This window comes from Pimephales promelas, chromosome 1 (genome assembly GCF_988280905.1).
Source record: "Pimephales promelas chromosome 1, fPimPro1.hap1.1, whole genome shotgun sequence".
Lineage (NCBI taxonomy): Eukaryota > Metazoa > Chordata > Actinopteri > Cypriniformes > Leuciscidae > Pimephales > Pimephales promelas.
In genome coordinates, this window is record NC_142769.1 from 12,691,792 (window position 1) to 12,763,880 (window position 72,089).

Below are 72,089 nucleotides of genomic sequence, written 5' to 3' on the forward strand. Positions count from 1 at the left end.
TTTAGTTAGATGATGTTGGAAGGACTGCAGCGACCAGCAATAAAGAACTGCTTTGAAAACTTCCACCATCTCCTGGTCTCCTGAGCTTCTAACTTTTCTTCAAGGAAAAAGTTCCCTACAATTGATTCTTTCTGATAATCTTCTCAGTTTTGATAGTTGCAAACCTAAATCTTGCTCTTATCATCTGATTGTGGTTGTATTTCCCTATTAGTGTTACTGGATCTTATTGCTGCATTTGATACCTAGCCTCAACATTTTTTGAATAGACTCAAAAATGATGTTGGCATTACTCGAATTGCATTAACATGGTTTAAATCGTCTCGGTTACGTATGTAACCCTCGTTCCCTGAGTAGGGAACGGAGACGTTACGTCAGAAGTGACGGAGATTGGGGGTTTCGCATAGAAAGCCAATCCTCTTCGAGTATTTAAAAACGAGCCAATGGCATGCAATGCCTTGGGGCTGCGGATATTTGCATAGCGTACTCCGCCCTACTCCGTGAGTATAAAAGGAGGAAGTGAACACAACCGCAGTATGTCTTCGCTGAGGAGCCAAGACTGAACTCGGCGTCTACCCAGCGATACAGCAGAAGTGGCAGGGAGACGTAACGTCTCCGTTCCCTACTCAGGGAACGAGGGTTACATACGTAACCGAGACGTTCCCTTTCGTAGTCACTTCGAGTTACGTCAGAAGTGACGGAGATTGGGGGTCTGTGCCATCACGCCATCTTCAAGCTGTCTTCCAGTGCCCTGCGAAAGTCTGGACCCCTCCTCTCTTTTTTTTTTTTTTTTTTTTTTTGAGGGATCCTACTTTGACACAGGATTACCAAGGTACACTGGTAAACATATCCCGGGAGGGACCTGCTACCAGATGCCTACCGAAGGGAGGACTTAAGAATACTCATATGGCCACGTAGGAACGCATATGGAGACACTGGAGCACCAACCGCAGGTGGCTGCTAAATTTTCAGCTCCAGGGGTGGCAGATGGCTTGCCAAGGGAAGACACATGCTCAGAGAGGCTTAAAGTGGATAATACACATGAGACGGTTACCATGGGGAACCGTACGCATGGAGGCACCTAGCCAGCATCCAGAGCAACAGCAGTGGTGCCCGCATCGTCGGTGCTGGAGGACTCAAGACTTCAATGGAAGAACTGAGGAAATATTGCACTTATCCAGTCCGGGGAGTGGAGTGGCGAGCAAGCGAAGACACCTGAGCGGGTCCAGAACTGGCCGAAACGAGTACGTGAGAGGATACCGGCTCAATTCGCAGATTATAGAATCTAGGCGAAGGTGTTGGGTGTCGCCCAGCCTGCAGCTCTGCAGATGTCTGTTAGCGAGGCGCCGTGCGCTAGAGCCCAAGAGGAGGCCACACTCCGAGTGGAATGGGCCGTCACACCAAGGGGGCACGGACGGCCTTGCTGCTGGTAAGACAAAGCAATGGCGTCCACTATCCAGTGAGACGGCCGTTGCTTTGAGAGAGCCCTCCCTTCTGGCTCCCCCCATGACAGACAAGAGCTGGTCTGAGGTCCTGAAACACCGCGTTCTGTCGACGTAGGTGCGGAGTGCACGTACTGGACAGAGCAGTGCCAAGGCTGGGTCTGCCTCCTCCAGGGGCAGCGCTTGCAGGTTCACCACCTGGTCCCGGAAGGGAGTGGTGGAAACCTTGGGCACATATCCAGGCCGGGGTCCCAAGATACGTGAGAGTAAGCCGGTCCGAAACTCCAGGCACGCTTCATCAACGGAGAATGCGTGCAGGTCCCCCACCCTCTTGAAGGAGGCCAATGCAACCAGGAGTGCCGTCCTCATAGGACAGAACTTAACTCTACCGATTGCAAAGGCTCAAGGGGATGCCTCTGCAGAGCACTTATATCTACTGAGAGGTCCCAAGAGGGCACGAGGGGAGGATGAGGCGGATCTCGCCTCCACGATCCCCTCAGGAACCTGATGACCAGGTCATGCTTCCCCTAGACTTACCTTTCACTGCATCATGAGACACGGCAATGGCCGTGACATGAACCCTGAGGGTGGAGGGCGACAGCCTACGCTCCAACCCTTCTTGCAGGAAGGAAAGCACGACACCGATCGAACATCTCCAGGAGTCTTCTCCGCGAGAAGAGCACCAGTTGACGAAGAGGTTCCACTTCAACGCGTAAAGGTGTCCCATGGACGACGCTCTAGCGGAAGTGATGGTTGCCACCACCGCAGGTGGCAGCGAACTCAAACCTGCCCCGTCCCGTCCAGGAGCCACACGTGTAGCCTCCACAGTTCGGGACGAGAGTCCCCGAAGAGTGCCCCGTCTCTGAGTAGATCCTGTCTCAGAGGAATAGGCCAAAGAGATGCTGTCGCGAGGAGCATGAGTTCGGAGAACCACGTCTTGGTGGGCCAATAGGGGGCTACCAGCAAGACCTGCTCCTCGTCCTCCTTGATCTTGCACAACACCCGTGCAAGAAGGCTCACTGGGGAAAACGCATACTTGCGTGGGCCCCGCGGCCAGCTGTGCGCCAGTGCACCTGTGCCGAGCGTGCCCTCGGACAGGGAAAAAAACTGGGCGCAGTGGGATGAGTCCCGGGAGGCGAACAGAAGTATCTGTGCCTCCCCGAACTGGTCCCAATCAGCTGGGCCGTCTGGGGATGGAGTCGCCATTCGCCGGAGATAGGGCGGACCCGACCGCTCGATGGCCGCCAGGTTCCGGTCTCCTGGAATGTGCACTGCACGAAGGGACCTCAGGTGCTTCTGACTCCATATCAGGAGGTGGCGGGCGAGCCGCGACAACCGGCGTAAGCGTAGACCACCCTGGTGGTTGAAGTACGCTACTGCAGCGGTGTTGTCTGAACGGACAAGTACGTGTTGACCCGTGAGCAGTGCTCGAAAGCGGTGCAGAGCCAGGCGTACTGTCAGCAGCTCGAGGCAATTGATGTGCATGAGGCGCTGGGGTCCTGTCCAGGAACCCGCGGCTGCATACCCATTGCACATGGCACCCCAACCCGTGGTAGATGCATCTCTGGAGACAACGAGATGCCTGGAAGCTCGCTGGAGCGGGTACACCGGCCCGCAAAAAGCTGAGGTTCAACCACGGGGAGAAAGTACGGCGGCCCGCTGGAGTCACTGGAACTCGAAGCGAGCCGCGATGACATTCCCACCTCGGGACTCGATCGCGAAGCCACAGCTGAAGCGGTCTCATATGAAGCAATCCGAGCGGCATTGCCACGGCTGCGGATGCCATATGCCCCAGGAGCCTCTGAAAGAGTTTCAGTGGGACCGCATTCTTGCCCTCGAACTGTCGAAGACAAGTCAGCAGTGAGTGCGCGCGCTCGTTCGTGAGGTGCGCGGACATGGCGACCGAGTCTATCTCTATGCCTCTGCACGGGGCAAAGTTTGCTCTTCTCCCGGTTGACCCGAAGGCCCAGACGGGCTAGGTGCCGGAGCACCAGGTCTCTGTGTTCGCAAAGCTGTTCTCGAGAGTGTGCCAGTATCAGCCAATCGTCAAGATAATTCAGGATGCGAACCCCGTGTTCGCGAAGGGGAACAAGGGCTGCCTCGACGATCTTCGTGAAGACGCGAGGCGACAGAGCTAACCCGAAAGGGAGAACCGTGTACTGATGCCTGGTCTCGAGGCAAACCGAGAACGGTCTGTGTCGAAGCAAAATGGAGACATGAAAGTACGCGTCCTTCAGGTCAATCGCTGCACACCAATCCTGCGGCCGGACGCATTCGAAAATGCGTTTGGCTGTGAGCATTTTGAACGGTGGCTCAAAATGCGCAGATCCAGGATCGGTCGTAACCCACCGGTCTTCTTGGGGACAGTGAAGTATGGTCTGTAAACCCGGACCTCAGGGTCGCAATCTCCGCTCTCATGACCGGGGCATAGCCACCGACCACCGTGGAGCGAACTGATGACGCAGCGGGACAGGTCGAGGAGCTCTAGCCAGGCTCCCAGAAACTGAACCAGCGGAGTCATGCGAACCACAGACGTCCCCCCGGAGAGGCAGCGGTACAGGGAGACCGACATGCACACAGGAGTTACCCTGTGTGGATGCACAGTCGAGCCCCGTTCCCCGACAGAAGAGACCAGGGAAGGACCAGCGTTCCACGGGGGTCTGTTCTGCTGGGGGTCTGGCGATAGAGGGGGAGGGGAGTGGTGTAGTCGAGGGACGGCACATGCTCCCATCCGCACCCTCGGAGACAGAGAGGAATGAGCGGGGCGACGCACTGGACGTCGTGCGCGCTCATTCCAGTCTGTGTGCTCAATGATAGTGTCAGTTTTTCTTCAACCAGCTCAAGGCGCTGCTCACTCTTGGGTGAGCAGCGAGGAGCTAGTTAGAACAAAAGATTCTCCACTGGCCCTCCACCGGGGGAAGGAGGGGCCCTGCTACCGCCTCCTGAGAAAAACCATGACACTATCACTGAGCAGCCTGTCTCAGGAACATTGCTTCGCCTGGCGTTAGCGGGGCACGCGGCCTGAGGGGGCTGAGACGCTTACCTGTGGCCTCCTCCACGACGCGAACCGGCTGAAGGCTGCTGCTGGGGCCGCGTGGGAGGTAAGGGAGCCGCAGGGGGGGCGTCCTCGGCGGCGAGCGGGCGGAGGCGTCTGAGCCGACGGCTGGGTGGAGGCAGCAGCTGGCCGTCAGGGCAGAAGTGTAAACCCGCCTCCGTCTGCTCCTAGGCGGTCGCGAAGTGCTGGGCAAAGTCCTGGACCGCACCGCCGAAACATTTAGATGATGCTCCTGGACCACAGCGGTGGGCATCACCTGACCAAGGGAGCGAGCGGCCGCTTCCGTCGCCCGTTTGAGAGCAAGGTAGGCGGCAGGCTCGCAGCCCGCTTGGTCCGTCCCCTCCTCGTGCACATTCCGGAGCAGCTAGCAGGTGCTCATCATATGCAGGGCCAAGGCTGCCTGTCCCGCCGCTCTACAGGATCGCGCCGCCATAGACGACGAGAACCCATAGGCTTTGGATGGGCATCTGGGAGCACCGCGGGAGGACGCGCCCTGCGGACGCAGCTGCATCGCAACAGAGCGCTCCACCGGGGGAGTCCCAGCATACCCACAGGCAACCGCATCGCCGAGGGGAGAAAAGGCGGGGAAACTGAAGCACGCTCTCGGGGCTTTTTTTTTTTTTTTTTTTTTTTTACCCAAGTGCCTGTCAGTTCCGCATGCAACTCAGGGAAAAAGGAAATTGGGGTTGGCCGTGGCCGTAAGGCGGCAGCGTTACCCAAAAATCAATTATCCAGCCGCGAGAGATCGGGACAGGGCGGAGTTCCACCCCCACCCGACGCTCACGGAGGCCCGAGATAGCATGGCCGTCATCGCGGGATCAGACACGGCGACGTTGACGCTCCCGGGGGAGGCAACGCAGCCGCATCCTCACTTCCCGAGGAGTCAAGCCCGCCTTGTGATGCTGTGATCGTCATCGCATCATCCTCTGGAGCGCTGAACGAAACAGACGGTACCTGCAAAGAGGCAGACGTCTGAAGCGATACAGCGCTCACTGGCTCTAACACTGGAGCGGTGGGTGTGGCCCGAGGAACTAGCTTTGGGGGTTGTGCCACACATTCACCGTCATATCACCCTATCCGCGAGTCGAAGAGCTTCTATTTTAAGAAGCAGAACGAGTAACGGACACGGGGACTCTCACTTTATCAGATCATTGAATCTAGATCACAGTGTAGAGATGCTCATGTTCCCATTCAGAAGGAACATGAGTCATCCACGAATGCTGCTACTGCATGCTGAAAGCCCAGGCACACAGAGCAGCGATCGCGACCATCAGAAAATGACAGAAGAAGAAGAACACGGGCGAGTCGTCTTTAAAAAGACGTGCCGCGTGCAGCTCTTTCACTTAGAGAGGAGGAAATTCACTCTTTCAGCGCTGAGGAGACCAGGGAGAAGCGCAAAGTCTGGCAGACCACTGCTCAGATCGCAGGCAATGCAGAGTCTCGCTGGGTACCGCCGTCACACCAACACTGAAGAGGACGCTCGTCTCGAAGAGTGTTGAATCAGTGAGAATGGCTTGAGGAGTGAAGAAATCTCTTGGCTCCGAAGCGAAAACATACTGCGGTTGCGTTCACTTCCTCCTTTTATACTCACGGAGTAGGGCGGAGTACGCTATGCAAAATTCCGCAGCCCCAAGGCATTGCATGCCATTGGCTCGTGATTAAATACTCGAAGAGGATTGGCTTTCTATGCGAAACCCCCAATCTCCGTCACTTCTGACGTAACTCGAAGTGACTACGAAAGGGAACAGGTTTTTTTTAAAACAGGTCATTTTAAACAAATGTAAGAGTCAAGCTTTAACAAATTTATTTTGTTTTTCTAATATGTACACCTGATCTTTTATGTTGATGTGTGCAAGTACTGGTATTCACTTGTTTTGTGGAAAAGATTATTTGATTAATTAAAGCAGAAGTATAGAAGTGCATTACTTGTTAGTCAAATTTTATTGCTTTTCATAATTATAACAAATTAATTAAAAAAAAAGTTAAACCTAAAACACATAATATAAAGTGTGAAATACATATGCATTGAGTTAAGTGTTGATAGTATTAGAAAAAGTGTGGTAGTTTTTGGTATATTTCTTAAAAGCTTAACTGAGCACATATTTATAATTAAAGTGCTACTTCTAGTCTTTGTAGAAATATATTACAATTAATTTCGATACATGTTTAATTGCCTTCATGTTAGGAAGGGAATTAAAGGGACTAGAATTTTTAAACTTTATATATATAAAGTCTCATTTGTTTTTCACAATATTTTTTTAAAGCAGGGCTGAAGCACATACAGTATAACATAAATATTAAAAATATATTGCTCTAGTCCTATACAAGGTTAAATAAGTTATAAGGTTATAAATTGCTATACACACAAAGTAAACACAAAAATACTTTAATTTAGCAACAAGTATGCTTTATGTAAATACACTAAAACTTCACTAAACCTATGTTTGTTTTTAGCATATTTCTAAAAGTGTAATTAAGTGTATATTTATTAGCATTGCGTTTCTAGTAAAACATTTGGTCCCACTTTATATTAAGTGGCTTTTAGTACTATGTACTTACATAGGAAAATAAGTACAATATACTTATTCTGTTCAGGTTGTATAGTAAAACACTTTTGCTGCTATTGAGGTGTGATATGGGTAAGGTTAGGGACAGGTGTGGTGGTATGGGTAGGTATCAGGGTGGGTTAAGGTGTAAGGGTAGGGTCAACTGTGTAATTACAAATGCAATTAAATCAATTAATTACAGTTGTAATTACATGCATGTATTTTCAAAATATAAGTACAATGTAAAAACATGTATGTACACAATAAGTCCAATGTATCAAAGTAGTAACTTCAATGTAAGTACATAGTACTTAAAGCCACTTAATATATAATTAAATTATGTTTGTATTTAGCATATTTCTTAAAAATGTAATTAAATACCAATGTACTTCTAGTACACTTTTTAGAAACATATTTAAAGCATGATTGTCATTAGCATATTTATTAAAAATATAATTAAGCATTGTTACGGCTGGCTCATATACCGCAACATAAATGAGGCAAACAACAAATGTTTTAACAATAAACCAATTTATTATCAACCAAGCAAACAAATATTAAATAATCAAAAAGAAAGAAAGAAAACCGACGTCTAGGGGAGGGGGAAAAACACTAAACAATATCTGGCACTAAAAATAAATATGGGAAAACAACAATACTAAAGAAATAATGTGCGAGAGGAGTGAGAGATGAGAGAGCTCTCACACCAAGTCACAGGTCTTTATACTAACCCCTATTAGGAGTTAATTAGGGATTGAGTACACCTGTTGTACGTCTGCACTGTGTAGCAGAGCCAGTAGGGGTAAACGGGCCGGTGTAACACCTCCCCCACAAAATGTATTCCTCTAAGGAATGCAAAAGAAGAATAATTAAAAAAAAAAAAAAATTCTCCATGATTGATCCCACTCCACTTGGCTCCTAACTCCTGCTTCCTGGGCCCTAGAAAACAGGATAGAAAGAGAAGGAAGAAAAGAAGAAAGAGAAAAAGAAAGAACAAAATGCATCCTCATACTCGAGATAGGGCATCAGCGATGACATTTTCACTGCCCCGAATGTGTTTAATGTCAAGGGAAAATGGTTGCAAGAAGAGACTCCACCGCATTAACCTCTGATTACGATCCTTCATTCTGTGTAAAAACACCAAAGGATTATGGTCCGTATAAACGACGATTGGACAGATGATCCCAGATAGATTTCAAAATGTTGGATGGCCAAAACAAGAGCAAGGGTCTCCTTTTCCACAACAGAGTAAACTCGCTGATGGACATTGAATTTTTTTGAAAAATAACAAACTGGATGTTCTATTCCGTCCGGACTTCGCTGTAGGAGAACAGCTCCCGCTCCAGTATCGCTGGCATCGACAGCTAAACAAAAAGGCTGAGAGAAATCTGGTGCAACAAGCACAGGAGGACTAGCCAACAATGCTTTTGCTCCATCAAATGCCAGTTGGGTAACATTGGTCCAATTAAAGGGTACTTTAGTACTTATAAGATCGGTCAAGGGTGATACAATAGAGGCAAAGTTTGGGCAAAACCCGCGATAATATCCGGCCATTCCCAGAAACCTACGCAATTCTTTGCGATTTGTAGGCACTGGAAATGCACAGATGGACTCAATCTTAGCTTCAATGGGGCGAACGTGTCCATTTCCTACTATTTTTCCTAAATAGGTAACAGTAGCTTTCCCAAATTCGCACTTTGCCAAATTTAACGTTAATGAAGCCTCAGTCAAACAAACGAATAACTCCCTTATTTGGACTAGGTGATCGGTCCAAGATGAACTGTACAGAACTACATCGTCCAAATAAGCGTCACAGTCAGATAATCCAGACAACACCTTATTTATAAGGCGTTGAAAGGTGGCTGGAGCATTTCGAACCCCAAATGGCATAACACAGTATTGCAGAAAGTCATCAGGTGTCACAAATGCAGACAGTTCCCTTGCTCTAACAGTTAGTGGAACCTGCCAGTACCCTTTTAAGAGATCAAACTTGCTCATAAATTTTGCAGACCCCACTCTATCCACACAATCATCTATGTGGGGTAAAGGATAGCAGTCTGGCTTAGTGATGGAATTAAGCTTACGATAGTCTGTACAAAATCTGTAGGATCCGTCAGGCTTATTTACAAGAAGACAGGGGGAACTCCAGGCACTAAAACTGGGCTCAGCCAAGTTATGATCTAATAAGTAAGTCACCTCCTTTTTCAACAAGTCCCGTTTCACAGGGTTTACCCTATATGCATGCTGCTTAATTGGTAAAGCAGAACCCACGTCAATGTCATGTTCAAGCACTGTAGTACAAGTAGGCACATCAGAAAACAAGTGAGGGAAAGACTCCACTAACTGAAGAATGTCACTTTTCTCAGAGGGAGACAGATGGGGTAAATGATGGACCAATTTTGAAAACATCTCAGAGTTATTCAATCGTCCTTCGACAACTCCTCGAGAAGGAAAGTGAATGCAATCATCCCCCATACAGTTCGAGGAGGAACTCTCTGAAGAGAAAGTCCCCTCCCCACTCAAATGAGAAGAATCATCAGTCACAGTGGTTACTAACCCCACGGAAGATGTAGGAGGAAAGTAAGGTTTCAGAAGATTTATGTGGCAAACCTGTACTCCCTTGCGTCGTTCTGGGGTTTTCAAAAGATAATTCTGTCCAGAAAGGCATTTGAGGACCGGATAAGGACCTGCAAAACGGGCTTGAAAAGGATTACTTACAAGTGGCAACAAATCTAGTACCTGGTCTCCAACCTGAAATTTCCGAGCCACTGCTTGTTTGTTAAACAACCTCTCCATCTTACACTGTGACTTCCCCAGTTTCTCTGAGCAATTGCTCGAGCCTCATGCAACCGGTATCGAAAACCACTCACAAAATCCAAAACATTCTGGGAGGGCTCAGAAGGAATCCAGTTATCAGCTAAAACCGCAGTGGGACCACGAACTTCATGACCAAATACCAGATCATTTGGTCTGAATCCAATACTCTCCTGAGTAACCTCTCTAACTCCCATAAGCAACCAAGGCAACCCCTCCTCCCAATCAGAACCAAGCTCCACACAGTATGATCGTAGCAATGACTTCAGGGTCTGATGAAATCTTTCGAGGGCCCCTTGACTCTGAGGGTGGTATGCACTGGAAATGTTATGACGGATTTTCAATTGACGTAAAGCCTTAGCAAACTGACGGCTCATAAAGTTGGAGCCCTGGTCAGACTGGATAATTCTAGGAATACCAAATGTTGACATAAAAGAAGTTAAAGCTTTTAGAATAGATTTTGCAGTAATGGACCTGACAGGATATGCAGCTGGATACCGGGTAGATAAACACATAACTGTGAGTAGATACAAGTGACCAGTCTTTGATCTAGGTAAAGGACCTACGCAATCAACCAGCAAATACTCAAATGGTTTTATTTTCTGGTTTGGCTTTCCAGTGAGTTGGCACACATGACAAGTTCTAATAAACTTGGCCACGTCTCTTTTTAAACCAGGCCAGAAGAACTTGCGTTGCAATCGATCATATGTTTTCCTCACTTCCATATGTCCAGCCACTCCATCATGTGCTAACCCGATCACAGTCTGCCTAAATTTAAGAGGAACTACCACTTGAACATAAACCTTAGTAACGGGTTCAGATTTACTAACCCACCGTCTAAGCAACATTCCATCCTTCAGGAAGTAACCAGAGGGAAGCTGAGTCTCAATATCCCTGTCGACACGAACCATTGAGAACAAAGGCTTAAGAGTTACATCAGCAAATTGTTCTTGAATCAATTCCTCTCTAGAAACATGAAAAATAGAGGATAAAAGATCTTCTGATATTGCTTTCTCCCGAAATACAGACTCCTCAGAAAAGAAATCAGAAATGTTCTCTGCCAAGGTCATACCAATTTGTTCCCCTTCAGCTGTCTTACCATCAACCTCAGGAGGTAAAGAAATTTCACCTTCACACAGTTGGTCGGCTTTAAGTTGTTTTGTTTTGGCTCGGGTAACAGCACAGGAAGGAAACACATGGGAAAATTTCTGACCACATTCATCAGGAACATCTGCAGACATAGGTGAAGACACGACAACAGTAGATGGTACAGGTTTTGATGTTCCCCACACATTCCCCTGAGCAAGATCGTTCCCCAGGATAAAAGAAATCCCTGGCACAGGAAGGGAAGACTGTACTCCCACAATCACATCACCAGTTACCAGATCAGATATAAGATGTACCTTATGTAAGGGAACTTTTAAGAAAGTCATTTCTATCCCCCTAATCAATACATCCTTTCCAGTCGCAGTCTGATCTGAGAGTGGAAGAACTCCTTCTAGCAAAAACGATTGAGAAGCTCCGGTGTCTCTCAGGATCTTCAAAGAAACTTTTTCCTCTTGTCCTGGCAAAGACACAAAGCCCCTGGTAATAAATGGAGCATATGCAGTATAATTATCCCCGACATCTACTGGTTTTGAGATCCCCTTCCCAATCTCAGTGTCCTGTTGGTGAGCATAAATCTCCAGCGGTTCACGTCCAACCAGTCCAACTGGCTTAGCAGACTTCTTTAAAGCGTTGCATTCAGATATCTTATGTCCCACTTTGTGACAGTAAAAGCAGGTCACCTTACCCTTCTTGTCCGATGAAAAATTCTGACTGACAGGGGGCACACTTGACACGGTATTCGATGTACTCACTTGAGGCGTCCAACGATTCCGAAATAACTTCCTACTCTGATCACTTGAACCTTTATCAGGAAAAGAAACTCTGTGAGTCAGAACAAATTCATCAGCCAACACAGCTGCATCAGCTAATGTAAGAGCCTTCTGCTCATTCAAATAAGTTGACACAGACCCTGGTACACAGTTTTTAAATTATTCCACAAGAATTAACTCCCTTAACTGGTTCAAGGTTTCTACTTTCTGAGACTGACACCACCTTGTAAACGTGATTTCTTTTTCCCGAGCAAATTCAACATATGTTTGCCTTTCAAGTTTTTTAGAACCACGAAATCGTTGGCGATAAGCCTCTGGTACCAACTCATACGCTCTCAAAATGGCTATTTTAACGTTTGAAATCTACACTCTCTTCCTCGGAAAGAGAAGAAATCACCTCCTGAGCCTTCCCGGTCAGAACACACTGCAAAAGCAAAGTCCAGACTTCTTCTGGCCATTTTAGAGAAGAAGCAACCCTTTCAAAATGGGCAAAGTACCTGTCTACATCACGGGGCACCATCTTAATGTTTCTACCAACATCAAAAGAAGAATGCCCAACCGGAATGGACTTCTGAAAAGCTTCAGCTTTTTTTACTTCCAGTTCAAGTTCTAACTTCTTCATCTCATACTGCCTAAGTTCACGTTCGCTCTCACGTGCATACTCTAACTTCCTCAGCTCAAATTGTGCACGCTCACGCTCCTGTTCAAGCTCTAATTATTTTAGCTGAACACGTTTATCCCATTCCCTCTCTTCTAATACTTGAGAACCTTCAAACGATAGTCTCTCAGTTTCAAACTGTGTTTGTTTCTCTATTGACATTAAATCTCTCTCAACCGGTGAAGATGCTGCCTTACCACTACCAGCTTCATCTCCTACAACCAGAATTCCTCTGACTATCAACTGGGATTTAACAACTCTTAACAAATCCTCCTTACGCTTCTTATCAGTTCCAGTCAATATGATTGCATGACTCTCTGCGACTTCTAAAAGTTGTTCTTTGGTGCACCTATCTAGAAACTTCTCAGAAAGCTCTACATTCAATTTCATGATGGAAGTCATTTTTTGACTAACAAATAATTCACACAATGAAGATTAGTTAATTGACCACAACAAATCAAAAATAATTCTAATAAATCCTCCCAAAACAAAAGTGCCAGAAAACAGCCTAAGCCCAAATGATTATTCAATAATACATTGACATACCATTTCGCACAGCCTAGCTCAATCCACTATAACACTCGAAATGCAAAAAGATCAAATGAATTAATATTTCCAAGATAAACAAATCCTGTTTTTATTATTCAGATTAATCAAACAGACCTTAAAGTCACATCAACAATTTCAGTGTTATTACTAGGACAATAAATCTAATGCTCAATTTCGATAGGAAAATGTAGACCCTGTATAACCGTTCAACGCAGTGCTAATTTGCTCACAGTAAACAACAATCGGTCACACTCAATAGGATACAACAGTTGTGACAAACCTATTACTTGTCATCGATCACTATTGACACAGGATCTTCGTGTAAACTAATCAAATTTAATATTTTAACCGTTCTACACAAACAGCAACTTCCTATATAAAAAAACAAACTTAGTACCATGCACCTTTTCATCTCCGATATGCCTGCCTGTTGAAACTAACTATCCTTACTAGTCTTCAAAGGACTGCCGGGCTCGAGGCGACTTGAAACGCTGAACCTCGTAACAGCTGTTCTCTAAATGAGTTCAGCTGCGCGAGAATCGTACCCCCACCCAGGATTTCCTTCCAAAACTCCAAATAAAATACAAAAAGAAATCAACAAAACAACAAACAGTGTTCCGATGGAAGGACGCTCACGAGCTGCCCAGCTGAAACACTCTAACTAACCGGAGTGAAAAGCCGATCCTTACAAGAAATCCTGAAGAGACAACAAATTCTCCCTCAAAACAAACGCTCAAAAAAATCTCGGACGAGGCCCCATTTTTATGTTACGGCTGGCTCATGTACCGCAACATAAAAGAGGCAAACAACAAATGTTTTAACAATAAACCAATTTATTATCAACCAAGCAAACAGATATTAAATAATCAAAAAGAAAGAAAGAAAACCGACGTCTAGGGGAGGGGGGAAAACACACGCGCGTGGTTACTAAATAAACAATATCTGGCACTAAAAATAAATATGGGAAAACAACAATACTAAAGAAATAATGTGCGAGAGGAGTGAGAGATGAGAGAGCTCTCACACCAAGTCACAGGTCTTTATACTAACCCCTATTAGGAGTTAATTAGGGATTGAGTACACCTGTTGCCCAACTAACGTCTGCACTGTGTAGCAGAGCCAGTAAGGGTAAACGGGCAGGCGTAAAAGCATACATTTATTACCAATGTACTAATAATATACTTTTTAGAAATACATTAAAAGTATGCTTTTCTATAGCGTATTTCTTAAAAGTGTATTTAAACATATATTTATTACCAATGTAGTTCTAATATACTTTTTAGAAATACATTTAAAGTATTATTATCATTAGCATATTTATTAAAAATATAATAAAGCATACATTTATTACCAATATATTACTAATATACTTTTTATAAATACATTAAAAGTATGCTTTTCTATAGTATATTTCTTAAAAGTGTAATTAAATATATATTTATTACCAACGTACTTCTAGTATACTTTTTAGAAATATACTAAAATGCAATAAAATACATTTTTAGTACACTTTAAATAAGCATGTTGTAAATACAAATGTATTATAAACACACTATTATTTCAAATATATTTTTAATACATTTAATACAACGTCTTTTTCACCTGGGTACAGTAGTCGGGACTTCTCCTGAAGGTAAACGGGCTGGGGTGGATGTAGAAAGTTGAAATATTATATTTGAGTTCATTTAAAATTGATTGGTTATCACACGGGACGGGATCGCAAGGATTATTTAAAAAATACTCCATAATTCATTCATGGTAACTCGGATAAGAGGAAGACATTCAGCCATGCAAATGCTCAAGTAATGTTGAACAATAAATCTAAATAAAATTGAAATCGCTATGTCTTAGTGATTATGAAAGTGCTGTTATTTGTGGATGACTGATAATATAAAGCGCAAATCTGGAGAAACAGGCGTTTATTTTTTTCATTCTCAGTGTTGAGAAACATAGCCTCCCAGCAAGCAATTTTGCGTCTAAAAGACGTCTAATAGCCGTCAAAACATAGCCCAGACGTCTAGGTTAAATCAAGACAAAATTTGGGCTGTCAGTGAAAATCTAATAGACGTCTAACCATAGCCCAAGAATAGACTATAGTCAACAATTAGACGGCTATTGAACGACTACATTTATACGTCTAATAGACAGTGCATATGGGTCTAGGCTAAAATAAGGCTAAATTTGGGCTGTCAGTGAAAATCTAATAGACGTCTAAATGTAGTCCAAGAATAGACTAGTCATCACTTAGACAACTATTAAACGACTACATATACATACAATAGACAACAAAATGGCTAAAAGATTCTTTTCACTCAAATATAACAGGTTCTCATAAATGACAAGCCATCCAAAAAAAAAATATATATATATATATATATATATATAAAAGGCTTTATTTAGCAAAACAACAACATTACGTAACTTCAAAACATAAAAATTACCAAACCAAATATTAAAATTAAAAATATAAAATTATTTTAACATGAACAACTTAAGATAATAAAATAGGAAACTCTGTTGCTGCTGGGAAGTTGGTCATCACATCATCTGCCAAATAAGAATAAAATAATTAGCACAAGAAAAGCATTGTTGAAAGTACCTGTACGTTTTGTGTGTGTGTGTGTGTGTGTGTGTGTGTGTGTGTGTGCGTGTGTGTGTGTGTGTGTGTGTGTGTGTGTGTGTGTGTGTGTGTGTGCGTGTGTGTGTGTGTGTGTGTTCTGTTTCAGCTTACAGTTCGTTCGAATGCTGCCAGTCTAATCTACTGTTTCATCTCTGAATATCTGAGTAAAGTAAGATTTAATACTTTTCTAACTTGATTTAGCCACATATTTTGTCAAATACTGACACTGGTCGCCACTACAGCTTTTCACACTATACTGGTTTGGTTATTTGGAGTTCATTTTGGCTTACATCACGACAAATATATTTTAACCACCTCCCCATGTAATGTTGTTTCAGATAATTATTTCATATTGTATTAAGAGACTGTATGTGTGTGTGTGTGTGTGTGTGTTCTGTTTCACCTTACAGTTCATTCAAGTGCTGCCAGTCTAATCTACTGTTTCATCTCCGAATATCTGAGTAAAGTAAGATTTAATACGTTTCTAACTTGATTTAGCCACATATTTTGTCAAATACTGACACTGGTCCCCACTACAGCTTTTTACACTGTACTGGTTTGGTAACTTAGACCCCGTTTACACCTGGTATTAAAATGCGATCTGTATCCAGATAAGTTATCCGGATAATAAGTACTGATTCCATTTACACCTGGCCACATAAATGTGTTTTTGCAAAACGGATATAAATCCGATCTTCACCTCCTGCGTTATATGCAGATTTATTGGATTGCACGCCACCAAAAGCAACAGATCTGAGCGGCATTTTATTGATCATCAGCTAATTTCCAAATCAGAGACATCAATAAGAGAGAGTGGCAACAGGCCTGGTAAGATAATTTCGTTTCTTTACTTGAAGATGTGTTAACTGCGTCTGTGACTTACTTTCACTTTTATTTGCGATGTTTGCACGTTGAATAGACGCTCAGCTGCTCATCTGCGGTGATGCGTGTCGCGTGTCGCATCTGACTAGGCTAACATGACATATAGCCTATACAACACGCTCTCACTCGTTTATTTTTTAGCATTTTTGGGAGGAGTAAAATATACATATGTGGTTTCAACAACCAGATTGCGTTTACACCTAGTAAAGATCCGGACACAATGCGAGCCAGACTACCTCCAGATGTGGTCAGGCAGATCCGATCGCGATCCGATCACAACGCGTTTACACCTTGCATTAACATGCGTTTTTTATTATCCGGATAACTTATCTGGATACAGATCGCATTTTAATACCAGGTGTAAACGGGGTCTTATTGTCGAGCTCTGCTGTATAATTATTTTTGATAAAACTCTACAAACTTTGTTCTTTTCCACAACTCACTGTAGCAAATCTGTATTTTTTGTTTCTGTAATGTTTCTTTTAGACAAAATGAATAGAACAACTTTACCTGTCTCCAGCTCCACCTTAAGAAGGAGGACCCATGTAGACGTAGATAAACGACTTAGACAAATTAGGGGTGACTGCACGAATTTGACTGACTTTCAAACAACAACGGATAGGGAATGTGTATATGCCGATAGCGTGTTTTTTGAAGACAGTACAGACAATCTAACTGAAACTGGACTAGTCTTTAGTGAGGAGGAAGGTGGTATGGAGGTAGATGAAGATATACAGGAGGGTTTCGTGGTTGGCAGCTTTGATGGGCCTATTCAGACATCTGATTCAGAACATTCAGATAATGAACTGTCTGAGACATTTTCACTCTCTGACAGCATTTCCAACTGGGCCATACACTTTGGAATTTCTTTGGTTGCTTTGACAGCACTGTTGTGCATTCTTCGCATTTGCCATCCTGATCTTCCAAAGGATGCTAGAACCCTCCTTAGGACTAAGACAAAGTACTCTATCATAGAAAGAGCTGGGGGACAGTACAACTATTTTGGTATTCTGACATCACTTAGAAGTACGCTGTCTAAATACATACACACACTTGCAGACAATTTTTGTTTGAAGTTACAAATTAACATTGATGGACTTCCTTTGTTCAAGAGCTCTAGTCTGTAACTGTGGCCCATTCTTGGACTACTACTGAGTGTTCCTATGAAAGAACCAGTAGTGATAGGTTTATTCTGTGGATCAAAGAAACCAAGCTCAGCAACAGAGTTTCTTGAAGATTTTGTAACTGAGTTACAACAGCTTGAAAAAGGCTTTGACATAGAGGGTAAGACATTGAAGCTTGAGCTGGACACAGTCATTTGTGACACACCAGCCAGGTCCTTTGTTAAAAACACAAAGAACCATAATGGTTACCATGGTTGTGACAAATGTTCTCAGCCTGGTAAATACATTAACAGACGCATGACATTCCCATGTACAAACTATGCTCTAAGGACAGATGATACATTTGAAAGAATTGTTGATGAGGTTCATCATCATGAGGGGCCACATCCATTTTATGGCAGTAGTGTTGGCATGGTTTCACAATTCCCTCTCGATTATATGCATTTGGTTTGTTTGGGTGTGGTAAAGCGTTTGTTGAAAATTTGGCTCTGGGGTCCTCTGAATTTCAGAATACCTGCAAACATAATTGAAATAATGTCCGCTAAACTGGTAGAAATGCGTCCCTATATTCCTGTGGAGTTTGCTCGAAAACCCAGATCACTGAGGGAATTAGATCGCTGGAAGGCCACTGAATTAAGGCAGTTTCTGCTGTACACAGGACCTGTAGTATTAAGTACCTTTCTGGACCGAAATATGTACAACAATTTCATGCTACTCTTCTCTGGTATTGCTATTTTAGTCAGTCCTAGACTATCCTACCACACACAGTATGCTCGCACCTTGCTTAGATCTTTTGTTTTACACTTTGGGGAAATATATGGCAAAGATCAACTTGTGTATAATGTACATGCTTTGGTCCATCTAGCAGATGAAGTACAACAACATGGTTGTCTTGACTCATTTTCTGCATTTCCCTATGAAAGTTACCTACACAAACTAAAAAGGCTTGTCAGAAAACCAGACTTTCCTCTTGCCCAAATTATTCGTTGATTGTCTGAGATGAGAATTACTGACACTCCTTTAAATGGTGCCTCTTTTAAAAAACAGCACTTTGTTGGGCCACTTGTAGATGGATTGTCAGTGAAAGCACAGTATGGTGAGAGGGCCTGTGACAAGTGGACTGTTAAAGGTTTCAACCGGGAATAATGTCTTTGTCACCGGAAAAGAGATTTGCATGATACATAACATTGTGGAATGCAGTGATGGAGTCTACGTAGTGTACAAAGAATTTTCAGAGAAGTCTTTGTTCTTCACTTACCCATTCAATTCTGACTATCTGAATGTCCATACTATGTCAGAAACATTGGATATATTCAAGTGTGTTAAAGCTTCAGAGCTTGTCCAAAAATGTGTCGTTTTACCTCATAGGGATGGTTTTGTGGCCATACCCTTATTTCATACATTTTAGGAATATCTCCACAGGTAAAAGGTTTAGTTCACCCAATAATTACTAATATTTTAAGATCATTTACTCGCTCTCATTTTTAATTATTGGGTGAACTAAAACTAAAGTTCTTGTGTTCTGATATTAGCTGTAAGAATTGATGCGGTTGCACTTTAGTTTTGATGACAGGTGTTTATATAGAATTAGGACCAGATACATTGACATTGACATTACCATGCATCATCACAAACACTGCAGTCTGAAGCTGGATAATAATTAACTGTAAGTACTTTACTGTAAGTTGCTTGTTCAATGTGTTCTAAGTCATGTTTGTTTATATAGCATTATATACAATATATATTGTTTCAAAGCAACTTCACAGTAAGTTGACAGTTCATTGTTGATTCAATTGAGTTCAATGAGGCCACGTTTACACTGCAGGTCTTGATGCCCAATTCTGATTTTTTGAACATATCTTATTTTTTTTTTTTTTGGACCAGCTCTTTTTTATTTAAAAGTGACCAATATGCAATTACACCATGCACTGTATGAAATAACCAAGGTAGATGTACTGACCTGTTCTTGAAATGGGAAGTTAAATTTCTCTGGTGCTGTTTGTTACTTCTCGTTTTAGGATGTTTCACTTAATTGAGTTCCTGCTAAACAAAACCGTAGCAGTGGTGCCACAAAATTGGTACAGTGATGGAGTTACCTACTGGCCAAACTACAAAAATGATGAGAGAGTGAACAGAGCAGTGAAAAATTCTGAGGAACCTGGACCTGACTGGAGAAAATATGATGCCAGAGTTATTAAATCCTGTAGTATTTTCATTTTAAATAACCTAAATGGCTGTTGTAAGCAAATATCAAAGTATTTTGGCAATATGTTATATGGGAAGAACCCTTTTAATTCCATTGTCTCATTGTTCTGTTGTCTATAGTTCTGTTCTTTTTTTACTTTATTAATTTGAAGGTCTACTTAAGTTTAAACTATAGACTATTTAATTTTTAGGTACCTACTTTGTGGCACGACAAGTTTTGAAGAAAGCTCTAAAGTGCAACACATCAGATCTACAGTCTGAAGAGGAAGAGGAGGAGATTCAGCCAAAAAGAAGGCCAAAGCCGATGTTAGTATAAGTTATCCTTTATATTTTACATTATCTTTTTGGCCTCTATATATTCTCAAACATAATTTAGTGTTATGATATGATGAACCCGACAACCACCACACGTAAAGCCAGCTGAAATAGAGTTAAATGGACAGTATGTTTTCTGGTTTCTCAGAGAAACCATTCTCAACCAATTTCACTGATTTACAACTTAAGTTCTTAGGCCAGTGAAAATGTTTATGACAGATGTTTTTGTCCAAAGCAACTTACTATGCATTTGAAGGTATCCATTTACATTTACATCAGTTCTTGCTTTCCCTGCGAATCAAACCCATGACCTTAGCATTGCAAGCGCCAACACTCTACTGTTTGAGCATCAGAAAGGCTTTAGATTTTTTATTATTATTAATAATTAATAAGATGTTTACTGCTTGTTTTTTTCCACCCTAATTTATAGTCATTTCTTCTGAGACTCTGATGAGAGCGAGGAGGAAGATGCTCATAAAAAGAGAGGCAAACTTTTAACACAACCATCAGCTCCTGTTATCGCACCACCACCTTTTATCCTGAGTAGCGGCACATCTGCTCCACCTCCACCCATTTCTCAACCTCCACCCATTTCACCACCTCCACCAATTTCACCGCCTCACTGTTCACAGATACCAGCAGAAGAGCAAACCCCTTCTGCAAGCAGGGTCTACAGACCTACCTGGCGGGGGGGAAGATGTGGATCAGACAGTATTGCCTGCTCTGGTGAGCAATATGTCATTAGATACAAGACTCAAATAGTTTATTTTGTCAGCTTTTTTATTTGTATGCATACTTAGTCCTGTGTCAAATTTACTATTTAACTTTTATCATATTTACTCAAACTTATCCTGTTTTTGTTTAGTTCTTTTTTTAGTCAACTAAACTTATGGGCATTTTAATCTAGTTTTTATTTAATGAAAACTTACATTTTTTGGCATGCTGTATAATGGTTAAAATGATAATCACTTAATCAATCATTTAGTTGAGCTTCTGTTTGTGTTCTCTGATCAATACTTATATGTGATTAGAATCCTAAATTAAATTCTATAAATCCACACTGTGGAACTTTTGGCCACTAGTGGCACTCAACCAGTAACTTTCACGTCTAGCTTCCCTAGAGGCCACAAGCTCCGCAGCACTGTCACAAATTAAAGTCAACAAACAGTCAACCGGTCAGCCTCCCGTGTCTTTAGATTGTGTGTGCTTGCAGTGTTTGAGGCGGGCCGGGCAGCCTTGCCGCACTCGATTCCCTTATAGCAGTCTGCTGAGAGAGAGAGAGCGGGGTGAGCCCTGTGGGGCTTATGTCTGTGAGTGAATGTGGGCACGGAACGACAGGCACATTCACTGCACTGAAAACACCGTCGGTCTGAGCTGACTGTATGTGTGTTGGTTTATTTTTACAGAAACCGTGGGACATGTGGTGTGTAGTGTTTGTGGGTACTACTGAGTTGTGGGCACGTTCACTACATTTAATGTAACGTTACATTTAACATGAGCCCATCTTTCTAGTGCGAGCCCTGCACTGAGGCGGGCTGTGTTTGTGTGTAGAATTAACACTGGGCTGTGGGCATTTTATTACATTCATAACACCATCGGTTGTGGCCGGAATACCAGAAAATACTACACTGCTTATATGAATTTATCTGGGTTACCTTGGAAACGGCATTTGTGTTCAGACAAGCGTTCGCATCGGTCGAGCACTCTTCCTCTTTTAGCTCACGCCAGACCCTTTTCTTTTTTAGCTTCCTCTGATAAAACCGTTGCCTTCTTCCTTGTAGCTGTTGTCTGGCCATGACGAAAAAAAAATGGCAATCAAACGTGAGTTGATTTTTGGGGTGGAAGTGGGGTGGTGGGGGAAGTGACGTATGCCGTAAAGCGGTCGAATTTTGTAGTTCTTTTTGTGCTCGGGTTCCTACCCGAAACCCGAAGTTACAAAGTGCTAGTAAAAGCGATACAGACACCTTGTCACGGTTCATGAATCGGCTGTCTCAGGCTGATGTGTCTGTGTGAGTTTAATTGTGTGGGTGTGGTTACTCCATGTGGAAACAGTGTTAGTGCACCAGTCGACCCGGGGGTTGTGTCTGGAAAGCCACGGGTGACCCAAAACCACTGGTGCAAGTGGTGAGTCCATGAGAAAAAATGAAATGAGTTCAGTGTGATTTCCGGAAGTGATGAGGGTAATGTCTTCAGTAACGTGAGTGATGCGGGGAAGTTCTTGACCATTGAGTGCGTTGACGATAATCGAGTGCGAGAGGGGTGTGACGGGGATCTGAAGTCTATGTGCTAGTCTGAAGTCCATGAAATTACCCTCCGCTCCCGAATCCAGAAGTGCGCTGGTGCAGTGCGTTGATTGTCGCCATCTCAGTCTTACCGGGAGGAGGGTTGATGTTGATGAGGTCTTCTCGGCGGAGATCCCACCCGATAGTAGCCTCATACTTACTACCGGGCTTGCTCTTTTACCGGGCAGGAGTGGATGAAGTGGCCCGCCCGGCCACAGTAGAGACAGAGTCCTTGGGATCTCCGCCTCTCCCTCTCCTCCCGGGAAAGCCGAGCTCTCCCCACCTGCATGGGTTCGTGGTCGTTTGGGGGGCTGACCGCGCTCGCACCACCGGGTTGGTGGTCCTCTGCGCCGAACACTGGGCGGCTGGGGCGCGTCAGTCTGGCTACACGATTCAGTCGAGCGTCCACTCTCAGCGCAAGTTCCACCAGTCCATTCAGTGTCTCAGGTAAATCCATAGCGTAGATCTCTCTTTGAACGCGGTCAGCCAACCCATGCAGGAACATATCCCACTGCGCCGCCTCGTTCCAACGGCACTCTGCGGCCAGGGTGCGGAACCGGATGGAAAAGTCCGCCACCGAGCCTTCTCCTTGTCGCAGCTCGGCGAGTAATCTGGCCGCCTCCTTACCCGCCACTGCACGGTCGAAAACTCTCTTCATCTCCTCGGAGAGTGCCTGGAACGAGGTGCAGCAGTCGTCCTTGTTCTCCCACACCGCCGTCCCCCAAAGCGATGCTCTTCCTGACAGCAGGGTTAACACAAATGCCACCTTCGCCTCTTCGCTCTGGAAAGTGTGTGGCTGTAAGGCAAAGTGCATAGAACATCTAGTGAGAAATGCTCTGCAAAACTCAGGCTCACCGGAATATCCCTCAGGTGTGGGTAGGCGTGGCTCTGATCTCCCCGCTGCTGCAGGCGCTGGTGGTGGGAGGACGGGCGGCGTGGGGGACGCAGTGGGAGAACAGGTGATGACGTGCTCGAGTGAAACCCAGGGAAGTGGAACATCCAGAAGACACGAAGAACTGACGAAATCCAGGTAACACGAAGAACTGATGAAATCCAGATGAGACACAGACGAGGCACGAGCACAGGAACACACCGAATGACAACCACAACGATCTGACAACAAGAGGGAGAAAATCCTGGGTATATATAGGAACTGAAATGAATGGCAGCTGGTGACACTAATCAACACAACGAGTAACCACACCCACACAATTACACTCACACAGACACATCAGCCTGAGACAGCCGATTCATGAACCGTGACACACCTTCAGGCTATGGCAGACGTGTCATTCAATCTATTATAAGTCGATGTACCATCTCAATGGGTTTTGGTAATATATTATAAAGGTTGAAGAGTTCCACAGTGTGGGTTTAAGGAATCTATATAAAAAAATACACTATATATTTCTCATCTGTTCAGTGAATTGGGCCTTAATGAGTTGACCGATGCAAAAATAATTTTATTTATATATTACAAACTTTTTTCTTTCTTTTTTTACAGCTGCAGAAGTCCACATATTAAGCCTGCTGGAACTAATAAAGCATCAACAAGAGCAACTTATAACTAAAGTAAATTACTTGACGAGCAAGTTGAATCCAGCAGGCCAAGACATGGAAATGCTTGAAAACCCAGTTGTGTTTCCATTAACATCCATGACAGAGGTTGAGAATTTTGAGGAATGGCTCAAAAATCCTGCAAATAATCAACTGAAGTTTAGTGTGGTGAGTTGTTTTTCCCAATCTCACTAAGATAAGTTTACATTACATAGTGTTTTACTGTTAAAGTATGTTGATATTTCCTAATTTTGTTCGATTATTTCATTTGGGAGAAAATTACTTTATTTATCATGCATGTACAACTTTGTAGAACATTTACATTTCACATTTTTGTATTTTACACATTGCATGAAAGGAAACATTTAAAAGCCATATTAGGGGCACTTTAAAATGACCTTGGGATGTTAATGACCTTGGGATTTTGTTATAGTTAATTATTTTGAACGTTTTTAGCAAAATATTTTTATTAGACATTTTATCATCTTTTTGAATGGTCTTCCAGTCTTATTCTTATGCCCATAATAAATAACAGATTTTTGTCACATTTTAGATTTCCTCCCTGGCAACTATTGGGGGCCATGACACGAAACGTGTCACATGGAACATCCTTTCCCGTATGTTCCATGACGATGTTGCGAGGAGAATCAACTGGAAGGGCATGAATGGGAAAAAATCTTTCAACCAGATGGAGTCAAAGAAGTTACTCCTGTGTAAGTAAATGTATAAACAGGGTACCTGCGGATCTTAAAAGCCTTGAATTTGGTATACAAAGTCTTGGATTTCGTTACAAAGGTCTTAAATATTATTAAGTGACCTAAATATATCAGATGTCAGTACACTTTTGTTTTAAAGCAACACCAAGGAACTAAATAATTTAGCCTACCACAGCTTGCATGCACGCTCGCTGTTTATCCAGCACCTGCTTTGGAATGAACAGAAAAGGTATAATATGTTGCTAAAAACTAAATAATGACTATTGTAACGCTTGATGTAAAGCAAGTCAAATTTGTAGTTTTCTTTTGTCTCATTAACTACAGAAACGCGCCTGATCTTGTAATCTTACATAGCGTGGTTATAGCAGGTATAGGACCGCAAAGCGGAGGCAGAAGTGCCTTTCACCCTGTTACGACTTGAACACTGAAATGATTTTGGAAACTTATATATTAACTTATATACTCATTAACTTATTAACTTATATAAGTTAAAAAAGTATTGTCTATCCTCTAAAAAAACAACAACCTCATAGCTTCAATGTGATTTCATGACATTTAATGTAAAAATCTGCTTGTGTATTACAGGTGCTGTGAGAAAGAGCCATGTCTCCCGTGCCGCCACCGATGACGACATTACAAAACGTGTAATCCGTTGGTTCAACCTGGCATCAGATAGGGGAAGCTCAAGGAGCCGTCCCCCCTGTCAGCAAACCTTGACCGAACAGTAGTGAATACTTTATCATTTTAGTGTAATGTTTTTCACTAAATAAAATGATGTTCTTGGTACAATTCATGGTTGATTTCATTATTTCTGTAATGTCTATTCAATGTGTACATGATAAAAACTATTTTTTTTAAAAATAGTAAATACATTTATAGTCTGTAATAGCCTATTTTTTTATTGTTACTTGCTAAAATTATTGTTTAATGATTTCGTGTTTTTTTTTCATATTAATAAAGGCAGCTACACTATTCAAGCTTTTATAAAGCAATCCAGTCTATCTAATTTTATCTAAACCACCATTAGATTTTAAATATATAGTTTTGGCCAGTAATTGGGATCTGAAAGGTTTCCTGACTGAAATGAACGGATCCGGATCGGATCCGCAGCGGACACGCTGCTTCATAAACGGGTCCAGATCGGATCCGCGGCGGATAAGCTGCTTTATCAGCGGATACGGGTCGGGTCTGCCGCGGATCTGGTCTGGATCCGCAATCCTTATCTGTTCCGGATCCGTTGCGCTGTGCAAGTGGACTCCATTCCGGACCCGTTTTGCGGATCCGTTCCGGAGCTTGTGGTACCTCCGTGGCGGATCCGGTCTGGAGTCAGTTTGCTAGCTGGGTATACATTTGGCTAAGACTTGACTTGATGAGGACTGCATGCTACCAACAGCTTGTGTTTCTCAATAAATAATCTTGCTAACGAAAGCGCTACCCAGCTAGAAATTTTACGTTCCCACAACGTTCCCAGACAGTCACGATGTGGAGTTCTTTAAAGCGTTTGGGGATGTTATTTGGAGGACCTTCAGGGAACGTTCAGGATGTTGTGAGAACATTACCATGTGACGTTCCTGACACCAGCGGCACGTTCTCAGAATGTTTTGGAAACATTGGATTTCTGACTTAAATATTGTCCTCTAAACGTTCCCAGAACACACTGAATGTTCCCTGAAGGTCCTCCAAATAACGTCCCCAAACCCTTTAAAGAATTCAACATCATGACTGTCTGGGAACGTTGTGGGAACGTTACCAGACAACGTCCTTAACACCAGCGGGGACGTTCTCAGAACATTCTGGGAACGTTAAATTTCTAGCTGGTAATATACAGGACTTTAATGTACAATTACACCTCAATAGACTGAATAGATCTCTTGCACTCCTAAAAGCTTCTGTTGATAAAGTAGTAGCTGCAGAATAAATCACTAAAAATAAATAGAAAGCTGTGCTTGCATCTGTGAAGACGCTGTAAGCTGTGCAGACGCTTACATCGCTACATGTAACGTTAAACACAACACTAACGTCTTCACTTCCAGGTCAAGAAGCTTTCAATCAAAAACTCAGTAGCCAATGAGAACACTGCTGCTAGCCACAACCCCGCAAGAGATATGTGTCAGTTTGGCGAACGAAAACTCAGGGAGCATAAACGAAAAATTTAGAAGCATAAATTAAAATTATGGGAGCGCATTTGTAAGTTCAGATCAGAAAGATGTGAAAACAGCGATTTTTTTTCTTCAGTTTCACAAATATTTTATTCAGTTTCAAATTATATTTGCATTTGTTTCTTGAAAAGTTACATTCATTATTATTGCCACAAATGTAATTCCATAGTATGATACCCCTAGTTATATTTTTGAAAATTATTGTAAACATTTTTGAACCATTTTAGTTATAACACATGATCTATGCTCAGAACAACTACTGTCTAAGTTCAGTAAACATCATCAGAACCAAGGACTTCTTTTTCTGTTAAATATAAGAGTTTTGGCCAAAATAAGCTTTTTGGAGTTTCCATTTGGTATCCCATTTTATGCATAAACATACTCCCAACAACCCCAAAATATGTTCCCAGCTCTGATCATTCCCACAAAAATTGTGTCTTAGTATTGTAGGATTATGACTTTTTATGACCCTTATTATGACCATATTATGAATTTCCAACTCATTTTAACAGCTTTCACCATTCAAATTTCAAACCACTGCTCTTTGCATTCTCACAATACTAGCCTCTGACTCACTAGTCTAAACACTGTCAGTACAAATCCTGAGGCCATGACTTCACTCATTAACAAAAGTGCACCTCAGTGTGACATACAACCATTTTTATGTATCTGCCTCTCTCTCCCTCTTTTGGCACACATGTGCACGGATAATGGCACACATATTTGATCCTTTCTGACAGAGGGCCAAAGGCCTGTGGGTTTCCCACTGCTCTGCCAGCATCAGATTCCTCTGCCTCCTTTTTCAAATGGACGATTAAACATATCCATTCTTTCCAGTGCACTGTCAGAATCCACAACCAGAGCACTCCTAATATGTCTGGATAACACACAGTCCAACCACAGCAATGCATGTGATCTCACACACTAAATGCTTCCATCCTGCCTTGGTTGAACTGTATGTGCAATTGTCTCTGTCTCTCTGTTTTTGTCTTGTGTTTTGAATGGCAGATGTGAATGCATTTAGCTGAAGAGTTCTCTTACAGGGACAAACACTCTGCTCTTAACCGAATCTCAGTGATCCAATTTGATCCAGAATGAATCCCTGGTCTCTGATGAATGGTTAAAACCAAATTGATAATTTAATATCCAGAATTATTCCAATAATTTTTCTTGGAAACACTTTAGAATACAGTTCTACCAGAAAGACTCAGGAGATAAACTGTAAAGCAGAATACATTTATTGACAGCTCAGCAAGCATAAATTTATGAGTTCCCTTTCGAAGGGAACTCAACAATACGTCGAATGACGCAATGGGGGAATGCCTCAGGCGTGACAGGTGTCTGAAATCAAATATCAACTCACAGTAATCAGGTTGACCGGCGACAGCCCGTGCATCATCAGCTTGAATGATGAGCGCGTCAATCTGGATGTATAAGAAGGGCGCCTTGAAACCGTGACAACATCTTTTCGTCTTCAGGGACTGTTTGTCTGTGTGATAGTATCAACGATTAAGCGCGCAGAGACGTGGAGAAACACTTTGCGCGAGTGTGCCGACTTGTGTCCAGATATTTGACACTGGAGGATTCACACGATCTGTGCGTGTTCTGCCTGAGAGAAGAGCATTCGCGGGAAGCTCTCGAGGGAGTTTTTTGCGCGAACTGAGAGTTTTCCTTTCAGAACTCTCTGCTCTTGTCTGACCCACTTCTCGAGGGAAGTGGGCGCGGCATCTGAACCCCGCGGTTCCGGTTCCCGCTCGGGCTGAGGCTCAGTGGCGGTTGAGCTCGTGGAGCTTTCAGGTGGAGCTGGCAGATTATCGGGAGAGGGGCGTTAACCTCGCGGATGATCTACCAGCTGACGAGGGTGAGTTAAAGATTAATGATGAACATCTAAGAAGAGAGAAAATGAGCGCTCTCTCTCTTTGGTGAATCTGTAACTGTTCTCTTCGGCAGGGCAGGAGTTGGCTGTAATATATATATATATATATATATATAGAAAAGGGTGTCAGTTTGGTTGAGACCGAACCATTTCAGCCCTCCTGCCCAGTGTACGCTAGCTGGTTGACATTATGGGGCGCGCCACAGACAGATTGCAGTTGCAGTGGAGGCGCGTCTGGGAGGAACCCGCTCATGGTATTTTGGATGGCTGGTTCCTCCCCACCCATAAGCCACCAGCCCGGATGAGTCTTCCATTCCTTTCTGATCTCCACGCTGGGATTGAGAGGGTATGGAAGAATCCGTTCTCCTCAGGTCTCTATCTACATCAGCGGGCTAGTTTCGCTGCTGTGGAGGGAGCCATGGAGCACGGATATGTGTCGATGCCGCCAGTGGACGAGACGTTGGCTAACTATCTCGTCTCTGGTTGGTCCTCTTCACTAAGAGCTCTGACCCTGTCATCCAAGCTGCTCAAGACATCTTCATGCTTGAATGACAGAGCGTACACGGCAGCAGGTCAGGCAGGTGCGGTTCTGCACGCCCTTGTGGTCCTCAGGCCTACCAGACTGATCTGCTGCGGGACTCCGGGCCACCAAGCAATCTGCTGTTCCGTCAGTGCTATGGTGGCCACGGAGAGACATCTGTGGGAGCTCCCACATACTGTGGTTGCCGGGTTACAGGCCTCACCAGGCCTTCCTGGTTATGAGCTCCCACTGATTGTGGTCGCCAGGTTACAGGCCTCACCAGGCCTTCCTGGTTATGAGCTCCCACATGCTGTGGTTGCTGGGTTACAGGCTTCACCAGGCCTTCCTGGTTATGAGCTCCCACATACTGTGGTCGCCAGGTTAAAGGCCTCACCAGGCCTTCCTGGTTATGAGCTCCCACACATTGTGGTCGCCAGGTTACAGGCCTCACCAGGCCTTCCTGGTTATGAGCTCCCATATACTGTGGTCGCCAGGTTACAAGCCTCACCAGGCCTTCCTGGTTATGAGCTCCCACATACTGTGGTCGCCAGGTTACAGGCCTCACCAGGCCTTCCTGGTTATGAGCTCCCACATACTGTGGTCGCCAGGTTACAGGCCTCACCAGGCCTTCCTGGTTATGAGCTCCCACACATTGTGGTCGCTACGTTACAGGCCTCAAAGGGGCCTTCCTGGTTATAGTTCCCACATACTGTGGTTGCCGGGTTACAGGCCTCACCAGGCCTTCCTGGTTATGAGCTCCCACTTATTGTGGTCGCCAGGTTACAGGCCTCACCAGGCCTTCCTGGTTATGAGCTCCCACTTATTGTGGTCGCCAGGTTACAGGCCTCACCAGGCCTTCCTGGTTATGAGCTCCCACATGATGTGGTCGCTGGGTTACAGGCTTCACCAGGCCTTCCTGGTTATGAGCTCCCACATACTTTGGTCACCAGGATACAAGCTCCCACATACTGTGGTCGCCAGGTTAAAGGCCTCACCAGGCCTTCCTGGTTATGAGCTCCCACACATTGTGGTCGCCAGGTTACAGGCCTCACCAGGCCTTCCTGGTTATGAGCTCCCATATACTGTGGTCGCCAGGTTACAAGCCTCACCAGGCCTTCCTGGTTATGAGCTCCCACATACTGTGGTCGCCAGGTTACAGGCCTCACCAGGCCTTCCTGGTTATGAGCTCCCACATACTGTGGTCGCCAGGTTACAGGCCTCACCAGGCCTTCCTGGTTATGAGCTCCCACACATTGTGGTCGCTACGTTACAGGCCTCAAAGGGGCCTTCCTGGTTATAGTTCCCACATACTGTGGTTGCCGGGTTACAGGCCTCACCAGGCCTTCCTGGTTATGAGCTCCCACTTATTGTGGTCGCCAGGTTACAGGCCTCACAAGGCCTTCCTGGTTATGAGCTCCCACTTATTGTGGTCGCCAGGTTACAGGCCTCACCAGGCCTTCCTGGTTATGAGCTCCCACATGATGTGGTCGCTGGGTTACAGGCTTCACCAGGCCTTCCTGGTTATGAGCTCCCACATACTTTGGTCACCAGGATACAAGCTCTCACATACTGTGGTCGCCAGGTTAAAGGCCTCACCAGGCCTTCCTGGTTATGAGCTCCCACACATTGTGGTCGCCAGGTTACAGGCCTCACCAGGCCTTCCTGGTTATGAGCTCCAACATACTGTGGTCGCCAGGTTACAGGCCTCACCAGGCCTTCCTGGTTATGAGCTCCCACACATTGTGGTCGCCAGGTTACAGGCCTCACCAGGCCTTCCTGGTTATGAGTTCCCACATACTGTGGTAGTCAGTTTACAGGCCTCACCCAGCCTTCCTGAATGTGGGCTCCCACATGCTGCGGTAGCCAGAATACAGCCTCACCACCTTTCCTGAGCACTTTGCTCCCACTCTGTGGTCACCAGGTTTCAGGCTTCATTGGCCTTCCTGGTTATGAGTTGTCACATGTCAGGTTGCAGGCTTCACCAGGCCTTCCTGAATGTGAAACCCCCACTTTTCGTGGTCGCTAAGTTGTAGTGGTGAGTCTTCACATGTCAGGCTGCAGGCCTCAGCGGCCTTCCTGAATGTGAGCTCCCCGTGCATTGGGACTATCGGGTGTTAGGCCTTGTTAGGCCTTCCTGATTATGGGTTCCCACTTGTTGTGGCTGCCAGGTTACAGGCCTCAAGTTCGGCCTTCCTGAATTCAGAGTGAAGTACACGAACCCATACTTCACCTATTATTGTGGTAAATCACATGACGGGATATCTTGTGTACTTTATAAAATCCATTTCGTATGGTAAGGGTCACGCGCGGTATGCTTCGGTCCCTTCTTATGTGGGTCAGACCCCGGTCTTCCCTTGGGTCCCACTTTAAGAGGCGTCCTGTCACTTAAGTAGGCTACAGGGACGCCCTTCTCTGGCTAACTTTTGGAAGAAGTAGCCTCCACTTGGTGGAGTAAGCTCCCACAGGTTGTGGTCACCAGGCTGGGTCTCACTGACCTTCCTGAGTATGAGCTCCCACCCAATGTGGTCGCCAGGTTACAGGCCTTAACAGGCCTTCCTGGTCATGAGCTCCCACACACTGTGGTCGGCAGGTTACAGGCCTTAACAGGCCTTCCTGGTTATGAGCTCCCACATATTGTGGTTGCTGGGTTACAGGCCTCACCAGGCCTTCCTGAATTCAGAGTGAAGGCCTTCCTGAATTCAGAGTGAAGTACACAAACCCATACTTCACCTATTATTGTGGTAAGTGACCCGGCGAGATGTCTTGTGCACTTTTTAAAATCCATTCCTTATGGTGAGGGTCACGCGCGGTATGCTTCGGTCCCTTCTTATGTGGCTCAGACCCCGGTCTTTCCTCGGGTCCCACTTTAAGAGTTCTTAAGAGCTAACTTCTGGAAGTAGCTCCCACTTGGTGTGGTTTTTCTGGTACACCAGGCTGGGTCTCCCTGACCTTCCTGAGTACGAGCTGCCACCGGATGTGGTCGCCAGGTTACAGGCCTTACCAGGCCTTCCTGGTCACGAGCTCCCACACACTGTGGTCGCCAGGTTACAGGCCTCACTAGGCCTTCCTGGTTATGAGCTCCCACATACTGTGGTCGCCAGGTTACGAGCTCCCGCATACTGTGGTCGCCAGGTTACAGGCCTTACCAGGCCTTCCTGGCCATGAGCTCCCACTCCCACACACTGTGGTTGCCAGGTTACAGGCCTCAACAGGCTTTCCTGAATTCAGAGTGAAGTACACAAACCCATACTTCACCTATTATTGTGGTAAGTCACCCGACGAGATGTCTTGTGCACTTTTTAAAATCCATTTCTTATGGTGAGGGTCATGCGCAGTATGCTTCGGTCCCTTCTTATGTGGTTCAGACTCCGGTTCTTCACTTTGGGTCCCACTCTAGATGTGTCTTTGTCGCAATACATTACGACAGGCACTTCCCTTGTTCAAGCTATCTCCCACAACTGGTGGTTTTAGGTCTCATTAGACCTGTTTCGAGGTAGCCCCATATTGTGGGTCTGTCAGGTTTCTAGCCTCTGGCTTTCCTGAAGGATGAGCTTCCACATGCTGTGGTCGTTGGGTTTCAGGCCGCACAGTGTACGGCCTTCCTGACATGAGCCCTCATGTTTCAGAGCTCCCCACACAGGGGGTCATCAGGTCTTAGGTCTCATTGACCTTCCTGATTTTGATCCCTCTCTTACTTCCTCAGTGCTCAAAGCGAGCACTGGGTGGAAACTCGTGGATTGAGTGTACGATTCCCGTTGTTTTGAGGTTGAGTCACACTCTCCGGAGGATCCCGTCTCTGTGATCCGAAACTTGATGGTTTCTGCCAGCTTCGCGGGCCTTCAGTTTTTGGATGCCTTTCCTAGGCAATTTCCAGAGGCTCTGTCTTGGACGGACAGGCTATGGCCAGACTGTGTGTCTTAGTACAGATCACCAGGCCAGCCTGGGGGCATTTCAGGAGGAGTGTTCTCCTGAATAGTGACTGGCTGGGGGTCCCTTTGGCCCCCTAGCCACAATCCCTAGAAGGGACCCCTTCTATTTTGAAGTTGTGGTCCTAAAGCTTTTGAGCTGGCCCCGATTTACCCACGTTATTACGTTCTGGTTTTTCTTGGTTCATTAGCTTGGGCTATGACCGGTAGGGAGTGCTGTCACTGACAGCCCGATGTAACATAGGGTGAGTGGTTTCAGTGTTCCTTGGAATTACTGGTTCTGACAGTTGTCACTGCCTTTTCGGCATGCACTCCCCTCAGCATGGCGGAGTGGGTATTTCGTTCCCCATTGCGTCATTCGACGTATTTTGAGTTCCCTTCGAAAGGGAACGTCTCAGGTTACGACTGTAACCTATGTTCCCTGAGAACAGGGAACGAGACAATACGTCTCGTTGCCATGCCTCGGGGCCTGCCTGCAACAGTCCCTTCAGACGATAGGATGTTGTCACGGTTTCAAGGCGCCCTTCTTATACATCCAGATTGACGCCCTCATCATTCAAGCTGATGATGTACGGGCTGTCGCCGGTCAACCTGATTACTGTGAGTTGATATTTGATTTCAGACACCTGTCACGCCTGAGGCATTCCCCCATTGCGTCATTCGACGTATTGTCTCGTTCCCTGTTCTCAGGGAACATAGGTTACAGTCGTAACCTGAGACGTTTTTTGGCGTAGGCCCCGTCCTTAGCAAGCAAAGCGAGGTTAGCCGAATCTGTATGTCCCGCCTGAGATGAAGGCGGGGGCGCAGCCGACCCCCTGGAGGTAAGGAAGGGACCATCCTGGTGGTGGTGATGGGGAGGATGGAGGGGAAGGTACCCACTTGGTGGTGGTTGGGGAGGATGGAGGTGAATGGCAGTGTCAGCATCTGCAAACTCAGACAAGTGTAAGTACCTAATCTTTTATACGGTGACTGTTGACACCTGATTGGATAGGACTGAGTCTTCCTGACAGAACTTAAGCTAAAGCTTTCATTTCTACCAGAAAGACTCAGGAGATAAATTGAAAAGCAGAATACATTTATTGACAGCTCAGCAAGCATAAATTTATGAGTTCTTTGGCGTAGGCCCCGTCCTTAGCGAGCAAAGCGAGGTTAGCTGAATCTGCATGTCCCGCCTGAGATGAAGACGGGGCACAGCCGACACACAAAGAGAAGTGGAAGAATAATTCCACAAGGACGGAGCCCACCCCCAAAGAACTGTAAATAAACATACCCACCAGTCGTGGGTCCTGCGGTTGCTGAAACGAGCCATGATAGACCACATAAACACAAGGTCAGCTTGACCACAGGCCATGATAGACCACATAAACGCAAGGTCAGCTTGACCACAGGCCATGATAGACCACATAAACACAAGGACAGCTTGACCACATAAACACAAGGTCAGCTTGCCCACAGGCCTTGATAGAGCACATAAACACAAGGTCAGCTTGACCACAGGCCATGATAGACCACATAAACACAAGGTCAGCTTGACCGCAGGCCATGATAGACCACATAAACACAAGGTCAGCTTGACCACAGGCCATAATAGACCACATTAACACGAGATCAGCATGACCACGGGCCATGGTAGGCCACACATAGCGAGCTAATCATAGACACGGCCATAGAGTCACATAAAACCAAGACCACTAGAGGTCACTAGGCCACAGTAGGCCACAAGGCCATGGGAGACCACAGAGACGAGACCGCTTAGGAGCCACACCGACTGCTAAAGCCACATGAAGACAAACCTATGAGACAGAGCTGCTAAGCCACACAGAAGGTCGCGATGAAATCACAAAACAAGGCCACTAGACCAAACAGACCAGGCCACGATGGACCGTACTGACAAAGCTATGATAGCCTGCATGGACCACGGCCAAACTAGTGGCCAAGGAGGATCGCATAAAGACAGAAGACGAGCGGAGACACCGCGGGACAAAACACAAACACAGAGACGAGTACGGAGGGTCTTTATCAGATAGCGCTCCAGTAGATAACGTAGTACCACCACCACCAGTAGTTGCGAGAGGATTTACCTGGATTATTGGTGGAGAGCTTGCTGGGCTTAAATGATCATTTTAGAATCAGTTCTTATGTAGGATTCAAAAGCTGAGGAAGACCATCTTCCCATCATTTTGATGGCAGCTGTAGACACTCCTCGCTCAGCTGCTGTGGTGTCTGCCCCAATCTGGAATGATTAACCAGTATAAAGGTATAAAATAAGCAGCAGCTTTTGAGGGCAGAAACTTGAGTCCTGAACTAGGCTTAGAGAGAAGTGCTCGTTAGTTAGGATAAATGAAGGAGAATTAAAGAAATCAATCATAGATTACAAGGGACATACTAGATTACTAATTTATAATGTGATACAGAGCCTTGAGGATCATTCTTAGAGTTCTTAAGAAAAAGATTAAAGAAATTAGGTGAGAAATGCAGATCGGAAAAAGACCATGGGGAAAATCTGAGTATTTAGTATTGAATCCCCTGGATGCATGAGCCATGGACGCTGTACCAGACAGCTACCATCTGAATAAATGAACTGCATAAATATAGTGCTTTCACGGACCGAATGGTCACCAAAGCGCTTTACATTTGCCTCACATTCACCCATTCATACAGTCATTCATACACTGACGCGGTGTCAGCCATGCAAGGTGCCATCCAGCTTGTCGGGGGCAGCTGGGGTTAGGTGTCTTGCTCACGAACACCTCAAAACTTGGTCAGGTGGAACCGGGGATTGAACCACCAACTTTTTGGTTTGTAGACAACCTACATGAACCGCTGAGCCACTGCTGCCCTGGTGTCTGGCTACCATCTGAATAACAATAGAAAAGAGACCATATCGGACAGTAGGTAATAAAAAGGGGTTGAAAGGATTTTTCTTTTCTAACTTGCTTAATGTGCAATGTTACCGTATAAACATAACCAATATCTTCAAGGTTACACCACTCGAAGTTTAAGCAATGGGAAAAATTAAAGAATTGCTTTTTAAAGGCTAGAACAGCTATGGGGGAAGCAAACAAAATTCCTCCTGGGTTAGTGCATCCCGACCTAAATTTGCATGAATCAAGTCACATTTATTTACTTTTAACAATCCAGAATCCTGAGTGCCCACGGGACATGATTTAAAGAATATTGAGACAGAATAAGCTAATTAGTGACTAGAGATAGCTACGATGAGCTATATAATTCATCATTAACCATTAAGAATGTTGTCTATATGTTGACTTGAGTCTCTCCATCTTGAATGATGCCAGTTCAACAAGCGAAAGTTTAAAATTGTTTGTGAGAGGTAATCGAAGCTGCAAAACGAGGTGTTGAAACTCCCGCTCCTGTGCCGGGATAGAGGGATAGACAGAACGATATGCTTAATGATCTTCGAAATGACCATTCCAACATGCTATTCAAAATTATCTGTGGGGAATTCTGATCCAAACACACCGGAGACCCACCAAATATCCTGCGAAAAGGGGACAATTATACACATTTTTTATCTTGTGATACAATGTGATTGGCATGCGTTTATCCGAGGTTTACTACAGGTCTTGGCTATACCTCAATTAGCAAACCAAGAGAGGGTATGGTGAACGGACTTGGATAATTAGTATTAAAATACTTGCCTGAATTTGAATGCCTGCGAGCTAACTATGAATGGAAGAAATATTAAATTACGATTTCGTAATTGTAGACAAGGGAGGAAAAATCGGTTGTGATCAGGATGTGAAAACAGGAATCTGAAAGAAAAGCAAAAAACATTACTAATTTAACAAACTCTGTTAGAGGAGGGCAGGGTGATGGATTTGGGTTGCTGAAGGCCAAAAGCCATCTGAAAGCCGGTAACAAAGAGTGAAAGCGCATAGCTATGCCTTTCATTGCAGGAATAATCACAACCTTATGAAATTGAAGACGATTGATAGCCGAATTAACGTCTCAGGAACGACATGATCACCTAACAATAAGATCTGCCTTGATGACGACCCTGCTTTTTTGGCACAACGATACAATATATTTTGCGACCACGCCAAATCCCTAAGGACGCTAATGACCGCTATAGAATGACTTAAAGAGCGGACGAAACGAAACTTGAGTGAGCTTATAAGATTCATCTAGCCTTAACTGGTCTAGATAACCGAACCCATGATACTTGATCTGTTGTCTTTTGAGCGTAGAATTCTTTTCTCAGATGCCTGACATGGGTCCCAAAATTGCAGAAATAGGCCCATTCATGGCTGGGAGATCGCTGGCCACAACAGTTGAGACTCTTGAATAGAAAGATTCTCTTGAATAAAAAGATACATGAACAAGTAAATCATACAGTTGAGCAAAGACAATGCCACTCGAGTTTCCTTCACTTAATTAGTTCTGTTTGACTTGAAATACTAATGTGACTGTTCTATTGAGTAAGTGGATATGTAGCTTTTGACAAGAGCATCCTTAGTCTGCATTTCTGTACATTAATGTGGAAATACCCATCATGTAAAATATTTCTATAAAACATATGGATTAAGTAGTCGCCATGAAAGGTTGAATATTACAGCGATTGTACACATTTCCAAAATTGTAGATCTAATTTCATTAAGGGACTTGAATAAATTAAAGTAGGCCTAAATATGTTGAAATAGTTGTTTGTGAAATTACAACACTTAAGCAAATATGTACTTAACTGTCATTGTAGAGATATCCACTACAGTATGCATAACAGCCAAATGAACAACTTTTAACCCTTTAACTCAGGTTTATTTATTCGTTCATTCATTTACTATTCAGTCCCTCCAGGATTTCGCGATGTCGCGATCGCAACTATTAACGCAACTTCAACAAATCCACGTGAATTCAGTGCGCCTTGCAATTTTGAAAAATCACCGCAACTTTTCTGCAATTTTGACGAATCATCGCGCCGCGGTCTCCTGCAAAGCGTCGTCATACGTCACCAAACTCACTTGTTTTGTTCAGAAGACGCAGCAGATGTGGACTGCCAACGTCTCACATTTAGGCTACCTACAAAAATAACAGAAAAGGCCAATGTTGCCAACTTAGTCTTTGTCGCTATATTTAGTGATATAAAAAAAGCGACTAGAGACAAATCTAGCGGCTTTTTGGACAAACCTCAGTAACCAAATGTTGCCAGCACAATCCTGTGAGCGTGAGGTTTGCTTTCTCCCTGCCGTCACACCTCTCTCTGCGTCCCTGTTCAGTGAACGGCTGCAGTAGAGGAGCAGCACGGCAGCTGACAGACGCGAATGAGCAGTGTTGTTTCCACGGACTTATCACTTATCTGCTTCTCTTTTGTTTTATATTTAAAGAATTGAGTTTGACCATTTTATTTTCCTGTCTTTTCTTGTGTTTATCACTTGTATAGGCTACTCACTATCACAGTGCATTAGTTCACCCAGTTCCCGAACTCTCTCAATTCAGAAAATTTTACACATAAAAAATAGCTAGCCGACTCGTTCTATTGTCTGACAAAAAAAAAAAATTAAGCAAATGAGAACAGCTTTATTGAATATGCAGCTATATTATATTATATTAGCTCTATTAAAATACATTATAAAACATTTGGTTTTTCCACCATTTAACTTTAGTGGCTATTCCTAAAACTGTATTTTGCACTTTATTAGTATTGCATCTTTCAACATAAATGCTGCTTAATGTTTGTGAGGTTCTGCACATTGACTTTTTTGCAGGTGCAGATCTTGTTTAAAAAAAAAAAAAGAAGCTTAGTTTGTTAGGTTTTGCTGTGTCTTTAAATCGTTTGTTTTGCCTTATGGTTACTAATGGTTAGTTAGTTTGTTCGTGTGTTACAAAGTGTGTGACTTTGTCTCTTAAGTCAATTCTGGACTACAATAGAGCAGATGCAGATGATGAACTGTGTTTTCTGTGGGACATAATAAGTCCCTTTGGGGTGGACTTTGGACTTTTCTCTCTTAGTAAACCTATAACATGCACAAAAAAATATAACAACACAATAAAGGAAAGGGAAAAAGCCAAAAAGCATAATATGGGCATTTTAAGTAAAAATCTATCTATCTTTGCCGTTTTAACCTATAAAAACATGCAGAAGAACATCGCAACTTTTATCGCAACTTTTTAAAAAAGCAGCCGCAACATCAGGCATTTTAGGCCGCAACAATCACAAAAAAGGCCCGCGAAATCCTGGAGGGACTGACTATTAAATTAGTTACTCAGTTATTAGTGGTATTTTTGTTGTTAGTATAAATGTCCGCAAGAGCGCGATATCAACAACGTTCTCGCTGATATTATTAGATCACTGTACTGTGGAATATCAGACACGAAACTTGCTTACACTTGCTATTAAAGGCGAGCTATCACCGTTGCAGTCTGCAGATCAGGAGTAATTCTAAACACATTCGCCACGTCACCGTGGACTGCAAATTTGAACTCTGCCGCTCGTGTAGTAAACAAATGAGAACGCTTACCTGGATGAAGTTTAATCATGATAGAGGGGACATATTAACAGTAGCTGGTGGGAGCGCCTACCGAAACTTGAAAAACCGACTTGAAAGCCTTTGAAATGGAGCTTAAACTTGAACCAGCGAGAGAACATCGCCTCTCGTGACTTGCAGAGTTGTTGATTCATGTCGGTGGATCGGTGATCTGCGGGATAATGCACCCGTGCAGACGGCTAGGTCCTTTGCTGTACAGATTGTAGAGGATGACATAGTTCTCTTCCTGCCGGATTATCCTGGCTCAGCTAACGCTGTTGAGGATTTTGATAACATAAAAATTTAACGGATTGGTTATACCCAGGGCGTTTTAGGCCTGTAGGAGCAGAATTTCTCATGAGAGGCCTTGGTAGATCGAAAACTCTCCAAAGACCACTGGGCATGCGGGGAGATGCGGCACTGAACGCGGGGCAGGACGTGTAGCAGGAGATACGGCAGGACATATCCATCATCCGAACTCAATAATAGTAAACAATATTCGTTTCCTGAAACATGTTGCTGGCGACTGAACAAGAGCATGAATGTCAGCGTCAGCATCTGCGAACTCAGACAAGTGTAAGTACCTAATCTTTTATACAGTGACTGTTGACACCTGATTGGATAGGAATGAGGTAATACATGACGCGCTGATTGAGTCTTCCTGACAGAACTTAAGCTAAAGCTTTCATTTCCTTTGTTAACGAATAACTACACAAGAACTAATGAGTAACACACTATTAACAATCAAGTAACTATTATTAACCAAAAAGAAACTCTGATTAACGGACTATTAAGTATACTGCCCTGCAAAGGCAAAATACCTTAACTCGCTAGAGTGTGAAACTGAGAAAAATGACTTTAAAGTTTCTGTTCTGTCCAGACAAAAGTATTATAGGTAGGACTCCTATAACTAGTTGCTATAATGAACAAAAGTTTGTATGCAAAAAATCTTGAGCTCAAAATTCACCTTTGACCCTTTTTTGGCAGTTACTGTACTCTGCCTTTGTATCATGTGCCAAAAATAAGGAGTCGTGCTAAGGCAAAAGGCAGTAACTGACATATAATCAATTTTTGCTTGTTGTTCTCCATACTTACTGTAGTGAAGTTTTTTCTTCCACGCAACAGACCAGGAGACTTTTGAGGTATCTTTCACGCAGAAAGTTTAGAAATTACATTCTAATTTATACATTTCAAAGAGCGTGGGATTACATGAAGCTGGAGACACTGAAACAAAGCAAATGGTAATGCATGTGACCCTGGAGCTCCAAGACAAATGGTAACCTAGGCCAAACCACAGGCCAAAAGTCAGTCTGCCCTTGTAGAGGGCGCCCCAGCCCGAATTGGAGGCGTCTGTCAAACCAGATTACGCCCAGGTTTACACCTGTCTGATACCAGTCGACCGCCTCACAGGGCTCCAGAACTGTGATACAGTTCTGACCCGTGCTCGACGCAGGACCATTCTTCAGCCATTGCTGTAAAGGCTGTAAAGGCGAAGCAGAAATTATTAACCCTTTCACACGTAAGTTTAAAATATTCCAACTGACCCCCCAGCGTGAGTTTTTCAAGGCGACTGTTATTTAGAATTTGTCACTTTAATGTTTCCATGGTGACGCGTCATTGCTTGTCATGTGACACAGCACAACCAGAACAGTGCGCGGAATGATGAATGATGATCTGCTTTTATGTCATTTTTCCTCTTTTATTAAAAATATTGAAAAATGTATTAGCTATATCATGAAACACTGATATTCCGATTGTCAAATATGTGCAAGTGGATGGGTTTTGTTGTTTAGACATCTTTATAACGATTGCGTTAGTTGAGCTGTATGCACAAGGAAGGGTCCTCACCGCCAAAGGGTCTTCTCCGCCCTGGCCGCCCGAGGGGTCTTCACCGCCCTGACCGCCCGAGGGGTCTTCACCGCCCTGGCCGCCCGAAGGGTCTTCACCGCCCTGGCCACCCGAGGGGTCTTCTCCGCCCGAGGGCTCTTCGCCGCCCTGGCCGCCCGAGGAATCTTCGCCACCCTGGCCGCCCGATGGACTATGTGTCTCGCCCTGGCCGCCCGATGGACTCTGTGTCTCGCTCTGGCCACCCGATGGACTCTGTGTCTCACCCTGGTCCTCGTTTAAGCCCTCACCCCTTGTTCCTGTCTCCCTTCACGGACCTGGCCCACCATCCCTCCCCCTAATCCTCCACCATTTCACCTCCCTCCTGAACTCTTGTGTCATGTTTTTTAATGTTGTCGTGGAGCGTCTGGTAGCCGCTCCGTAGAGGGGGGGTTATATCACAGTGTCTGGATGTGTTCCCTTGTTTGTCCACTAGATGTCCTCCCTCCCCACTGTGTCATTCACTTCTGGAACTGCATTTCCCATCATCCTGTTCTGTCACTTACTGATCATTGCACTCAGCTGTTCCCCATAATCATTGTTCCCAGCTGTTCTGTGTTAGTCTTGTTAGAGATGTGTATATATACCCAGTCTTGTTCAGTGTGTTTCCTTGTATGTGTTTCTTGTTCAGTGTGAGTCCTTGTATTTTGTGTCACACCACTTCTGGTCTGTGTTCAGTTCCTAGTTCCTGTTTGTTTATTTGTTTTGATGGCTTCTCTTGGTTTGACCCTGCATGTGTCACTACGAGTTTGGATTATCCTCTAAATAAATACTGCTTTTGGATTTACCCCTGTTTCCCGTGTGTGGATCGTGACAAATGTGGTCAGATAGTGAATTTAAGTCATTGTTAGGAGAGCACATGGACTACATAGTGACTCAGTCAGTCAGTCAGATTGAATTTGACAAAGAAATTTGGCATTCACCCAGAAAAAGTATGGTCGATTGAAGATTGTAAAAAAATTCTAGGAGCAAGTATTCGCAAGAATAATGTGAAAGCCATTATCTGTTGTCACAAAGAATTCAGCTTATCCATTGCACAAGAACAAGCTATGTGTATTGCTAAGTTAAATAAACAGAACAAACAATTGCAGACTCAATTGTCCTGTTTCAAGACAAAGGTGGGCCATAACCAGGCCTCAGCCAAATGTAACACTGAAGACCAACAGATAGATGAAACTTATCCTGAATTACAAGCATTGTTTGAAACAGATGTAGACATCCAATCTGTAACTGATAAGTGTGTAAATTCAGTGAAGGTATGTGGAGCAAGACTAAAGACTCAGAGTAGGGTAAAAGATATTGACACTCTTCAATCTGTAGTTAAACACTCTCCATTCTGCAGTTACAAGCAGGCAATGCAAATTTAGGACCCAAAGACATTGATAGACTGTCCCAGAGCTTACCCCAGCATGCACACAGTTCACTGAATTTAGAAGAGCATTGATCAGTAAAATGCATCTCTACGACATGTCGTTGGCAGAAATAACACAGTTAATGTGTCAAATTCTAACTGAATCTGAATTCAACAGTTCGAGTCTGCTGTTACTTCTGAACTGCAACATGCAAGAAAAGATGAATTGAGAGAGGGAGTTCTGAGTGTGTTAAAGAAAATTGTTGGACCAAATGTGGACTGGTCAAAGATCTCTAGGTAAATAACCTGGACAGGTTAACTGCTTGGGAAAGAGACTCTGATGTTAAGGCAAGCGTAAACATTGCAGCAGCATCCTTTAAGGTCAGCACAGAAAACCCACAGAAAACGTAAAAGAGAGAGGGCAGGTGTTATTACTGTGGTCAGCCAGGACACTGGAGCAGAGAGTGTAGAAAAAGCAGGAAGAACTTTAGAGAAGTGAACCTTTTTGGCCAACTTTTTCTCAGCCTTCTTGCTACTCTGAAGCAGTCATCTCCATGCCAGTAGACTGGGCCAGCTTTTGTTGAGGTGTTAACCATTTGGGCTGTGAGTGCTTAATTTCCCCAGAAACTTACAACAGAGATGAAAGACTTATGTTTGTTTAACAGAACAAAAGGAAAGTGACTGTCTCAGCTTTTCCTTTGGGGGACTGCTTTAAGTAAACTCACAGCCTTAAATGTTATTCTACAGCACAGGCCTTTCATCAGTAATGGTGTTAGGTCAGATTGTAAATGAATCAAGCAAAAGTCACCTCTGTAACCTCCTCCCGTTGGGGAAATTGGTTAGCCACTCTCACAGCCCCGAACATTGTTTTACAGCGTGCACCTGTCACAAACCCATTTTCAATGTATGATGTCTGCAATGACTGAAAGTTTGTTAGACGATGAAGGAGAAATGACTCACGATTGTGTTACGCTTACATACACACCTACAAGTGAAGTAAAAGAAACTCCCGGTAACACTTTATTTTACGACCCGCAAACAACTGGGTAAGTATACAGAAATTACGGTGTACGTTTCTGTAATTATAGTGAACTTCCGTGTAAGTATAAGGGAACAATATGTTAAGTTTGGGGTAATAAAGGGGTAACAAGCAGATATACCAACCTGCAAATAACTTCGTAAGTACACTGAAATTACGATGTACATTTCTGTAATTATAGTGTACTTCCGTGTAGGTATAAGGAAACAATATGTTAAGTTTGGGGTAATAAGGGGGTAACAAGCAGATATACAAGCAAATTATTTAATTAGTTAAAAAATAACAGGCACCTATTTTTTATATATTCCAGGCAAAAAATGTACGTCTGTTGTTAATAAAATGTATACTTCTGGCTAAATATGTTCTTGTGCAATTGACATCTGTGAGTTTAAATTGTGAAAATTAAACATATATATATATATATATATATATATATATATATATATACTGTATATATATATGATAAAAATCAAATTTATTGGCTTTTCTTACTAGATTACTTAATGTTAAATCAAAATTATTTTCTGTTATGATTTTAATTTAGACTGTACCTTGTGGTAATGAGTACTTACCTTATCCCATTGAATTGCAATGACACTTAAATGTCAGGGCAAATATACTGTGTAATTAAAACTTTTTTGTTGTTGTTGTTTTATTTTCTTGATAACAGTACCGTTCTCTGTAATTACAGTGCAAATAGTGTTGTTTCGTATTGCTACATAGTAAGTAGCTTTGTTACCCCCTTGTTCTGTGTAGTTACAGGGTAAGTGTAACTCCTGCGGGCTGTAAATTAAAGTGGTGCTTGTTACCCCCTTTTTACCCCAAACTTACATATCGTTCCCTTATACCTACACGGAAGTACACTATATTTACAGAAACGTACATCGTAATTATTGTGTACTTACCCAGTTGTTTGCGGGTCGTAAAATAAAGTGTTACCAAACTCCCTTATAGAATTCAGATTTAGAGTTGTTTGGTAAATGGTAAATGAACTGCATTTATATAGCGCCTTCATAGACCTAATGGCCACCAAAGCGCTTTACATTCACCCATTCATACACTCTTTCATACACCGACGGCGGTGTCAGCCATGCAAGGCGCCATCCAGCTCGTCGGGAGCAGCTGGGGTTAGGTGTCTTGCTCATGGACACCTCGACACTTGGTCAGGTGGAACCACCAACCTTTCGGATCGTAGACAACCCACATGAACCACTGAGCCACTGCCGCCCCACAGGTTTGTTGACGGTTCAGCTCAAGTGATTGAAGGTAACAGACGAGCAGGTTATGCAATAACGTCCACCACTGAAGTGGTTGCTTCAGGTCGTCTTCCAGATCATTTTTCAGCTCAAGCTGCAGAAATAGTAGCCTTAACAAGAGCATGCACGCTAGCTTCAGGATCAGTTGCACATATTTACACATTCCAGGTATGCTTTTGGGGTAATTCATGATTTTGGTGTCATTTGGCAAACCAGACAGTTTCTAACTTCTGCTGGATCCCCCATTAAGCATACTGGATTAGTGAAAGATCTAATGTTTGCCATGAAACTTCCAAAGAAATTAGCAGTGATCAAAGTGAAAGGACATCTCACAATTAATACTACAGAAGCTAAAGGTAATTCTCTTGCTGATGTAGCAGCTAAACAGGCTTGTTTCTATGCAACTGTGCAAGTACGTATGTTCACGTAGTACAGCACAGAAAACAATTTTGCCTCCTGAATCAATGATTTTATTCCCAGATGGGGATTGCCAGATTGCATTGATTCAGATCAAGGTACACATTTCACAGGACAGGTAGTCAAGGAAGTAGCTAAAATGTTGCAGATTAAGTGGAACCTTCACTGCCCCTACAGGCCACAAGCATCAGGACAGGTTGAACGTGCAAACAAAACAATCAAAACCAGGCTAAGCAAGCAGTATTGTGTAGTATGAGAGCGTCACCTAACAGATCAATAGGACTGAGCCCTCATGAGATTATTACTGGAAGTCCAATGCAGATACCAGGTGTGATTGATCTTAGAAATGCTGATGTACACATTGCCTCAAATCCCCTGACTGTGAAAACCTCACAAAGGCAGTACAGAGTGCCAAAGAGTTGAGTCATGTTGGCAGACTCCACCAGAAGTTTTACACGCAATTATTCCAGGTCAATAGGTCATGATAAAGTCATTCAGAAACAAGCCATTAGAACCTAAGTGGCAAGGACCAATCAAGTAATGTTGATTATAGCAGCTGCAGTATTGTGTCAAGGAAGAAAAACCTGGACTCATGTGTCACACTGTAAGGTTGTTCCGCCACCCACAGAGGTAGGATAATACACGAACCAGTGAGGAACAAAAGGGAAGAACCGGAATGCCATTTGCTCCAGGGGCCACCCCTTGGGCGAAGATTTTCCCTCATAGGCCTTCCCCATCCATTTAGTCAATCCTCACCTCACTGTGTTCTTTAGGTGTCTAAAATAAGAAACAGGGAAAGAAGGAATAACCATAGCAGAAAAACAATAGCAGACTCTGAAAAGTTTACAACCATAGTGAACCAATACTGCTCTCCTGTCTTTTGTTTTCCTTCTCTTCCTCTGTGCAGATACCACTTGATGGCTCTCCTGAGACCCATATACACCGACCCTTCACCTGCGTAGGAAGACAGAAACAATGAGACACACTGCCGGGCCAACTATCGCCAAAGTAAAGAAAAGAAAAAAATACACAACGCAGAGAAAAGACTTACGGAACCTTCAGTCATCCATTTAAACATGATCAAGATTGTCATCCTACTAACCATCCTGGACATCACACAAAGTGTGGACGTCAGAAACAACATATTCCTAGAACTCATGAATATGTCAAGAAATGCCTTGTTTGCAGGAAAGAACGTGTGCATTCAGTAGGAGCAGGAATCCCATGGGTGGCGCATCCTGTCTCCAAATGTGACACGTGCACCTTATTCGATCATCATACCAGTGGATTATACAACAAGGACACATGCCACAACATAACACTTCCTCCAGTTTCTTCATGTTCCATTCCAGGACTACCATCCTGCAACCTAACTTCAGCTATTCCCATCACGACAGATGTACTTCTGCCAATGATGTTCTACTGGTGCATGGAAAATTATGCTCCAGCATCGACTCCACTGGGTGAAATTCCTCGTGAACTCTGCAGATTTGTGATTGAAAGAGGAAAAGAAGAATCCCATGTGTATGTTCTAACAACCGAGGAAAAAAGGAAAATGACTTAAAAAGTTGTCTCTACAGTAAGCCATCCATACCATTTTTTTTTTTTTTTTTGTTGCAGTAAACCAGTTGTGTAGGATCCCTCCACCACCTGACACTTTTTGGTTATGTGGAACTTCTGTTTACTGCATCCTCCCCAGCCAGGTCAACGGAAGGTGCACGCTGGTTTATGTTCTACCAGCTATCAGAGAAAATACACACTCCACCTAAAGCTCCCCACAGCTACAGAATTCAGCTCCCACCACAAACCAAGAAGATGGTTGCATTCCTGGACTCACTTGTGCACAAACATGGTGGTCAAAAACTATTTGAGCATTAATACCATCTTATGGTGTCATGCAGGCCTTGGATCAGGTCAGAAGCTTATCGAATTCTGTACAAAAATTGCCCAATGATACAGCATTAGCCCTGGGTAACATCACAAACACTCTCGCTTTACACAAGATAATGATCTTACAGAACAGAGTGGCCTTGGATTACATTCTAGCATCCCAAGGAGGAGCCTGCACCATTATCGGCCCTGAGTGCTGCACCGGATTAATGGACCTCACAGAAAACTTGACCAAAATCCAACAAGACATTCTTGATCTTTCAACTAAATTAAAGATGACTTAAGATGATTCGTCATGGTTCGGAAACTTGATTGGTAAACCGTGGATGTGGATGAAGGAAATAGCAATTCTGCGTACTATCTATGTGTCCACAGTATCAAGTGTCTCATCCAACAAATGAATCACACCTATCACGAGAAAATCACAGTTCCTACCAGAAAAGACTATTATCCGTAAGAACTTCACGGACCCTAATTGCATGTTTTGTTTTTCTGTGTCAGCATGCAATTACAAAAAAAGCAAACACAGAACATGATCTTTTGTGCCTGTAACTAGCACAAGTTACAAGAATGAACTTCCTTAAGTGTTTAAATTTGCACATAATGTGAGAGTTATTAATACTCTCAAAAGGGGGGAATGAAGGAATACATATTTATTAAATGTCTGATAAAGGTTTAACAGTATTATTAACTAAAAAATGTATACAGTATTTACCCTCCATATTAGCATCTCAAGGCACAGAAAACATCTCGGTTACGTATGTAACCCTCGTTCCCTGAGTAGGGAACGGAGACGTTACGTCGGATGACGGAGAATGGGGGTTTCGCATAGAAGCCAATCCTCTTCGAGTATTAAAAAACGAGCCAATGGCATGAAAATGCTTTGGGTCTGCGGAATTTGCATAGAGTATCTCCACCTCACCTGGTGTGTATAAAAGGAGGAAGCAGACGCAACCGCAGTATGTCTTCGCTGAGGAGCCGAGACTGAACTCAGGCGTCTACCCAGCGGTACAGCGGAGGTGGCAGGGAGACGTAACGTCTCTGTTCCCTACTCAGGGAACAAGGGTTACATACGTAACCGAGACGTTCCCTTTCGTAGTCACTCCGAGTTACGTCGGATGACGGAGAATGGGGGTCCCCCGTGAAATCATGCCACCTTCACAGCTGTCTTCCAGTGCCCTGCGCAAGTCTGAACCCCTGTCGCACTTAGTTTATGGACGAGGAGTCCTACTTGACACAGGAATACCAAGGTACACTGGGGAGCATATCCCAGGGGAATATGCTGCAGTATGCCTACCCGTAGAGAGGACTTAAGGATACACATATGGCCCACGGGGGCTACATATGAAGGAACACTGGAGATACCAACCCGTAGGGTGGCTAGAACCTTAACTCCAGGAGTGGCAAGGTGGCTTGCCGAGGGAAGACACCTGCTCAGAGAGGCTTACAGTGGAGAATACACATGTGGAGGTTACAGCAGGAACCATGCACACGGAGGCACCAAGCCGACGTCCAGGCAACAGCAATGGCGCCAGCATCAATGGTGCTGGAGGACTCAGGGCTTCAACGGAAGGCTCAGCTGAGGAAAGTATCGCACTTATCCAGTCTGTGGAATGGAATGGCGAGCAAGCGAAGACACCTGAGCGGGTCCAGTACTGGCTGGGTGAGCGAGTACAAGAGAGGACACAGGCTCCACTCGGAGGTTATAGAATCTCGCGAATGTGTTAGGTGTCGCCCAGCCTGCAGCTCTGCAGATGTCTGTTAGCGAGGCGCCATGCGCTAGAGCCCAAGAGGAAGCCACACTCTGGGTGAAGTGGGCCGTCACACCAAGGGGGCACGGTCGACCTTGCTGGTGGTAAGCTAAAGCGATGGTGTTCACTATCCAATGAGACAGCCGCTGCTTTGAGAGAGCCCTTCCCTTCTGGCTCCCACCATAACAGACAAAGAGCTGGTCTGAGGTCCTGAACACCACGTTCTGTCTACGTAAGCAAAGAGTGCACGTACTGGACAGAGCAGTGCCAAGGCTGGGTCTGCCTCCTCCAGGGGCAGCGCTTGCAGGTTCACCACCTGGTCCCGGAAGTGAGTGGTGGGAACCTTGGGCACATATCCAGGCCGGGGTCTCAGGATCACGTGAGAGTAAGCCGGCCCGAATTCCAGGCACGCTTCGTCAATGGAGAATGCGTGCAGGTCCCCTACCCTCTTGATGGAGGCCAGTGCAACTAGGAGCGCTGTCTTCATTGACAGGAACTTAATGTCACTGATTGCAGAGGCTCGAAGGGAGGCCTCTGCAGGGCACTTAAAACCACTGAGAGGTCCCAAGAGGGTACGAGAGGAGGATTTAGTCTCCTCTCAGAACCTGATGATCAGGTCGTGCTTCCCCAATGACTTACCTTTGACTGCTTCATGGAATGCGGCAATTGCAGCCACATAAACTTTAAGGGTGGAGGAAGACAGCCTTCGCTCCAATCCTTCTTGTAGGAAGGAAAGCACGACACTGCACCACAGGTGGCAGGGTACTCAAACCTGCCTCGTCCCATCCAGGAGCCACACGTGTAGCCTCCACAGATCGGGACGAGGGTGCCACAGGGTGCCCTATCTCTGAGAGAGGAGGTCTTTCCTCAGAGGAATTGGCCAAGGAGGTGCTGTCGCGAGGAGTATGAGTTCGGAGAACCAGGTCTTGGTGGGCCAATAAGGGGCTACCAACAAGACCTGCTCCTCGTCCTCCTTGATCTTGCACAGAGTCCGTGCAAGCAGGGCCAGATTAACATAAGGGCTAGGCGGGGCTGAAGCCCCAGGGCCCGCGGGATTAGGGGGCCCGTGATTGGCTGGAGAAAATGTGATTGTCAAATCATAGGTGGTTGATTTGTGTATAATAAAATAACAAGAAGTTATTGGAAAATGTGCCTGACTGACATAATTCACCGCCCAATCAAAATAACTCTACAATTTGCGCCAGAAAAGGGATGCAAAAATTTGTAAACTAACGAAAAACTTTGGTTCACTTTCATCCGTGTCCGTGGAAGAGTGCAGCGGCAGCAGCCCGTTATCTTCACGCTCCTGTCCTGCGTCGTCACCGATCGCGTGTTTTACACGTCGAAGAAGGTAAGCAAGAAGCAGCTGAAGTTAAAGAGTTAAGCACTGTTTGGATGGTAATTGTTTCTCGTTGAGTCGTAAGGTATTTTCAAAGTTTATAGGGGCTAGTCGTCGATGCTTTATTGCAGCCTGAATCCAGAATGTCAGTGTTTTTTCTCCCACCACAAAATACACTCGTGGTGAAAAACACCAGCCAAATTACTGTTTTTTTTTTTTTTTGGACGAACATCAAGGTCTAATATCCAAGGCCTACATGGGCATTTTTGCCCCGATGAGTTTTTGTGTTATTGTAATATTACATTATATAAAATAAATGTATGACAAGTAAAAGCGTAGTTTTGCCCAAATATCAGCACAATTGCTAATGTGATATATAAAACAATAAATTAGTTCACCAACAAGTTAACTTTGAGAGTTACATTTTAGTTTATCGTCACTTAGCCGATGAAAATCCCAAAATGAAACCACATCAGAAATAATCTCTGAAATTGATAGTGGTGATTCGTTACTGAATCCGTGTTTTGAACGAATGGTTTCCTTTTAAATGACTCCTCGTTAGCTTCGCCGTTGAATCAAACAACGTGAACAAATCGGTTGAATGAATGACTTGCTTATTTAGACAGTGACTTGCCGCCACCTACTGTTAGTTTTGGTTTCATAAAGTAGCCTACCCTTCAATGAAAAAGTAGATATCATTTTATATTTAATTATTAAATAAAATAACAATCATATAATTTATGTAATTATAAATGCAGTGTAAATGTATTAATATTTTTTTACAGATTCAAAATTATCTTTCATTAAATCTCGATGTGGTCAACAATGGTACAAGAAAGACTGAACCATCTAACGCAGATGTCTCTGGAATGCAACATTGTGCTTTGCTAAAGCTAGAAAAAAAACTTTAACTGTGAGACAGAACAGGAAATGTAAAAGGAAAGCTCATCCAAAAATAAAAATTCTGTCACCCTAATGTTGTTCAAACTGAAAGAATTTCTTTCTCATGCTCAACACAAAAGTAGATATTTTCTATAGTGTTAGTAACCAGACAATTTACGGTAGCCATTAACTTAATATATATTTTTCTTATGGAAGTCAATGGGTGACATCAACTGTCTGGTTACCAACATTCTTTAAAATATCTTCTTTTGTGTTCAGCAGAAGAAATAAATTCATACAGGTTTTGAACAAAATGAGGGTGATGTTGTTGAACTATCCCTTTAAAATTATTCATGGTTAAGTACTTATTGAGGAAGTATGACTGAAGAATGAGTAATGTTTTTGCTGATTTTGGCAACCTTTAAGTTTTTGAGTTCATATCTGGAGTAAATGCACTTATGGAAGGGGAGGGAATAAAAATGTTTTATCAATAAAATGTTCCCAAAATGAACCATGAAATTATGTAGAGTAATTTTTATCATGAAATTTTCCTGTCATAAGATGTTTATATTATGTTATAACAAGTTTATCCATAACAGGGATTCTATTTATGCACTGTTTATTTCATAGCACTATGATTGTTATTTGTTTATACTAAAAAAAGATTTACTGCAATGCTTTTTTTTCCCTAAGTTGATCGGTACAAAAGTACATGTTACTTGTTCAGATGTAATTTTTCATTGAAAATTCAAATATTGGTCATACTTCCAAAAAGTATAATGTGTGATTCTGCAGACCACACCAGCATGGTGATTAACAACCACACACTCACGTCAAAACATTGGATTAATCCGCACTCTTTCATGCCGATGTACAACCCACGTAAAGTTGATAATTCCGCAAATAACTGCAATTACAGTTTTCAAACAGAGATGGCAACAAAGAGGAAAAGCTACGAACTGCAGCTTTAATAACAATAAAAAAATATTTATTGTGGTAAAAGACTGTGCCGTGGCAATCAGATGAAAGGGGGCCCTTGGTGTTGCTATAGCCCCAGGGCCCAAAGTCCTCTTAATCCGGGCCTGCGTGCAAGAAGGCTCACTGGGGGAAACGCATATTTGCGTAGACCCCACGGCCAGCTGTGCGCCAGTGCATCTGTGTTCTCAATGGGATGAGTCGGGGGAAGCAACTGGTCCCATACCAGCTTGACCGACCGGGGATGGAGTCACCATTTGCTGGAGACTGGCCGGATCCTAGACAGCTCAACGGCTGTCAGGTTCCGCTCTCCTGGAATGTACTAGCACGAAGGGACCTCAGGTGCTTCTGACTCCATGGTAGGAGGTGGCGTGCGAGTTGCCAGCAACTCGAGGCAATAGGTGTGCATGAGGCGCTGGGGCCCTGTCCAGGACCCCGCGGCTGCATGACCTTTGCACATGGCTCCCCAACCTGTGGCAGAGGTGGAAACTCGCTGAAGAGGGCACCGGCCCTTAAGAAGCTGAGGTTCGTCCACGGGAAGAAGGTCTGACGGCAGGTCAGAGTCAATGGAACTCTGAGCGTACCGCGATGCCATGCCCACCTCGGGACTCGATCGCAAAGCCACAGCTGAAGCGGTCTCATATGAAGCAGTCCGAGCGGCGTTGCCGCGGCTGCAGATGCCATATGCCCCAGGAGCCTCTGAAAAAGTTTCAGTTGGACCGAGCTCTTGCCCTCAAACTGTCGAAGACAAGTCAGCAGTGAGTGCGACCGAGTCTATCTCCAAGCCGAGAAAAGAGATCCTCTGCACGGGGCAGAGTTTGCTCTTCTCCCGATTGACCCGAAGGCCCAGACGGGTTAGGTGCCGCAGCACAAGGTCTCTGTGTTCGCAAACCTGCTCTCGAGAGTGTGCTAGGATAAGCCAATCGTCTAGGTAGTTCAGGATGCGAACCCCGTGTTCGCGAAGGGGAACAAGGGCTGCCTCGACGATCTTCGTAAAGACGCGAGGGGACAGAGCTAAGCCGAATGGGAGAACCGTGTACTGATATGCCTGAAGAAACGGTCTGTGTCGAGGTAAGATGGAGACATGAAAGTACGCGTCCTTCAGGTCCATCACTGCAAACCGATCCTGAGGCCGAACGCACTCTAAATGTGTTTGGCCGTGAGCATTTTGAACGGCAGTCGGAGAAGAGCACGGTTCAAAACGCGAAGATCTAGGATCGGTCGTACCCACCAGTCTTCTTGGGGACAATGAAGTAAGGGTTGTAACCCAGACCTCACCTCGGCTGGAGGGACAGTCTCGATTGCACCCTTCGCCAGCAGGGCGGCAATCTCCGCTCTCATGATCGGGGCATGCCACCGACCACCGTAAGCTAACTCCCCGGAAGCGGGGAGGAGATTGTGCGAACTGAATCGCATAGCCGAGTCTAATCGTTCGGGTGACTCAGCGGGACAGACCGGGGAGCTCTAACCAAGCTCCCAGAACCGATCCAGTGGGATCATCCGAGCCACAGACGTCCCCCCGGAGGGCAGGGCGGAGAGACCAGCAGACGCGCGGGTGCACAGTCGAGCTCCGCACCCCGACAGAGGAGACCAGGGAAGGACCAGCATTCCACGGGGGTCTGCTCTGCCGGGGGCTTGGCGATAGAGGGGGATGGGAGTGGCATGGTCCTGGGATGACACACACTCCCATCCGAGACAGAGACAGGACAATGAGAGTGGCGAGGCACTGGGGCTTTGCGCACTTTCATCTTGCTCTGTGTGCTCAGAGATGGAATGCAGTTCTTTGAGGAAAAGATTCTGCCCCAGCCCTCCACCAGGGGAAGCAGTGGGCCTGCGACCACTCCCTGAAGAACTGCAAGCCATACCTGAGCTGCCCGTAATGGGAGCAACGCAGCGGGGCTGCGGGGCTGGTACGGGCAGGGGCGCCTCCCTATGACCACCTCCACGGCACGGCCCAGTGCTGCTGGGACCGGACAGGAGGGGGCGGAAGTCGCAGGAGGGTGCATTCGACAGCAAGCGGACTGAAGCATCTGAGCCGGCGGCTAGTAGCAGCAGAACCCGCAGGGTCAGAAAGGCCACAGTCCGCTTCTGGGTGGCCGAGAACTGTTGGGCAGCGTTCTCGACCGTGCCGCCGAAGAGGTCAGCCTGGGATATGGGGAAGTTGAGGAACTGGTTCACTCAGCCTCACGCACATCGACCAGGTTAAGCCAAAAATGTCTGACCACACGTGTGGACATCATCTGACTCAGGGAGCATGCGGTCACCTTCGTCGCTCGTAAAGCAAGGTCGGTGACGGCAGGCAGCTCAAGGATGAGCCCTTAATCAGCCCTACCCTTGTGCATGTCATTGAACACCCCTGAGAATGACAATAACATACAATGAGGTGGCAGCCTGCCCCGCAGCTCTATAGGTCCCCGCCACCAGAGTAGACAAGAACCTACAGGCATTGGAGGGGTGCTTAGGTTTGCCACGCCAGTTGGAGGCACTGTGGGGACACATAAGTGTTGCCACAGAACACTCCACAGGGGGGAACCCCAGTGTAACCTAGACTGCGGCCTCTACGAGGGCAGGGAAGGCGGAAGAGGCCGCTGAGTGATCGTGATAAGTCAAAGGAGACTTCCACGATCTCACGGCCTCTTCATGCACATCCGGGAAGAAAGGATTTGGGTTCGCCACCCCCAAAAACCAATCATCAGCCTAAAGTGCTCGGGATATGGCAGAATTTTCCGCACAAACCCGATACTCGTGGCAGCCTGGGAAGCATAGCTGTGAACCCTGAATCAAACTCGTTATGCTAGTACATCCAAGGACAGCAGCACAGACGAGCCATCTCCAGAGGACTCCAGCTCACCTTGTGATGCGGCAATAAACATGATTTCATCAGCTGGGGGACCGATTGAGAACGCGGGCCCGCAGACGGCGGAAAGACGGGGTGTGGACCGAGGAATTTCGTCGGTTTAGTTCCAGACCTGACGTCTTTTTAGTCACCCTGGCCACCAGCCAAAGTATTATCTCACGTGGAGAAAATAGTTCGGGTTGTGGATGAGGGGACTCTCACTCTATTGAGCTCATTGAGTCTCAACCGTTATACATTGCGATGATCACGTTCCCACTGAGAGAACGTGACACACCCACGAGCGCTGTCTGAGCATGATCAAAGCCCAAACAAGTCAAATAGTGCTCGCGCCCATCAGCTGATTCTATCAGAATACCGCACTCAGGAATACACGGGCAGATCGTCTTTAAAAAGACGCGTCTTTAAAAAGACGTGCCGCGTGCACACTCTTTCAGTGAGAAGAGAAAACTCTGCGGATGTTGAAGCGACCAGGGAGAGACACACACACTGGCAGACCACTGCTCAGATTGCAGGCAATGTGAAACTCGCTGGGTACCGCCGTCACACCAACACAAGAGAGTTTGCTCGTCTCGAAGAGGTGAGTCACCGTAGTAAACTCAGATTGTGTGGCTTGTGGAGTGAAGAAGTTCTCTTGGCTCCGAAGCGAAAACATACTGTGGTTGCGGTTGCTTCCTCCTTTTATACCCACCAGGTGGGGCAGAGATACTCTATGCAAATTCCGCAGACCCAAGGCATTTTCATGCCATTGGCTCGTTTTTTAAAACTCGAAGAGGATTGGCTTCTTTGCAAAACCCCCATTCTCCGTCATCTGACATAACTCGGAGTGACTACAAAAGGGAACTGCTATGCTGATGAACTGAGGTGCCTGTTGGATCATTTACATTTGCTTTGTTTCAGTGTATTCACCTTTATGTAATCCCGCCTTCTTTTTAAATGTATAAGAATAGTTCTGTATTCTAAGTTAGTTAGACTTCTTTGAGATGACTACAGTAACGCAATAAAGAACTTCTGCACGAAAGATACTTAAAGTCTCCTGGTCTGTTGCGTGTAAGGAAAAAAATTCACTATAATACTCAAACTCAATTTATGCAACCAATTACATCTTTTATGTACCTCAACACATTCACACCATGTTGATCATCAAGATCTGTGGAAACATTCCTGGAAATCATCAACAGAGAAATACTGTCACTACAATATGGGTTTATGTCATGGATGCTGTCAACTTGCTATATTGTGTTTCAATGTCTTTATGTGATGTAAATGTATGTGTGCCAGAACCACCCATTTTATGAATACAAATGAGATAAGGTTCCAATTGAGCATTAGTGACATAGAGACCTGCTATGACAGAGAATGAAAGCCTCTTGATTTTTGTGTGATCAGAGCAACACAACAGCCCTTAACAAACATCTGATTGCAGCGTTTCTCCTCGACGCAACTTCAGGAAGACTCAAGTTCAAATACTTTAGAGGAATGATTTATTTCAAATTCAGAGTTTCCCTCTTAAAAAACAAAGTTTGTGGCAGTTCACAGACAGCGAAGTCAGCGGAAAAGTGCAGTGAGCAATCAGCCCCATTCAAGCCCCATTAAACCCCATTGACTTCATGTAATCAGACTGCTTGTGCTGGGAACTTGTCTGCTCAATGTTATTTTGCATTTGTGCATTCAACAAGGACAAACACAGCTCGCATCTTCACAGAAGATGGACTGATGAGATTTCCACTATTTCCACTATTGTAAATGTTTTTGAATGTCCCTTTTATCATGAAAGACCTACTGTACATTAACTTGATAAGTTGATACTAAATAGTATCACAGTTTGTTACACTAACCATGAGCATTTTATTAATCAGTAATTTTGATTGTATTTCAAAGCTTTTAATAAACTAGATACATTTACACTGTAAAACTATTCTACTAAATTTACAGTATAAACAACAGCGGTAGTTGCCGGAAAGTATTATAAGATAGCATAATTGGTGTCTGTACATTTTACAACTTATAATTGTATTTCATAAAGTGATTTAACATTAATGGGCCTCATTCATGAAACATGAGCAGAACACATTTTTGTGTAAATCGTCCATAAATCTGTTCTGCCGTACATTTTCTGATTCACAAAATTTTTCTCTTTTTCAAAATGTTAGTTGGAACAACAGAAATTTATACCTGCTCCCTACCACATGTAAATTAAATATATTGGCAGGATTGTGAGGCCGGTTGGATGTACTGCTAAATTCTCTGAAACACCTTTGAAGACTGTTTATGGTAGAGAAATGAACATTCAATTCTCGGGCAACAGCTCTGGTGGACATTCCTGCAGCCAGCATGAATGAATGTAATTGTAATCGTAATCCCTTTATTGTCATTGTTACCTGTACTATGAAATTAAAAGTACCAAACAGTTGGTGCATCAATAAAATCAATATCAATAAAAATAAAAAATAAAATAAGGATAAAAACCAACCTCCCCATCTTATTGGAGATACACACACACACACACATCACCATCCATTCTGTCATAGTTATTGCACAATCTAATTATATAATATTATTTTGTGAATTTTTTTATGGAATTAAGGGTGGTTATTGCTGTTGGATAAAAACTGTTTTTAAGTCTGTTTATTCTTGATTTGATTGTCCTGTGTCGTCTGCCTGATGGCAACAGTTCAAACAAGGAGTGACCGGGATGGAAAGTGTCTTTAATGATGTTCTTTTGGCACAGCGAGCACTGTGAAGGTCAACCATTCTAGGGAGGGGACAACCGACTATCTTCTGGGCCGTGTTAATGACCCGTTGGAGAGCCTTTTTTTCTGGGCTACTGTGCAGCTACTAAACCACACACATAGGCAGGATGTTAAGATAATGTAGATTCTATGGGGCACCTGTAAAAGGATAACGGCAGTCTCTGAGTGATGTCATTTCTCCTGAGGACCCTCAGGAAGTTCAAATGTTGTTGGGCCTTTTTAGCACCTTCACACTGTTTACGCTCCATGTCAGGACCCTCCTCAATGTACAAACCCAGAAAACAGAAGTCCGACACCTGCTCCACCCGATCCCCACTGATGATGAGTGGTGTGATGTCAGTCTTTTCCCTCCTGTAATCAATCACCAGCTCCTTGGTCTTTACAGTATTAAGGAGAAGGTTATTCTCCCTACACACCGACAAATGTTTAACCTCCTCTCTGTAAGCTGATTCGTCTGCTCCAGTGATGAACTGTAGTGTCATCCGCAAACTTCACTATAATGTTATTGTGGTGACAAACTTCACTATAATGTTATTATGGTGGGTGGAGGTGCAGTCGTGCGTGTAGAGAGTGTACAGCAGGGGGCTCAATACACAACCCTGTGTGGGGCCGGTGCTGAGACTAAGGGCCGTAGATGTATGACGGCCAACTCTCACCCTCTGGGTGCGACAAGTGAGAAAGCTTTTAGTCCACATACAGGGGGGGTATGGGATGCCTAGATCCATCAGTTTGTTCATCAGTTTTTGAGGAAGTTTGGGGTGCTCTGTGTTTGGGATGCTCTGAATCAGTATACAACAGCATGTTCCAGGTCCTGACAATATCCAGAAACTTCACACAGCCATTGAAGAGGAGTGGACCAACATTCCACAGGCCACAATCAACAACCCTTTTTTTCTGGGTCTCTTCTGGACTGCCAACATACTTGAACTACTAAATCATTTTGTTGTTGTTGTTGTTGTTGTTGTTGTTGTTTTTTTAACTTAAAATGTACTACAACCACCAATGATAATACAGGTGATTAACCCTCAGGTGTTCTTCGTTTCGGAGTCACACTTGTTATCTTCCCGGTCAAAAGTGACCGGACACCTAAAAATGAAACTTTCTCCATCCCAGTAAAACCAATGCAATTTATTTTTGTTCTATAATATATATTCTTTTTAATTTAGTATTTTGAGACAATTTAATTGAATTTATTAATATTTATGCAATATGTATGGTTTGTTTTTGCCATAGAAAAATATATATTTTTTTCTATATATATATATATATATATATTATTTTTTTCAAAAAAATAATAACACAGTATTTTAGTTTAATATAGAGTCTAGGCCTTCAGAAAAAAATATTTTTTGAAGAAAATTAGCACCATCTGGTTACAGTATAGAGAAAAAGCGTAGAATCATGCAGGTACAGCTCTCTATGGAGAGACATGTGAATTCCCCAGCTGTTTATGAACACATTTTTTTGTTGTTGTTGGTGGATTTGAATATATAGTTGAAACAATCTCAAAAACTATTTCTTATTAAAAAATTTGACAAAAAACAAAAATTCACAATTTTTTTTTTTTTTTTTACAATTTCCCATTAATTTCTTATGGGGGTCATTTTTGAGCAAAGACTACAAGTGTGACTATTTTTTTAAGACCACTTAGCATTCTCAGATCATGACCTCAATTTTTTTGTGTGTTCACATACATAATGCCATAAAAGTCACCACGTTTTGTAACATTGCGATGAAGCTGTGATTTTTAAAAATTCAAAACATACTTTTTGTAATCAAAATTTATTGGTGTGTAAGTGTATAAAAGTGTGTTTGTATGTGTGTGTGTTGGTGGGTGTGTCTGTTTTGCACTCTAAATGTTGTAGAGTGTCACCCCTTTCCTGCGGTGTACTTTTTTTTTTTAGAATTGTGGCCGATTTGTAGATTGTACATTAAAACATTCAGAGAATTTTTTTTTGTTAATTCCCCATTCATTTCCTATGGGTCAGTCATTTTTGACAGAAGGGCAAAAGTGTGACTCATTTTTCTACGACCACTTAAATTGCTCGAATCATGACCTCTAGTTTTTTTTTTGTGTTCACATACCCAATGCCATAAAAGTCACCAAGTTTCGTAACATTCCGATGAAGCTGTGATTTTTAAATTTCAAAACAGAAAATTTTTCGGTCAGAAATGACCGAAGAGCACCTGAGGGTTAATGAATAAGTGGGACCATTTCAATTAAATGAAATGTTCTCATTAATTTACGGAGAACGAAAGAAATAGAGTCATTCAGTAAATGAAACATTTTTACAAAAATGTAAAAAGCAACATGATGGCAGAGCTTTCAGCTTATAGATTCCCTTATCCTAGAGTGGAGTGCTACTAAGTTCGGTAGCTAGTACTAAGTGCTAATGTGGATTTCTGTCTATAGCCTATAATAAACATTTACCAAAACCTCAATAAGGTTAATTAGATAAAGTTAGACAGAAACACACCTGTTCACCACTCATTTTCCCATGGGCAAAGGCGAGCAAATTGATCCCTTATCTTAGCGACATCTGCTGTTCTAGAAGAGGAAGTTGCTCAACTGTATTTGTGAGAAAATCTGATTCTGCCTGGACGCGGACAAATAGTGCCAAAAGTCACGTGACAGTTTTTCGTACTTGTAGAATTGTGTTTTGTACTTGTAGAATTTTGCTTTGTACTTGTAGATTTTTGCTTTGTACTTGTAGATTTTTGCTTTGTACTTGTAGAATTTTGTTTTGTACTTGTAGAATTTTGTTTTGTACTTTAAAAGATTTTAGTTTGCACTTGCAGGATATTTTTGTCATTGAAGAAATACGTTTCTATGTATATGTAAAACATACTGTATTTGTTTGATAGGTACGTTTTTTATTTGCAGAACAATATGCATTAGTTTAGAGTTAGAGTGATGTTTTGTTTAGACATTTTAGACATTAGAGGGATGTTTTGTATTTACAAACCACACTGAGTTTGTTTGTGAATCATTGGGTGTAAGTAAAACACGTTTTGTTTGTGTGTGGGGTTTCGGCACATAATTCGCTCCATAGTTTTTGTGTATAAAAGTGTGTGTGTGTGTGTAGGGGTGGGTATGTCTGTTTTGCACTCTTGATGTTTTAGAGTGTTTCTGTTTCGGTTTGTTTTATTTATTTAGCACTGTTAAAACACAACCCAGGTTGAACCAAAGTGCTTTACATACAGATTCCCATGAAGGATAAAAAATAATGACATACCTCAACCAGTCAATACATCACATATAAAATATCACATCTACTCATTATAGGCTAAGGACATCAGATGTGATTTACACAAATGCTTAAAAATCGATAGCGATTTTGCAGACCTAATAGGCAACGGCAACTCATTCCATTGTCTCGGCCCTATTACCGCAAATGCCCGGTCACCCTTATGAAGGCGCTTTGTTCTCTGTACTATCAGTAGTTCCTGATTCTCTGAGCGTAGTTTTCTGAAGGGGGTATACAAAGTTAGGAGATTCGCCAAATATGGTGGGGCCTGATTATTTAGCGATTTATATACAAACATTAAAATCTTGTATCTTATTCTGTATTGCACTGGAAGCCAATTTAAAGACTTCAGTGCAGGTGTGATAGACTCATGTTTCTTTATTTTCATCAAAAGCCTCCCCGCCGCATTTTGTACCGATTGCAGTCGGGACAGAGATGCGGCGGTGATGCCATAATACAGCGAATTACAAAAGTCAAGCCTTGAAAAAATAAAAGTGTGGATGACTCTTTCAAAGTCTTTATTTGATAGGAATGGTTTAATTTTAGCTAGTAGACGTAGATTGTAAAAACAAGCCCGGACTACAGAATTTATTTGCTTGTCCATTTTTAGGTTGTTGTCGATTAAAAAGCCTGAATCTCTGACTGTCGATTTCGTGTAAGGTGTTAAAGGGCTTGAATCTAATATAGTATCTGCGGGTTTATTTTGATGGCCAAATACAATAACCTCTGTTTTGTCTTCATTTAACATTAAAAGAGTTTTTAGTCATCCAGGTTTTAACGTCTTTTAAACACTCTAAAAGCGACTCGAATGAACTGGTCGATCTGAGTGGCAGGTACATTTGCGTGTCGTCGGCGTAACAATGAAATGACACTCCATACTTTCTGAAAATGCTTCCCAGAGGGAGCAAATACTGTGAGAACAGTATAGGAGAAAGGATAGACCCTTGCGGGACCCCCCACGGAAGATTTTTTTTCCTGAGGTCATGTCATTATAGTTCTACCAGAAAGACTCGGGAGATAAAATGATGTAACAAAGCATCCATTTATTGACAGCCCAGCAGGCAATTATTTGCAAAGTTCTTTGGCGTTGGCCCCGTCCATAGATCGTAATCTGAGGGTAGCGGATCAGCATTTCCTGCCTGAAGACGAAGGCAGAGGCGCAGCCGACCCCCCAAAAGTAGGTGGATTATAGATCCATCGGGATGGGGCCAGCCTACCCCCCAAAACTGATGAACGAAAGTATACCCACCGGTCGTGAATCCTAAATGTTCCTAAAAAAGAAAAGGGAGATACCATAATTAGCATGATGAACATTAGTCATATACCTATGTAAACACTCAATAGACCACGCGGATATGATCAGGATAATCCAGACATGGACTGGTCTCGATAGACCACGGATACAGCCACGATAGGCCAGACATAGACAGGTCTCGATAGACCGCAGATACAGCCACGATAGGCCAGACATAGACAGGTCTCGATAGACCACAGATACAGCCATGATAGGCCAGAAATAGACAGGTCTCGATAGACCACACATATATAGCCATGATGGCCAGACATAGACAGGTCTCGATAGACCACAGATACGGCCACAATAGGCCAGGCATAGACAGGTCTCGATAAACCACAGATACGGCCACAATAGGCCAGACATAGACAGATCTCAAAAGACCACAGATACAGCCACGATAGGCTAGACATAGACAGGTCTCGATAGACCACAGATACAGCCACGATAAGCCAAACATAGACAGGTCTCAATAGACCACAGATACAGCCATGATAGGCCAGACATAGACAGGTCTCGATAGACCACAGATACAGCCACGATAGGCCAGACATAGACAGGTCTCATAAGACCACAAATATATAGCCATGATGGCCAGACACAGACAGGTCTCGATAGACCACAGATACAGCCACGATAGGCCAGACATAGACGGGTCTCATAAGACCACACATATACAGCCATGATGGCCAGACACAGACAGGTCTCGATAGACCACAGATACAGCCACGATAGGCCAGACATAGACAGGTCTCGAAAGACCACAGATACAGCCACGATAGGCCAGACATAGACAGGTCTCGATAGACCACATATACAGCCACGATAGGCCAGACATAGACAGGTCTCATTAGACCACACATATATAGCCATGATGGCCAGACACGGACAGGTCTCGATGGACCACATATACAGCCACGATAGGCCAGACATAGACAGGTCTCGTTAGACCACACATATATAGCCATGATGGCCAGACACGGACAGGTCTCGATAGACCACAGATACAGCCACGATAGGCCAGATATAGACACGGCCTCGTTAGACCACACATATATAGCCATGATGGCCAGACACGGACAGGTCTCGATAGACCACAGATACAGCCACGATAGGCCAGACATAGACAGGTCTCGATAGACCACAGATACAGCCACGATAGGCCAGACATAGACAGGTCTCGTTAGACCACACATATGATGGCTAGACACAGACAGGTCTGGATAGACCACAGATACAGCCATGATAGGCCAGACATAGACAGGTCTCATAAGACCACACATATATAGCCATGATGGCCAGACACAGACAGGTCTCGATAGACCACAGATACAGCCACGATAGGCCAGACATAGACAGGTCTCGATAGACCACAGATACAGCCACGATAGGCCAGACATAAACAGGTCTCGATAGACCACAGATATACAGCCAAGAAAAGGCCAGACATAGACAGGTCTCGTTAGACCGCACATATATAGCCATGATGGCCAGACACAGACAGGTCTCGATAGACCACAGATACAGCCACGATAGGCCAGACATAGACAGGTCTCGATAGACCACACATATATAGCCATGATGGCCAGACACAGACAGGTCTCGATAGACCACAGATACAGCCACGATAGGCCAGACATAGACAGGTCTCGTTAGACCACACATATATAGCCATGATGGCCAGACACAGACAGGTCTCGATAGACCACAGATACAGCCACGATAGGCCAGACATAGACGGGTCTCATAAGACCACACATATACAGCCATGATGGCCAGACACAGACAGGTCTCGATAGACCACAGATACAGCCACGATAGGCCAGACATAGACAGGTCTCGTTAGACCAAACATAAATAGCCATGATGGCCAGACATAGACAGGTCTCGATAGACCACACGGATATAGACATGATAGGCCAGACAAGACAAGGTTTAATTATGTATGAATAAATATATGGCTAAAGCGCCGCATGGAGACAAGGCCACGCGAGGCCATTGCCTGATACCACCACCAGTAATTGTATAGAATTTACCTGATTACCACGAAAGAGCTTGCTGGGCTTTAAGTGAATTTACTATTACACAATTAATATGTAACTTGCTGCCATTGTAGATGTGTCCACTGCAGTACAAGCATAACAGCCAAATGATAAACTTGCTCTCTTTAGCTCAGGTTTATTTATTTATTTTATTATTTATTTATTTATTTATTTTTATAAACACACGCAACCGAACTCTGAGTGAGCAGACGTGATGACGAGCGCGACAACGTGATATTGCATAAGTATAGAGCTCTTAAGAACTCAAAAACATGCTTGATTTTTAAATCAGTTACACAGATGTTAGTGGGTATTTGCAAACTGCAAATGAGAGCGTGATATTGACAACACTGATATTATTAGATCGCAACTTAAAATGTGGAATATCGGACTGATGGAAATGCAAAATTTGCTTACACTTGTAATATCCGGCCCATCTGCAGTCACATCAGCCGTAAAGATCAGATAGCGCCACGTCATCGACATCGTGGACGCCAATTTTAATCATGATTTCAACTCAGCCGTGTAGGAAGCCATGGAGAAATACTTACCTAAATGAAGTTTAATCAGGTAGAGGGGACACATTAACAGTGGTTGATGGAGGTGCGGTGCCTACCGAACGAATTGAAAGCCTTGGAAGTGGAGTTTGAACTTGAAACCAGTGGGAGCTAGATCGTCTCGTGATTTGCAGAGTTGTTGATTCATGTCGGTGGATCAGTGATTTGCGGGATAATGGCACCTGTGCAGACAGCGCGGTTCCTGAGTGCTTTAGCCTAAGACAGCCAGAACTTCTCGTGAGAGCCTTAGCTGATCAAAACTTTCTGAAGACCGCTGTGTCTACAGGGAGATGGGAAACTGAGCACGGGAACCTCGACATGCAGTAGGAAATAGGTGGGACATCGTCGGATCTCGAAAATTGTAAGCAATATCCTGAAACATGTTGCCTGCCGACTGACGAGAGCATGAATAAATGCGACAGCATCTTCTTGTTGTCGCGTCGGCATCTGCGAACTCAAACATGTGTAAGTACAGATCTTTTATATGACAAGAATAAGAACGTGATTGGATAACCTGAAGGTAACACGTGACGCGGTAATTAAGTCTTCCTGGCAGAACTTATGCTAAAGCTTTCATTTAACTGAAAAACATCTACCACTCAAGTAAGACTGAAACCATTTCAAAACTGTGCCTTTCAAGCCTACTGAGTGTTCCAGACGAGAAATGAGAATGTCATGGTCAATCATATCAAAAGCTGCGCTTAGATCAAGCAGCACTAAAACAACATCATCTCCTTTGTCTAAAGCCAAGTTCACACTACAGGATTTTAAACCCGATTTACGCCCGATTTGCAAATCGTTGAGCTCGCCGACAGGTCAGGGTGTTATCGCGTGCAAATCGCGGGGGATTAGCGGACGATGAACACTTGCCAATCTGTTAGTATGAAAGAGCCAACAACACAGCGAAAACGCTCGCAGACGCCTCGCAGACGCGTCGCCGAGCCCAGAAAAATATCTAGCCTGCTAGATATCCAGAGCCGTCGCGCAATCTCAGTGATGTCATGAGTACAGCCAATCATTATAGCAACACATGGGTTGAGGACACCAGGTAAATCTTAGTTTTTATATATTTTTTAACGTTGAACCAACGTCAGACGCGTCATTCTTTCAAAACTAACGGAAAATCAACTTGAAATCAACGCGTTGTTTCAACGTTATGAAAGCAAACCAATTTTCGATTTTCATTTAGCTTTGAGAGACGCTTTTTTAGTCATGAGAGACGTCGTTTCCACGTTGATTCAATGTCAGTTTGCTGTCTGGGGTATGACGTCCATATTCGCGTGTTGCGAAGGTATTGGCGCACAAAAACGTGGTTTGTAGATGATGCGCTCACTACTGCACAGGTTTGGTAGAGAACGCAGGTTAATAGGTGGGAGGTGCACGTTCCTGATTGAAGGAGGGACAAGTTAAGTATTGAAACGCTTATCAGTGAGATCTTAAAAAACGGTGTGTTATTATGAGCTTGAGATGTACGCAGAATCAAGTTTGTTTGCATGATTGTCTTGTCGGGAGAGATGCCACCGGTAAGCTGCTGTTTAATAATGAAACGCTTATTGAGATGCGGGGAAAGTTTGCCTGTTTGTTTGTGTAACTACTGACGACCGCGGCATATGCGCGGGATTTGTGTGTACCCAGATAGCAGACTGACATTGATTCAACGTGGAAATATGACATCGAAACAACGTTGATCTGACATTGTTTTGCTCATCGAATTAACGTTGAACCAACATCAGACGCGTCATTCTTTCAAAACTAACGGAAAATCAACTTGAAATCAACGCGTTGTTTCAACGTTATGAAAGCAAACCAATTTTCGATTTTCATTTAGCTTTGAAGAATGCCGCGTCTGACGTTGGTTCAACGTTAATTCGATGAGCAAAATCAACGTTGTTTCAATGTCATGAGAGACGTCGTTTCCACGTTGATTCAATGTCAGTTTGCTGTCTGGGTTGCATCAGTATGGGCTCTGCAAAAGTGTGCATCGAGGGCACATATCAATCACAAAGTATGCGTGAGCAACCTTCTGAAAGGTCTGGTTTACATCCAGGTCTACATCTACATGTGTTTACATTATAGTAGTTAGGGATGCGCCGATCCGATACTCAGGATGGGTATCGGTTCCGATACTGCCATTTTTGCCGGATTGGGTATCAATCAGACGAGGCTGATTCAAATCCGATATTGTGCGTATACTATTTTATGTTATTGTTAAAGAGCATATTGCAGGTAAAAAAATCGAAATTAATATATAACCTTGTATGAAAATACCATATGAAAAGTAAATGCAGGATTTAAAAAGTTTTAAAATGACATAAGGGCTCTAATTTAGTAGATAAAGTGAGTGTTTCTTGGACTGCTCGTAAAAACAGCTTTTTTTTTCAACAGCGCGTCATTTTATGGTATGTTAGGGAGCATACCCTAGGACAGTGCTGTGCTGGACAGTGCTGTCTTTCGCGCCTGGGTGCGGTTTGTGCAGGTGAAGAGACGGGATTTTTCTTCCGCATCGGCTTCTAAAAACGCGGTCGTCTGTAGCTTTCACTTTAGATCGGAGGATTATCGTCCCCGCGATATGATGGAGTTAAACATGGGATGTCGAAGCAAGAGGCAAGTGAGACTCAAAGCTAGCGCGGTTCCTTCAGTGCACACCGCATCTTCATCGGGTTCTCCCGCTGTAATAAACTGTTTTTATACTGTTTGGGGGTTCTCATGGGGCGAAGGCAGTAAGGTGATTGGTTCATAGTCACATGACTCAGTGTAATCAGGAAGCTCAGCAATGTGCGACGGAGCTGTGGATGTGTGAGGATTGTCGCTGTTCTTTGGAAGTGTTCAGTAAAGCTTATTGAGTTATTGCAACCACCGGTTCCAGTGCCTCATTCGAACCCCAATATATCACATTGGCGACGAGGATGGCGCTAATAGGACGAGTGGAAGAGTTCAAGGAGTCGCGGGAGGATTTCGCATCCTACCTGGAGAGATTTGAACTGTGGCTAGAGGCAAACGAAATAAAAGCAGAAAAACAGGTAAGTGTATTTTTAGCGTGCATTGGACCAGAAACTTATGGACTGCTGAAAAACTTGGTAATACCAAAGAAGCCCGCGGAAATGACTTATGTAGAGTTGACTGACACATTGAAATCACATTATCAGCCGAAGCCTTTGGTCATAGCGGAGAGATTCCGTTTTCAGAAACGTGATCAAAAGGAAGGAGAGTCAGTGACGGATTACATAGTGGCAATAAGACAATTGTCGAAGGATTGTGAATATGGAACTCACTTAGATGACGCATTGAGAGATCGCCTTGTGAGTGGACTGTCCGCAGAATCGATTCAAAGAAAACTACTGGCGGAAAGAGAGCTGACGTTTACACGCGCATGTGAAATTGCGTTGACAATGGAGATGGCGTCGAAGAATTCTCTTGAAATCTTGGGAAAAGAACACGCTGCAGCTGTAAATCAAGTCTCTAAATCATATCTTGGAAGCAAAGGACGACGGCAGTTTAGACATGGAAATGAGAATCCAAAACTGAAAAATGATCAGGAAGGGGACAGTGAACAGAGATGCTATCGTTGTGGGGGAGGGGGACACTCACCTCAGGAATGCCGATTTAAAAATGAGAAATGTCATGCATGTTCCAAGACAGGGCATATTTCCAGAGCATGTCGGAATAGGAGACAGACTGCCAAGGCCCAGTATGTGGAAACGGAGGATCACAATGTAGACGGTGAAGATGACCCATTAGGGGTCTTTACAGTTTACATGGCATCCAGTGGGGATGGAGGCATTAAAATTAAGGTGAAAGTATGTGATGAGGACATTAGCATGCAGTTGGATACTGGTGCAGCAGTGTCCCTTGCATCGGAAGTGTTGCACCAGAATATGTTTCCGCATTTACCCATTGAAAGGTCCAACATCAGATTAAAATCGTACTCAGGAGAAATCATTCCCCTTCTTGGCTACGTTCAGGCACCAGTGCAGTACGGGGACCAGAAAGCTACACTGCCCCTCATCATAGTGAAAGGAAACAGGCCGGCTCTGTTTGGTCGAAATTGGTTGGAAAAGCTAAAGCTGGACTGGAGGAATATTTTCACAGTTGAAAAAGGAACGGAACATGGCGACCCGGAATTACAAGCAGTGCTGCAGCGCCACTCTGTGGTGTTTTCGGAGAAGGCCGGTGCCATAGAGGAATTCAGAGCAATTATAAGAATGCAGCCGAATGCACAGCCAGTCTTTTGCAAAGCCCGGCCAGTGCCGTATTCATTGAAGGAGGCTGTGGAAAAAGAACTGGATAGGTTAGAAAAAGAGGGAATAGTTTCCAAAGTGGATCATAGTAAATGGGGGGCCCCGATCGTAGTTGTACCGAAGGCTGATAAATCCATCCGCATCTGTGGGGATTACAAGGTCACAATAAATAACCAGCTGGAAGTAGAGACGTACCCTCTGCCCAACACTGAGGATTTATTTGCGACCCTAGCAGGAGGGAAGTGGTTCTCAAAGTTAGACCTTTCACATGCTTATCAGCAGTTGAGATTGGACAAAGACTCTGAAGAGTATTTAACCATTAATACTCACAGAGGACTGTACCGATACCATCGTCTTAGCTATGGGGTTGCCAGCGCACCGTCAATTTTTCAATCAGTGATGGACCAGGTCCTACAAGGGCAAGAAGGGGTGACTTGTTTCTTGGATGACATCTTGATCACAGCCGACACAAAAGCCCTGCACTTAAAAAGGCTGGATGCAGTGTTGAGCTCTCTTGCACGTTATGGTTTGAGAGCAAAGTTAGCCAAGTGCAGTTTTCTACAGTCAAGTGTAGAGTATTTGGGGCATCGGATAGATCAAGAAGGCCTGCACCCTACTCAGCACAAAGTGGAGGCTATTATGAATGCCCCAAAGCCCACAAATGTCTCGGAGTTACGTGCGTATTTGGGGCTGTTGAACTATTATGGCCGTTTTCTGAGAAACTTGTCTAGTGTGCTACAGCCATTGCACACTCTGCTTAAAAAAGAGGAAAAATGGAGCTGGACGCCTGCATGTGAAGAAGCCTTCAAGAAGGGTAAAGAGATGTTACTGAGTAGCACAGTTCTGGTACATTATGATACAGAGAAGCCGTTGAGATTGGCATGTGACGCATCCCCGTACGGGGTGGGGGCAGTCATTTCGCATTTGATGGACAATGGGGATGAGAGACCAGTTGCGTTCGCCTCTCGCACTCTGACTGAGGCTGAGCGAAAGTATGCGCAAATAGAAAAAGAGGCGCTGGCAATCATTTATGGAGTAAAAAAATTTCACAAGTATCTTTATGGACGTAAGTTTACTCTCATCACGGATCACAAGCCCTTGCTGGCTATTTTAGGGCCAAAGTCAGCGGTGCCTACATTGGCAGCTTTGCGCATGCAGCGCTGGGCGTTGATTCTCATGGCTTACAGTTATGAGCTAGAGTACAAGAAGTCGTCAGACCACCTTAATGCTGATGCTATGTCCAGACTTCCCGTGACCGAGTTGGACAGCACAGCACAAGAATCCAACGTTTTCTACTTCTCACATGTGGAAGACTTGCCAGTAACAGCTCAGGACATAAAAGTGGGCACCAGCAGAGATCCGTTGTTGAGCAAGGTTTGGAGTTTTACCATGAATGGTTGGCCTAACTACCTGAATGATGAAAGCTTGAAACCGTACTTTGTCAGGAGACATGAGCTGTCAGCCGATCAAGGTTGTGTTTTGTGGGGTCTCAGAGTCATTGTTCCTCAAATGCACCGGCCGCAGATTCTCAAAGACCTGCACCATGAACACCCGGGCATATGTAAGATGAAGGCCCTAGCTCGCAGCTATGTATGGTGGCCGGGGTTGGATGGCGAGATTGAGGACTTGGTCCAAAACTGTGCTGTGTGTCAGGCCGTACAGAAGGTACCTGCGGTGGCACCGCTTCATCCCTGGCGGTGGCCTGTCAGAGTATGGCAGAGAATCCATCTGGACTTCGCGGAGAAGGATAGACAGTACTACCTAGTGATAGTGGACAGTCATTCTAAGTGGTTGGAGGTTTTCCACATGACCTCCACAACATCAAGCAGAAACATAGAGGTGTTGCGCAATCTATTTGCTGCATATGGTCTTCCGGAAGAGGTTGTGTCAGATAATGGACCCCAATTCGCCTCCGCAGAATTCAAGCAGTTCCTTGACAAAAATGGAGTAAAACAAACTCTGGTACCACCATATCATTCAGCGTCAAATGGAGCGGCTGAGAGGTCGGTGCAAATACTGAAGAGGGCGCTGGTGAAGCAGGTTCTGGACGCAAGGGGACATCCCAGAATCTCGCTGCAGCACAGGCTGTCAAACTTTCTGCTCATGTACAGGGCGACGCCGCACGCAGTCACCGGTCGCTCCCCGGCTGAGCTGTTTATAAAGAGAGAACTTCGCACCCGGTTCAGTCTTTTGAGACCAGATCTGTCACGCGCTATAGAGCATCAGCAGGCAAAGCAAAAGCTCTATCATGACAAAGACAGACTGAAATTGAGAGAGTTTCAGGAAAACGACCAGGTCAGAGTGAAAAACTTCAGAGGAGGAGATGAGAAATGGACTGCCGCGACGGTCATAAAGCGCTTAGGTCCGGTGACATACCGAGTCTGGGAAGGAAACAGACAACGATCAGTTCATGTGGACCACATGCTGTGGAGAAGAGGAGAACTCAAGGAATTGGAGTCAAGTACACCTTTTGAGGGCCGGGACCTTACATCCGATGCCTCACCAGAGCCTGATCTAGTAGAGGCCAGCGAATTGAAACTGCCTGACTCCGACTCCTCAGAGAAGGGCATCTGCCTGGGCCTAACATTGTCAGGCAATGTTACGTCTCCTCTGAGCAGCCATAGAAGCACTGCTGTTGTACCTCCCGTAGTGCAGCCAAGGAGAAATCCAGAGAGACTCAGGAAGGCTCCCAAGAGATTGGACTTGTAAGGTGT

The 72,089-nt window shown here is 44.2% G+C and overlaps 1 protein-coding gene and 2 pseudogenes across 1 annotated transcript; 2 read left to right on the forward strand and 1 right to left on the reverse strand.

Annotated features, from left to right (window-relative positions):
- Positions 1 to 17,153: 17,153 nt before the first annotated feature.
- LOC148998361 (uncharacterized) lies at positions 17,154 to 18,710 on the forward strand (annotated as a pseudogene).
- Positions 18,711 to 19,583: 873 nt separating this feature from the next.
- Positions 19,584 to 25,367, forward strand: LOC120478174 (uncharacterized). Its single transcript, XM_089131948.1, has 7 exons — positions 19,584 to 19,770; positions 19,961 to 20,079; positions 20,146 to 20,179; positions 20,529 to 20,810; positions 23,871 to 24,091; positions 24,477 to 24,636; positions 25,225 to 25,367. Exons 1-7 carry the CDS (start codon positions 19,584 to 19,586, stop codon positions 25,365 to 25,367), a joined length of 1,146 nt encoding a protein of 381 aa, XP_088988074.1.
- A 38,374-nt stretch (positions 25,368 to 63,741) lies between these two features.
- Positions 63,742 to 64,416, reverse strand: LOC148998362 (uncharacterized; annotated as a pseudogene).
- Positions 64,417 to 72,089: the final 7,673 nt, after the last annotated feature.

Excerpts from the sequence above, each read along its gene's own strand:
- LOC120478174 (XM_089131948.1), top strand. The coding sequence starts at position 19,584 with ATGTTTCACTTAATTGAGTTCCTGCTAAACAAAACCGTAGCAGTGGTG. Across the intron at positions 19,771-19,960 it reads CAGAGTTATTAAATCCTGTA|GTACCTACTTTGTGGCACGA; the intron begins GTATTTTCATTT and ends TTTAATTTTTAG. Across the intron at positions 20,080-20,145 it reads GAAGGCCAAAGCCGATGTTA|TGTTATGATATGATGAACCC; the intron begins GTATAAGTTATC and ends AACATAATTTAG.